General features: G+C 40.1%; 1 protein-coding gene across 12 annotated transcripts; it reads right to left on the reverse strand.

The window, feature by feature from the left end:
- Positions 1 to 3,577: 3,577 nt before the first annotated feature.
- Positions 3,578 to 53,737, reverse strand: PKNOX1 (PBX/knotted 1 homeobox 1). Of its 12 annotated transcripts, none has more exons than XM_075099064.1 (13): positions 53,598 to 53,694; positions 47,961 to 48,015; positions 41,516 to 41,599; positions 36,774 to 36,927; positions 33,957 to 34,084; positions 32,636 to 32,807; positions 21,080 to 21,250; positions 19,523 to 19,622; positions 18,368 to 18,465; positions 15,882 to 16,010; positions 14,806 to 14,882; positions 13,019 to 13,191; positions 3,578 to 12,033 (listed from the first exon to the last, which is right to left on the reverse strand). In XM_075099064.1, the coding sequence occupies exons 4-13, from the start codon at positions 36,822 to 36,824 to the stop codon at positions 11,822 to 11,824; spliced, it is 1,311 nt and encodes a 436-aa protein (XP_074955165.1). In that variant the 5' UTR covers positions 36,825 to 36,927; positions 41,516 to 41,599; positions 47,961 to 48,015; positions 53,598 to 53,694; the 3' UTR covers positions 3,578 to 11,821. The 12 variants fall into 12 exon arrangements, with proteins under 12 accessions (XP_074955165.1, XP_074955139.1, XP_074955128.1 ...); XM_075099038.1 differs by having other exon boundaries at positions 36,774 to 36,872; positions 53,598 to 53,693; XM_075099027.1 differs by lacking the exon at positions 53,598 to 53,694 and adding an exon at positions 52,026 to 53,092 and having other exon boundaries at positions 36,774 to 36,872.
- Between the last annotated feature and the right edge of the window lie 18,271 nt (positions 53,738 to 72,008).

A 72,008-nucleotide genomic window follows, 5' to 3' on the forward strand; every position in this document is an offset into this window, starting at 1 on the left:
CCTGAGGCTGGAGAGCTCTCAGGACTAATAGGGATGTGTTTTGCATGGAGCTGGGACAGCTGGGACACCTCCTTGCCTCAGTCCTGCACCAGCTGCTGCAGAGATGGGGAAGCAAGGGAGCAGGCGAGGGGAAGGATGCCTTTCATGGGGAAAACATCCCCCCTCAGGTGCCCGACCTGTCCCTGGCAAGCTCCCCATCCCATCCCCACTGGCAGGACGACCCCTGTGGCCATCACTTACCCCACAGAGCCAAGGTGCTCAGCAGTTTCACCTCCTGCCTGCATGATTTGCAGAAAACCTCAGTAAACCTGAAGGCTGGCCTGGGTAAGGAAGAGCGCTCGCTGGAAACCGAGGTGTGACGTGGCCTCGCAAAAGCCACCACGCACTCCCACTCAACGTGGAAAAGCACAGGAGGCACCAAGTCGAGTCATCTTTGGGCCGTCAGCAATTTCTGCAGCGCTTGCTTTGCAGTTCAGAGTTGAGAAGCTCGTCACTTGCGACAAGTAACAGGGTTAGGAAACAACACCTCTTACTTTCCCCTGGTTTCCTGAAGTAGGTGTTATTACAGAAGATAGACAGCGACTCCGGATGTAAACTGACATTGAGCCTGTGACAGTGAACAGTCAGCTCTTCCACCACAGATTTTATTGCAGCTGAGCTGTGGGGGGGGGGAGAGCGAGTGCCCTCCCCGAGCAGCGAGGGTGCCCACGCCTCTGGGTGCAGCTGCCTGCCAGGGCTCCGCAGGTCCAGCACAAGCTGGGCCCCCAGCCCTCTTCCCAGAGGATGCGTTTCTGTCACGGGGAAAGTGGGTTTACTCAGCGTCCCTTCCCCCTCCGCTCTTCTCCATTTGGTTGAAAAAGAATCTCTTAGTTTTTAATGAGGTTAAAGCTGACTCTCACCTTACCGATCAGACACCAGCGTGAATGAGGCAAGGACAAAACAGCTTCTGTCTCATCTGTTGTGGGGTGGGGGAAAACAGCACCTACACCAACTGTACGTGACATGTGAGCATCCCGTGCTGCTGTTGAAGCCAGCAGCACAGGAAGTTCCTCCCATTATAGGTTTTAATTACATGCTGTCCAGGTATTTCCAGATAGCTGAATAAATTCACATCTTGTATAGGCTTGCAAGGTGTATTTTAGTCCATGGGGTGAGTTCTGTTTTTCATCTGCCAAGCATTTCAGGAAATCAAAATGGGTTTGCAAGTGTAGAGATTGTTCGGAGGGAGTCACAAGCGATTTGGGCAGACTCCTTGTTGCCCGGGGAGGGTGGTGGTCAGCTGAGGCTGTTTATTCTTTGTCACGTATCTTATCTGTCCCACTGCTTCTCCCCTTTGCATGACTGATAACCTTTGAACAGGAGAGAATGACCGACAGACGGCAATCCCTGAATAATATTGGTTTTGTGCGAATGCTCTTTATACAGGGTCAGCACGGGAACAATGAGGAGTTATTCTTCAAACATCTGCGCAAAAAAACCCCGCTGGCTCCTTTGCAAGCTGCCCCTTGGGGGTGGTGAACAGTTTCTTTGCTCTGCCACCATTCCTGATTTGAGGATAGCTTGCATCTTCAGCCCCTGCCTGGATGTCTCCTAGGATCTCTGTCTACATTTCATCACGTTGAAATATGTAGCTTCACTATGTTAATTTTTGCATGAACAGCACCAGCACAGGGAGAAAAGAAAAAAAAACCCTGCTCAAAGACGACGCACCTTTCAGTTGTCAGAATTTATTCACTTAAGTTTAACATGAGGTTTTTAACATGCTTTATTTGAATGCGTGTTGTCCTAGACTTTCCAATATTAATCACCTGTGTGCTTGTCTACATTTTGGACACAATATTGCTGGTGTTGTTAGTTATATTTTTCCAGGTCATGTTTTCCCCATGGTCTGGACATTGGCATAGTTTTGTGGCTACTCATTTGCATGGTGACTGAAACTTTGCATCACGGCCAGGCACGTGTTTGTGGGTGAGGAGCCGTACCAGTTTCTCAAGTGCAAAGCAGCATACAGGCTTTTTGTGCATCCCTAAACTAGTCCTGAAAATTGAGTCAAAAGCTGAAATTTGCAATTCCTAAAAAGAACTCATTTTACGTATAAGTGCAATTAAGTCTGGGGGGGTTGCTTCCGTTCTTCGGCGTCCCATAACTTTGTAAAAGATCATTACTGCTGCTTAGTTATTTGTGGAACTGCCAGGGCCTTTCTTCATTGTATTAATGATTTAATAATTGATTTAAGAACAACCTGATTTTGGGCATCAGTCCTTTTAACATGCCCTCTCAGTTCCTGCCCCATGAGGCGGTAAAATATTAGGGTAAAACGTTCACGAGTGAAAGCCCGTTGGGAGGTGTCCTTTCGGCACAACTACGCCCAGCGCCAAGGAGTTAAAAGTGTTTGCCCGAGTCCTTCTCCTTTCCTGACACCCTGCCAGAAGTGAACTCCTGGGTGGTTCACCAAACAGCTTTAGCATCCCTGCTGTTCCGCTCCCCCAGCTGCTGACTGTAAAGCCTGGCTTTAGGGGGATGGCTCTGGCTGTCACTGTGCCTAGGCAATTATGCACTTAAAGTGATCAGAAATCCTGATCCTGTGGCAGGTTCTGCCCCTGCTATTTCTGATCGGGGTGAGAACAATGTGAGAGAGGTTTCCTAGAGGATCCCCTGATTTAACTAAACCATACCCGCTCAGTGTTGGTAATGGACTGATTCCATCCCCCTAGAAATACTTTTTATTTAAAATTTGGGGGCAGGGAAAAAAGTAAAACTTGACACGGTCTTTTGAAGGTGATATTATAGGAAATTTTAGGTGCATACACCTGCCCTGACCTGCCTGCTGGCGTGGCAACGATGCGACGTACTAACCAGCAAGCGGCACAAGGATGAGAACTGAACTTGCACACACAGGTGTGATTGAGTCAACATAAAAAGAAAAACATTATGAAGCAGAAGTTGACCCACACCAGGACACTGAGCTGAAGCAGATTTTTAAAATGTGACTTCTTCCCCCATCCCTTTGGTTCAATATCACAGTGAAAAATCATGGAGGTATTTTGGAAGAAACTGCAAACAGTATTGCGTGGTAAAAGAGAAGTCCCGAGGGTTAGATGTTCTCTGCGTTGCAGTAACAGCCTTTCCTTCTTCCATGTGGGTGGGCAGGGGGACTAAAAATGTAGATCTGGCATTTAAAACCGATGTCTTCCCGGAAGAGCAGAGGAGCTGACACTTGGGTTATCTTAGTCAGAATTACAGAACAGCCAGCAAGGGGCTGCACCAGAGGAAGGATTTAGTGGTCAGGAGTTTCAGGGCAAACTCAGTATATGCACGCTGGCTGTGGCACGTATTTTGCTTCCGAAATTTAAAACAAATGGATTTTTCTGACCAATTAATTATTTATTAATAATGACTAATGAAGTGTAATTTCTGTAAATTAAGGACTTGCATGATTTAATAGGGAAACATGCAAAAACCCTCCCTAAGATGTGCATATTTTGTGATGTAGAGTATTAAAATACTCACTTCTATACCTAAGACCCCCTACTGGAACAAACACAAACATAATTTAAAAAAAAAAAGCACGTACGTGACAAAAATGGCACACATTCATTTGGGAAAATATCATACAAGTTATCTTCAGCCTAAAGTGATTTAGCTTCAACATTGTCCATCTACATTAAGGACAGCTTAGTTTTATTTATCATTCCAATACTGCATTCATAGCAGCACCCACAGCTCAGTTCTGTGAACTTGTTGGGCTTTTTCCAGCAAAGCTGGCTTTGAATCTTGGACTGATTTGCAGAGTCATTATTCAACAATATTCACAGTTGAGACACATGTAATCAAGGATTAATTGTTGCCAGCTTTCAAAGAAAGGAAGAGGGGAGGAAAAAAACCAAACCAACCACCAACCCACGAACAGGAACACAAAACCAGTTGTTTGAAAGAATCATCTTGGGAAGAAAATTGTTATTTCTGGAGCTGCTTAAAGTGTCACTGCGTTCTCGAGTGAGTCAGGAGTAGCGTTCCCCCCAGCATCTGGAAAAGCAATGCAGGTATTATCTAACAGTTTCCAAACCAGTTTCTCAAAATCTCCGAGTTTCATTTGATGATGATGCTTAAACTTTTCAAGAGCTTCCGTGTCTCAGTCCAGCTGCAGTACCAAGTTAAAAAAGTTAATCAGAATCAGCTGCGCAAAATAGTCCTTTTGAGTATCAAAAAAAGCAAACCAACCAACCAACCTACCTACCTCTTGGTCCAGTATGAAAATACAGTAACCACCAGTTACAGAAATATTCTCCCACCCTGCTTCCTGGCCCGCCTTTGGATCTCACCCATGGAGCCATATATAATCCTAAGTATCTTAGAGAAACCAGTACCTGTGCAGTCATTGATTTTGCTTACGTAACCACACATATAATTAAGCCCTCTTGACTTTTCTGCACGCTAGCCTCTGCTGAAAGCGAGTGCACTAAATCTTAACGACCAAAGTTATAAACTGAGCTACGCAGAAATGCAGAGTGAACATAATCTGGTGAATGTTCAGACATTAAGGAGAACCTGTGCAGTGCGTAGCTCACAGTGAAAGGCTGCGGGGCGGGGGGGCACAGCAAAAATGGCATACAAATCAATCCCTAGTTCTTAAAATATGATATGCTTATTTTTCGCAACTATTAAAAATCCAAGTTTAAAAATGCTTGGATCTTAACAAAAATGCCTCCATTAAATTTTATTACTGCGCTCACTTTTAGCGTATGCGTCAGTTTGTATTTCGGATTCAGTGATCAATTTAACAAAAAATGTGCCAGGAATAAAGGTCAGGAGTAGGGCTGAGGGCCTAATCTTCTGACTTGTGCTAACAGTGACACAAGAGTCCAAAGACCAACAGAGATGATAAATACCCATAGGAGGTTTTCCCTGATCACTTCATAAACTCTAGGTCATACCTTAGTTGCACGAGGAAGACCAACCAAACCTGGCCTGCGAAGGTCCCATTGCTTTCAGATTTTAGTAGGGTGTCTAAGCAGTGGTTTTTATTTTATTTTAAATACACCACAGGCTTAATCTTGCATACCTTGCACACTTTTGAACTTGTGTGAATTTAAATATGGATTTTGAATAAATAATCAGTACCATGTACGTGTTCCAGCCTTACCTATTACTTTTTGCAGAATCCTCATTATACACTGTGGGTAGAGTTTGTTTTCCCTCATTTTAGCATTGGGGATATTGCTCTGGTCTTCTACAAAGAGGGGTATTTACAAGCAGCCCTAAGCTGCACACTAAAGGATTTCTGGTTTGTAAACAGGTGCTTCACAAACGCAAATAGGCTCATTGGTTGCTTATGACTAACTACACTTCCACCCCCTGTAACGCCTTCTTGAAGAAGGGGATTCGTTGTTCAGGGGAACTTGAAACCAATGGACCATGAATATACTATACTGGACGTAATTGAGGTGAAATAGTCTGCTTTACAGGGTGGTGGTTTTTTTTGGTTGGCTGGTTGATTTTTTTTTTATTCTCTTCAGATTAAGGAAAAAATTGCTCCCTGGCAGCAGCAGTATTAAAATTATTTCCAAGATACCAACCAGGGGTTAATCTTGGGCACTCTTTTAATGTCAGACAAAGAAACGATCAAATACTCCTGTGTCTGGAACACATACTACTCAGTTAATCACAGATCAACCCTTTAAAAGCAAAATATGAGTCAAAATCCTTGGGGACATGTTCTGGCATAAATAAAAAGCTGTAAAAATTTGGCACGGCAACACGAGGCTGTAGCAGCTCTGGCCAGCAGGGTCACACACAGGACCCCTTCAGCCAGGTGCGCTGGGCTCAGGGCGGTACTGTTTGGGGATCACCCTTGAATGTCACCAGGCCAGATGCTGGGGAAGCAACAGTAGGAATAAATAACACTTCAGTGCGAAGCAGGAGTATATCTTCTCTTCAGAGCACCCATGTCTGTCTTCATCTTTGCCGAGTAAGACTCATACATGCTGGATGAAATGAGTTTGAGCTTCTTGCTAGAGAAGAATTGCTGTTTTGTGGTAGAAAGGCTGCTCGTTTCCTCAAGATTTCTGATCTAGTAGAACATGGTAATTTTACAGATGTGTTACAGTCGATCTGGCTAAACAAGTTAGCACATGGGACTTGTGCAAGGGGAAGTCTTTTCAGAGAAGTCACCACCATATATGCTTGGAACCATTATTAAAAGTTTGAAGTCCATGCCATTTTAATTAACAATTTTGAAACAGCAACAAAAAAAACCCCAAAGTCACACACATTATGGACTATTTACCTGCTAATTCTTTCATGGAAGCTGCTCCTGCATTACAAAAGCATAATAAAAATCCCCATACGGGTAAGAACTAGTAAACATTTTTCTTCATTTGCATAAACAAGAAAACCCAAACAAACAAAAAGGCCGGGGGTTGTCCCTGGCCAAGATCTGGTTAACTAGCTTGAAACTATGCTCAAGATTTCTTGAAAACGTGTTTGTCTTTCAGCCAAACAATACTGTTAAAGTAACGCAAATGCTTTGCTTTAAAAAATGTGCTTTTTCAGTTCACAGAGAACAGTAGTGTAAAAATAAATCATCCATGAAGCATATTCTGCTTTTTAATTTTATCCCTTGGTTGATCAGTTGCTTCAAAATCCCTTACAAACCAAGGGGAAAAAAAAAAAGTTAAGGGGTTCACGTTTTAAAGATTGTCGGTTGTGTAGACCAAATGTTGCTAACCCATGGAAAGATTTACGGGCAACTTCTGTCACGACCTAAGAACACTGGATTCTATTAACATGAAGTCAGTATCTTTATGGTAGCCTACAAAGTTGGTAAGGCATTTCACTGCTTTCTCGCACCTTCCTTTTCCAGGTGACAAGAATGAACAAATAACATGATTTGGACGCTCACTTAAAAGCATGTTAGTGCCAATTTCACTACACTCTACACTGGATGATGAAGTTACTTAAGGACTTAAAAAAATTTAACAACCCGAAACCTATTTGAAGGAGATTAGCAAGCCAAGGGGGGTCCGGGGCGGGGGGGGGGGGAAGGAATTCACACTGAGTTTGGCAAAACCAACCTGTTTTACTGTTCAGCTACGCTGAAGAGCAGAAAGCAAAGTGTATTCAGCACAAGGCTGATGATTTGATCATTTGCACATTACAATTAAACCCGCATTTTCATGGATATGCTCTGTGTTTAGGAGGTGGTGAGAGTTTGAATTTATTATTAGGAAACGAAAACATTTCACTTAATTGTTTAACATGCGAGATTTTCATGAGGGAATGAAAGTTCGTTACATTTCCAACAGGATTTCAAAACTACATTTGGCCTATTCAGCTCTAAAAACTAAGCTGAATATAAGGCTGAAAGGTTTAGAAGACTAATCAAAGTAACAGAAGTCAGAAAGACAACAACAATACAGCACCTAAAAATGGGTAACTCACATTTTCGACATTTATGTCTTGCATAGACAAATACTTATTCATTTTTTTTCTCCCAAGACGACTCAGCTTCAGAAAATAAATCAACTTTAGTTAAATGCACGTGTTCCAATTTTTCAAAATACCAGGGTGTTTTGAGTTTTTGTTTGATTGTTCAAAGTGCTACAAGTCTAATGGTTTGATGAAACTATCATCCCTTGGAAAGGCTTTGTTTCATCCTTTGGGCTGTCAAGTTCATAAAGTCAGGAAGCTGAACTGCCTTCTAATTTTTTTTTCCATGTGATTAGAGAAACAAATAGATATATTATTCATGCATTAAGTCTTTGTGGCCCTACTCCACTAGAATATCCATAAACCTCATTTTTAAAAGCACAGGAACCGGGAAGTCTAGTTCCTCAGTGTAGGTCTGCCTTCTGGCCATATTTTGAACATCAAAATGATACGTGGTGCACCCAGGTCAGCATGAGTTCCTGCAATTTTAAGCCCTCTGTCCATACCGTGGTTTCTACTGGAAGAAAACCTAGCTATCCAGGCAAGATGAAGTTGGAGGGCTCTCCAAAAGGTTCCTAATAGCTCTGATCAGGGACCAGAACAAGGAAACTACTCGCTTGCAGGTAAATGCAGCCCGACACACACCCTTATGGAGCTTCCATGATGTCAGCAGGACTCCACTTTGACCCAATACCCAGGTCTAGGAAACTCTCTGCAGAGCCAGAGCCAGGCCTGTCGAGTCTAAATGTTTTCCAACATGATTATTTCTTTGGAACAGTCATTTAAAAAAATATCCCAATCAATTTGGAATTGATTTACTAAAATGCAGTATTTCTAAAGGTAAAGAACAACAGGAAATTGCCTTGTCTGCTACGGAAATCTTGGAAAAATTGGACTCAGAACCCTGTTCTGGATTAATAATCTAGATTACATTGAAAAAATGTAAAAGTTTCAATAATCATAACTGCAGAAGTAGAATATTGATTTTAAAAACGGATTAGTTCTATTGCATATGAACATGGCTTTAAGGGGATGGAGTTATATATAGGTTTAAAGTTAGATCCCCTATAAAGACTTTTTCACTAATGTAAACACGTACCTTTCCTGAATAGTGATGCTTTGCTTAAACCAGTTACTTACTGTTTCTTACACAACAAAAAAAGGAAGGACACTATTTATTTTTTTTTAAAACTGTGAAAAGAGCAAGCACTTCTGTGCAGTTCATGCCCACTACAGAATTCTCACTGAATTAAAAGACAAGGTTTGAGTTCCATATGTTACGCAATAACTTTGATTACATTGGTAAAGCCTTTTAGATTTTAGGAATACACATCCCTATATTTTTATGTTTCTAATTTGACAGTAAAACTAGTCCATATTCCCCTTTTCACAGTGAATTCTGTCAACTTCACTTTCCAGGTATGGGTAAACTAGCTGAAGACAAGGTTGCAAATGTTTCAGAAGAATAAAACTTTGGCTGCACGTAAGGTGGGGGGAATAAAAAATGCTAACCAAATACCAGTTTCTTTCTGAAAAACAAACTTTGAGAAGTTTGTAAACCCTGACGCCTGTTTGCTTCCAACTGAGTTCCAAGTGGCATATAAACTACATATTCCCAAACCCTCTTCCAGCCAGTTGTGTGGATATTAAATCGTTTTAATACCCTCTCGCTTTTTAAGATCTCGGTTCTCATAGTTCTGAAGTGTAGGCAAACACCCACTGCCACATTATGTCCAAACCACAGAAGTTTTTTGCCCATTTTGGCTTACCCTTCGCTTCACTGCTGGCTACTTGCTACCCCAACAAATCTGCTGGCTGAGCTGCTTCCTAGACTACCTCCAAGCAAGCCAGGGAAAGCTCTGCTGGTAGATCTGAGGCAGCAACAACTGGTCAGGGAGCGAAGGGAGATAGTGAGAAATGGCCTCCAGCACAGGTTGATGTGGAAAAGCACGTGCTTGTCCATAGGCCTGTACACACTGAGAAGTAGACTATTCCTCTGCCTACATGCTAGAAGTACAAGGATTAACGGCTATGAAATACAAACAAGGGCAGCTGAATAAAAACCCCAAACAAACCAACAGATATAACCTAATACATAACGGAAACTGTGGGGGTGATGAAGCACTTATGGAGTTAAATCAAAAACAACTAAAGAGGAAAAATACAGAATCTGTCTCTCGGTTCTAGTCATCTCGGGTATCCTTTGCAGGAGCAGTATGATGAATGTTTCCAAAGGAGCATGAATTTGTACATCATATCTGCCTTTTTAAATGTTTTGGGGTCAAACTGGATTTGACAATGGCCTTTGAGACATGTGTGCTATGCCACGCTTTCCCAATTAGATCTTTCATTAGTCATTTACTATGCTCCTTAACAAACATGGCACATTAGTGGCAAAGCAGAGAAGTTAGAAGAAAACAAGTTCTTTAGAAATTGCCACTCCAGTTGGAGCAGATCATTAACAGCATTTGAACTAAGCAGCAAGATCCTCAGCCAGGAACAAGCAAAAGCCATAACAGAAACATCACCTGTGTTGAGTAAAACCCAACACTAATTCTTTAAAATAGCTACTAGTCATTGAAAACTAGTATTACTCTCCATGTCTGTATGCCAATGCTACCGGCATTTCTTTCTGAAGTTTTTCTTCATACTGACTTGTAATTGCCTTGGAAGACAACCTTTAAAGACCAGCTTCCAACCATTTAAGCCTGTCAAAAAGTGCATGCGTTAATCCTGCTGAAATCAGTGCGACCTAAGCACATGCCTGAGTGTTTTGTGAAGCAGAAATTGAAGTATTCAATTAAAGATTTGCATCTGTCAAAGGGCTCTGTTCAAACACAATATCTAAAGATTCTAAAAGGTAACATCTTTTTCCCTGTCACATTAGAAATGCAACTAGGTTTGGCCTAAATCAGAAGGAAGTTCTGGCTTTGATCTAACCCAACATTGTGACAAATGGACAGGAGGAAAAAGAGGACATTGATCTTACCATGCGACTCTTGGAGTCTGTTATTTGTACCTAACAACGGGAAAATACAAAGTTCCAAAGGTAAGTGTTCATGGATAGACACACACAGGCTCCAAACTTTGGGAAAAAAAAAAAAAAAAAGAACTGTTACAAAAAAAGTGTTTTCATCACTAGCTCTCAGTTTTTAAATGACACACAAGGATTTTCTACTCTAATCAAGCCTGCTGTATGTTCTGCTAGTAGCCTTCAGATCTGAAGAAATTTTATATAAATCTGTAAGTTCTATTTCTTTTTGTATTGGGGAAAATATTTTAAATGCAATAAAATAGCAGAGTGATAGCAGAATTCATGACTGTATAATAAGCAACTTCTCATTTTTCAGATTCAGTTGTACAAACTATAAACTGTTAAATTTCTCTAATAACTGGAAAAATTGTGGGTACTTCAATTTACTTACCTGAATACTCGTTTAGCAAATATCTTCAGATACAAGTCTAGATACAGAGTTAATGTAATTTGAATAGCATTTTACACATAATATAAATCAATGTTTGACAATATCAAAACCCCAAACAGTGGGCCCTTCTTATGCAATTATCAAATATAGTATATCACTGTGGGATAGCTGAGAATCATAGAATGCTAGCGTAGGCTTGTTTATTAAGTTTGGTCAGTTTTCAGACCTTCCAAATAGGAATACTAAACATTTATTTTTCCCCTCTGGAAATTCTTTTTTTTTTTTTTTTCCTCCTGCTTAATACAGTCGTCATCCCAATTCCTAGTGAATTTATAAAAATATTTTTTATCCAATAACCCCGGCAAGGTAAAAATAGGAGTTTTTATAGCAAATGATAAACAGGCTCACGGACTATGAGAGAAACTAAAAACTTATTTAAATTGCCATACATTCGCTACTGAATCACACATCAACATTTTCTTTTTATGTGTGTTGCTGTCCACCTCAGACTAGCAGTTTTTAAGGTGCAGAAGCATCTTTCAAATATATGCATCTAACTTAATGATCAAGTTCCACACACTAGTGTCACATGCTTTAAATTTACATCACCTGCCCATCAAGAGCTGTGTTAAATAACAGCACTAATTGAAACTGCATAATTCTTTAGAAATTGCAGCACTTCCAATTCATAGAACAAAGGGGTGCTTATGTGGTTCTTTATATTACTAGATATAATTTTCTGAAGTAAGAAAAGGAAAAGAAATGAAAAAACACATTTGAAAGAAGTTGCTGCACCTGCAAAAACACTCTTTAAGCTTACTATGAAATACAAAAAAGTGCACCCTTCTATATCTACATATAAAACATATTAGAAATAAAACTTGTGTAAAATGTTTGCTGTGCAAACTATAAAAACAGTCAGTCAGTCCTTTCTTTTTCCTAAACATTTTGTCACACTCTCCTGCTTCCTACTGCAGAGAATCGCTGTTATCCAAGACCAGCCCACTGATATTTGTTGTTGACAGATCTGCTCCATCATCTTCACCGCTGTCTACAGACTCATCCTCACTTTGCCCTGCCATCATAACTTGCTGAACAGCCAAAGTAGCACCATCAGATGACAAAGACTGGAGACTGTCTACATTCATGTTGACTGGAGCTGTAATTGTTACAACAGCACCTGGAGAAGCAGAATTGTAGTACTTTAGCATCTTTCTTGGTTTCTAGTTTTAAGCAATACATATTTAGATATAACAGAGCTTGTTTCTAATCAACAGGAAGAAAATCTATGGAACTAAATGAAAATAAAAGGTATAAGTCGTCTAACACTTAAATACCAGGAAATGCCAGAATTAAGTCGGCCAGGAATCTTAAACTTAGCTGTGTTATGGACATCCATTACAGCAATTCTCCAATCAAGCCATCACAAGACCATGTCTACAAAGTATTCCAGCTTAATTCATCGCATAAAGATTGGAGTGTTCATAAGAGATTCAAGGTGACTTAATTGGATAAAGCTGTTGTCAGATCCAGGGGAGGCTGAAAGAAAAGTTGCTACAAACTGCAAAGAAAAAGCAGCAGGTGGCAGGACAGAAAGGATAGTCCTGAGATTAAAGCAATTATTTATCTTTCTTAAATTGAGTCCATTTGTTTGATCTGATGCTAAGGAAGTTAATTCAGTCAGTTTTTGGAGGCTCTGTTACATTTCTCTGCTTCTCAGTGTTCAACTTGAAACACATGAGGCCTATGGAGAATTGCAGATGCTGAGTCCCTCTAGCAATAGTGAAAGGAATGTGAGCAGGATGAGGAGTCATGAAACTGAAACTGCAGTCCAATACTGCTAACCAAACAGAATGCTACTGAAGTGCATACACCTACTGAGAGAACTTAATTACACATCTAACCTTTGTGCTGTTGTTTTGTAACTTCTGAAACAAAAGCCTCAATTTATGTGTCTCAACATGAAGGTCCAATAGAATACCCTCCAAACACAAAGTTTTTAAAGAGGGAAATATTGACACATTTCTGTTATGTTTTTCCAGAATAAAAACACATTTATACTGAAATATCAAGAAGTTCCCCTCCCTGCAAAGGCATCAAAGCCTTCCTTTCCTTGTTACAAAGGAATCAACTTTATTATCTGTGGTTTAGCCAGTTCTCCTTACCATCTGACATCGTGAGCTCATTAGATTGCTGCTGAGCAACTCCTGAGGCAATGGAGTCAGGCCAGAACCTCTGAACCGGTCGGTTCTGAGCTGTTTTCTTCTTTGTTTTCGGAGTTTCAGAACAACTGGAATCCAGCATTGGCTGAAGAATTCGCCTTCTAGCATTGATAAACCTAAACACAAATAAAGGCAATAAGTACTTATGACCAGTTGGCTGTAAATTCTCTCTCTCTCTCAGATTTGAAGTATGCAGCAGGAAAAAAAAAAAGAAATATAAAATCTTCTCCTTACCAGCTTGGCTTGACATTCTTTTTAATGTGTAAAACTGCTCCTAGAACACTGGAATCCTTTGATTTTGGCAAACTAGCTAAGAAAGTACTTCTATCATTTTGCTGCTAGCAGCATTTTTCCCGCCACCTCAGAAGAGGAAATTCTCCAGACAGCATGACAGATGTACATTTCAAGATCTTATTAAAAACTAAGCACCAGAAAACGTGCTGACAGCACAGCTCAGAAAGCTGATACTCCTCTTATTAGGGTTCACCTAAAATCTATCCCCAGTCTAACCTAGTTTGTTTGGTCTGGTTTCATTTACTTCCTTAAGCTCCCACATTACTTATTTTATAGGCTCCCTGGCTTTCCAAGGTCTGGTTCCTGATCCAGGAGACAACAGCAAACACATTTTTCAGACCTTTCCCAATTCCTTTTTGTTCCCGAATTTTCACTTGTTTACTTTAGCATGATAATTGCTGCCCCTCCCCTTTCTGCTAGTGAACAAGAACATACTGAAACCACATCTCACTTAGCTACCAGCAGTTAACTGAATCAATTTCAACATAGCTAGCCGTGGCAAGGAGCTGTGACTGAGGATAGCATCCCTTGCTACATCTGACAAAACACATCCAGGACCCATCTTTACCTGCAGTGGAAGGAAGCAGGGTGCGGCTAGCAGATCCACATGGTGTAATGCAATGCTTTGCAGAGACATTAGTTGGTTCCCAGTACCATAGAGATCCATTACTACCATGTCACACAAGCATAGTTACACTGCTCCATTTTTGGTACCAGTGTACTGCCACTACCTTGAGTATTTCCCCACTGGATCCCTCTGCAGCCATGCAGCCAGCATCACCTTTGAAGTCTGAGGAAGACACCTGTTGGACTTAGCTGCAATAATTTCAGGAACCAATACCACAAGCAGAATAGGATTGATGTCAGCACCCTCACTCCTCTCTTCTGCAGGGGCAGGTGTATTATCTTAAATCTCTAGTGAAGACAAGACACACTAAACCACATTGAACCATGAACTAGAGTAGTTGACACTCTCCGTTCACACATCACTGCTCAGATGATAGCATCCTTTGATACAAGAGCAGAACAAATATCTCTTGACAGTAACTTCTTAAACATTTGCAACCATGTTTACCAGAGAACGCTTTTCAGAGCATCAGGTCACTAAACACCTTTAAACTAAAATTTCTTTACTTGCAGAAGAGATGTGAGTGTAGTACCATCTCTTTCAGCAACAGAACAGAATGTAGTTCCCTAATGTTGCAAAGTTTTCTGGAGTCCTTATATAATATAAATGGCACAAGTATTAGTATTATACCTTACTCTAATAATAATAATAATATCCTTGTGTATCAGTGCATAATTCTTTTATTTTTATACGTATTTTGTAACATATGTAGAACAGTAAGTTCCAGATGTCCAAGTTACATTCAACAATTTCACTATGTTGTAAGCATGTGGAGACAACAACAGACACTAAGAGTTTTTGCTCTTACCAATTGTTAACCTGGAGTAGTGTCAGATTTGTTTGTGCTGCAATCTGTTTCTTCTCATCCTCTGTTGGATATGGATGCTAAACAGGACAAAAAAGCAAACAAAAGCGGCATAAGTTTGTTTCATCTCCTCATCAAATATAAGGACTCCTTTATTACAACTGATTAAAGCTGCTAGATTAAGACCATCTGACTTGTTAAAAAACAAACTTTAGAAACCTCACAAGCTTTTATAAATAAAAATCATTTAACGAGTGCTTTACTATGCAAAACTGATTTTATCCTTGAACGTATGTGATACCATTAAACCACTGATGTGTAATTCAGAAGAAAAAGCTTCTCATAGCTGACAGTCTTTATTAAACAGCGTGATCCCTGGGCAACACAGCATGTGATAAGATCTCATTAGTTATGCTGTCCAAAGGCAATGCTGTATGAGAGAACTGACAAGCATTTTCTAGTTAAATAAAGCTACTCTGAACTAAACAGATGAAGTTTACGTGCCATTTCCCTGTATCATTTGTCTGTGGTAAAATAGTTGTAAAAGACAAAATATCAATCAACTGAACATTGTGGTATAACTTGAGACCCATTAATTCTTTTGGGATAATAAATATTTATGCAAAGGAAAGACATTCTATTGAAAGCACAATTAGGTAGTAACACACTTAGTATGCATTAGAAAGATTGTTGGAAAGGAGATAAAACCAGAAAATTTGAAATTCTCTTCTACACCTCATCCTCCCACCCCCAAACACAGATGGAACTACTTTTCCTTCTGCCACGAACCAGGCTGTAGAGAGTATTAAGTTCTCAACACATTGAAATGAAGAAAGATCCCTTTTAACAATGTTTATTGAGGTCCTGAGGTACAAATGTAACACACTTACTAAAATAATAATAAAAATCAACTGACATTAGACTGTGGAACTGCTCCGAATGACTTCAGGGAAAACTGAACTGAGATTACACAAATAACAACAGAATAAATTCACCTTCTTTATGAAGCAAAATCATGAGAGACAACATTAAAAAAGTTACATAAAAACCTGTGACTCCTGATCATGTTCGGTCCTTACCCCTATGTGCTGAAAAAGCCAAGATCTCATCACATTCGTAGCGTGCTTGGGAAGAACTCCTCTTTTATTTTTTGATGAGCCATCATCTTGATGCAAGATGCCTAGATCTTGGTTTAATTGCAACTGAAGCTGTACATATAATTTTAGAAGAAATAAGGCAGTTAACATAGTAATAGCAGTATTCTGTACCAATGTATGAATAACTCATTTATAGAAGGAATGAAAATAAGTTAGGCTTGAGGCATGCTGATTATAAAAAGCTACTTTATTTGCTGTGGAAGACCTACAATAGCAGCTCTCCTACAATAGCATTCCAAAATGTCTTTATCCAGGGAAAATGCTGTATCAGATTTATATAGTTTTCACATTTCATTTAATTTCTGTTTTAAGAATTACAGCTGTTATCAGGCTGCATATGTGATCTTGTGAAAACGGCCAAATGCTGATCTACTGTAATTTAGAATAAAATCCACTTACGTAGTACATGTCACGTTAATGATCCTCTGTACTAACCTGCACTAACCTAGGGATCTGATTGCCTCATCACCCTATGCAGTCATTTGCACATGTGAAGAGCCATTGAAAAACACCATGCTGAACACACTCACTGTGTGCAAACAACTATGGAAGCTGTAAAATAGTACTGATTTAAGAATTAAAGTCAAATTATTATGCTAGAGTTGCAAACAAAGATACTAAGGGTCCTGCTAAATAAATGCATTTAAATTCTCAAAGAGCAAGAAGATATATACAGTAGAAACCTTAATTCACCTTACAACAGAGTAACTATTTCCCTAAAGGTTCATATTTATTCCTCACTTTTGCTTTCTTTTTCACTTCCTATTGGATACATAAAGTCATTTGCACATCAGTTGTCTGAACATTAGGGAATACGTTCTTAAATGCTTATGCAGAGATAAGAAGGAACAGCATATAAATTGCATGAGATTATATTTCAGACAATTATAACTAGAATCATTCTAAATCAGGCTTTTCAGACAATACAGGGCAATTTGTTCAAGCCACTCATTATGTCTATGTCCTGTATGAAACAACTTTTAAACGATGTTTAAGCTATCAAATTACAACAAATATGTATTTGGTGCATACTTTTACTTCCGAAACAATGTTTTACATTCTAAATAATTTGCTTGTATATGGAGGCTTTATAATGAAATTTCAATAGCTCTCCCCCAGTATTTTTCCCCCTACCTCCACAGCATTGTGAAACACAAAAAGAATATGAAGAAGGGTTTCCTATGGGTGACAAGGAATACAGGTCCAAACCTATGTGTTCGTAGGGTTTGGAGATTCCTACTAACTTGAAGAATAGCCGCAGATTTATACAGAAGGTCAAGTCCTTTTTGATTATTTTTTTAATCAGAAGCATAAAAAGCATTTTTCTTCAAAAACACTTCAGTCTAGGAGAGGAATTTTACACATTTCTTTCTGAAAGGTATCTGAGGACAGAACTGCATGTGTTCTAGGGAAGAATACAGGCAAGTGCATACAAGCTATTGCCAATAAAAAGAAGAATACTCTAAGCACCCTTTTTCAGTTGGAAGGTCGGAAGAAGAAAGAAGATAAGATGCTAAGTCAGTGATTACCAACAGATTTTATGCTGTGGAGGTGGTAGCTCCTCATTCACTCCGGACTCATTGACTCCGGATTCCTGGGAGATTTAATTTACCACTTCCTTCTCATGAAGAAAGCTAGCAAGGCTTTCTGTAACTGAAGATGGTCTAGTTTTCACGTTTCCTTTTTCTTAGTTGTTTCTTTGAGCTCTTCAGACCCAACTCTTAAGAGACTTCCCAAAAGAGTGCTGGCCATCTTTTAGGATATGATAAAACGAGCCCAATGTGAGCATTTCCCATAGTCTCAACTGAGTATTTTGAAGGTTTTACAGCAAAATGCTTCTCAACATACATAAATTCTGACATACATACAGTTTCACTGTACTAGTGGTTGCCATCATGATAAAAAGTCCAATTACTGATAACAGCAGTGTGGCACCATAACGCAATATATATAGTAAATCTATACAGCCATAAACCTAGTTCAATAATTAGGAAACTTTTGATCATTGAAAAAGTGTTTATTTAATTCAGAGGGGTTTTTGGCTTGGTGGGTTTTTTTGGTTGTTGGTTGGTTTTGAGGGTGGGGTTTCATATTTTGGTTTTTTTTGTTTTGGTTTTTTTTTTTTGTAAATCCACGTACCTATATTTTTCTGCCATCAGTAAAAAAAAATATTTAACAGGTAAGGACTATGATGACCTGTTGTGGCAAGGGGTATCTGGCTGGGACCTTATGCCATGTTATCCAACTCGCAACTCCTGTAGCAGTACTTGCATTAATTTTACATTAGTTACTATGTGTGTGTACACAGAGCTCATTCTGACAGTGTGTCGAATTTAAACCAAAATTCTTAAAGCCACTGAGATCTATTTGAACCCATAATACTATTCTGTGAAGCCCATGAAACAAACCTGAGAGTTCTGGATACGAATAGTCCCAGGTGACAATGCTTGTGTCACAACTTGACCTTGTGGAGTGACCACAGTGACTGGCTGATACACTGTCCCCCCTTAAAACAAAACAGCAGAGATTATAGGTAAGCAAGAGACCTTCAAATATTCTTCTCTTTAAACACAGAAGTGCATCAGCACTGCAGACAAAGCAAGAGTTTTGATAATATATCAACTATTCTTTGCACGTAAGCATGTAAGATGTGTTCTTTGCTATACTAAAATTTTTTCCATCCACAAAAATCTGTACAAAATTTGTTTATGCTTCCCTGTATTTTAGGTGTTCTAAATCTATTTTCACAGGAAAACATTATGACTAGCAGACTGTAAAACAGGTCATCGTTTTGTTTTAACTGAGCTAACTTTTCAGCCAACAAGGGCCACAACAGCAAACCCACACCTATGCGTGTTGACTGGTTACAGCCATCAGCTGGGTGACACCTAGATGTTCAGGTCAACTAAGGTGACAGAATCTTGGTGAATGCATAGGGGTTCATGGGCACCAAAGCCATAAAGCACATATTGGATCTCAGGAAAACCTCTCTGCAAGTGCATGCTGTAGGAGCAGACCACATTGCTTTGCTGCATTTGTAGTCAAAAGGGTTTTTTCTGTTTGTTTTAAAACCATGCTGAGAAGCAAGATAGAACATTTCAGTTCAGACGTCATCTCCATACAATAGTAGAACAACTTGGACAACAAAGATTTCACAGATTTGTAGGTGTGGTTCCAAACTCTGCAGAGCATGAGACAGCTAGCAAGTGCAATATTTTAGGTAAAGCATGTTTTTGCCAAACAGAATTGGGGTTTTTATAAGAAAAAAAAAAAAAAAAGAGTAGAACACCCCAGCCTCTGAAATACCTTTTAACAAAAGTAGCGTTGCACAGAAAGATCTCTTAATATTACATATATGTAACCTCCAGTCACATATGTATACTTGGTACACATATAAATTAAATGAACATTCAGAAAACAGTAAGGCGCTTGACTGTATTACAACAACTTTTCAGGTATTACAGTTAAAACACATTTTTAAAAGTATTTGTGTATTTTTTGTAACAACTATAAAAAAAACAAAATGAAGAGCAAGGTGCCAGTTTTTCTTTACTGTGTCATACCTGCTACTGTTGCCATAGTTACATTTCCCTGCTGCAATGCTGATGCTGGCACCATAATCCCTTGGGGACTGAGTGTGCCTGCAATGGCACTTGGAATTTGCTAGAAAAGTAAAACAATTAGTTACTTGCATTTTTTTTGAAAAGTTTTTAATTTTTTTTTTTAAGGAGATAAAGTGTGCTTCTGTAATTTTCGTTCTAAAAATACATTTGGACTTTAATCACAGGAGTAACTTCGAAGAGAAAGAGACTTTATTAAAGGTTCATCACTACCTACATTAACTTTCTCATTATCACCAACCATTACCTTTGAAAACCCTCATGAAAGCAACTGTTAGAGAAGACATAAAACTATCTTGAGAAATTTTAGGAGAGATGATTCTAAGTATATAAATGCTACGAGAAACAGTTTCCAAAGGCACAAGGGAAGAAGGACAGATGAAATGGACCCTTGATGCTCTTATTAGAAGCATCAAAGCTCCAGAATTTTAGTTATTACCTCAATTTTTTTTCAATTTCAAAATTATTTATTAAGTATTCAAGATTCCCAATATGTTTTGTTCTGCTCAGGATAGTTCTTACTCAATCCTGACCATGCAAACTCTTACACATTCCTTAGTATATAGGAATAATCTCTATTATTACCAAATGCAAAATTCAGTCCCTCTTGTTCCTACAGAAGACTGTTGCAGACATGCGAAAAACCATCTTTACAAAGTGGGTTTTGTCTAAGTTAGGCTCTCCTCTCCACACCTCCAGATACCAAAACTTAAGTAAGGAGTCCAGAGAGTGGAGTTTAAGAGTCATTGAGGCTTTTCAGAATACAGATTCAGCCATATTGGTTAAGTCAGAGAAGGACCATCCCCTAAGACTAGATATCTAGTAGGTACTAAGATGACAGGGCTCACTGTCCAGCATCTAACAGCAGAAGCATCAACCATAACATATTAACTGTTGTTAATTAACGGTTGTCAATTCCCTACAAAAAATGCAATTGGATATTGCGTTTCGGTAATGCCAACAGTATATAAACTGAGGTTCACATATATAGAAATGGGTACTGTCACAGTCACGCCAGGTTACATGCAGTGACATACATCTCAAATATTGCAACTATAATCCATCAGACATTCTCTATTTGTTCCAGAATACAGATTAGGTATACAAGTATCAGCTATCTCAATATTTCAAAGCAGACTAAACTAGGGAGACCTTCTTAACATGGAATTTTTTTTCTTCTGTTATTGTTTCCTAGCCTCCTTCCAACAAAATATCAAATCCAGGCTACTCTGAGTATCTCAACCGAGGGAAGATCATAAAAGGAAGACAGACAGAAGAAATTGACTCTATGTTCTGGCACATTTCAACAAATTTGCCCATCAGGCAGTAGCACACACGTGTACACAAAAAAATACAGCTCTTTCTAGCCTTAATAACCGATTTTGAAAGAATAAAAGAAACTGCAGAAACTCTGCTTGCAAATTAATTGCAATAGAAGCATAGTTATAACTTCCTACGGAAATCTAAGCAAAAATACACTTAACGGTATTTGAAACATACCTGAGATTGCACAGGTGAGTAAGGACTTCCAGGCTCTCCACTTAATAGAGTTTCACTGTTCATTTTTGTCTTTAGGCAGGCAATGTAACGACTACAGAAATCCTTGCAGAGTTCATTAACCTTTTCTAGCTCAAGCAGGTGGATACGCAGAACTTGGATTGCTTTTACCATCTAGGGAGAGAATTGGAAAAAAATATAGAAACAACAGAACTGTTAATTTTAAAAATATTTAATGTGAGATTTATGCAAACGCTACTTTCCAGTAGCGAAGACTATCCAATTAAAGCAGAGTTACTAATTGCTAAGTGTTGACTAGAGTTGTCTATCCCTGACCATTATGGTTCTGAAATGTGAAAGGAACACATTTACACACAAAACCTGTGTCCTTACACTGCATAAGTGAACTACCATAGAGGGGAAACAATGCATTACAACAACACAATCTTTGTCTCTGTCACATGTGACACGTTAGGAAGACAGAGCATAGTTGAGGTGTATGTGGGACACAGAACGAGCCTGCATGTCCACACGATCTTTTATTCCCATCATACAACTCTGGGTCATACACCACATGAGACCAGAAGCGAAGGAAAGTAATCTCATCCACACATTATTTGGAAAGCATGGTTGGAACAGCCTTGGTAAGCAATAGTCGTCTTCAGCTACATATCAGAAATACCAGGTTCAGTTCCTTATTATGGCCTGACCCACGAAAACCAAAAGTGTGCAGACTAATGAGAGACACACTGAGAAGACCCTTCTGTGACTTAGCATAAGTTTATCACACAGATTGATAGGGAGGTACAGGAAATGGCCTGCCATCTGACCTATAAGAAAACCAAGAACTTTTATTTTTGAATAAAATTCAAATAAAGAGGTCCCAAACTTTGTCACATTGTTCAAAGCTTGAAGTAATGAAATGGTTCCTCAGGCCTAGCACTTTGAAGTTCCTCTGCAATTATAAGTCAAAGATTAACAGCTCTAGGCTAAAATCATGTAAGAATTTTCAGGTGAGGAAATTGGTTCTGAAATATAAAGCATTAAATACAAAGCACTACACCCAACAACAAATTCATATTTAAGCAAAAATTGAAGTACAGGAGATATGTACCTGATGAGAATACTTATGCTTACTGTGATAAGAACTCACAAGCTTGGGTAGCTAATGGTGTTACATACCGTATAAAAATACCTTAGGTGACTTTAAGGGTCATGGCAGAAGATCAAAAGCAAAAACCAAATCCAGATGGTCTAATGCTCATGAAGCAGTAAGAAATCCAGGACATTCAAATATGTTCATAACACACTGGCAATTTAATTATTTTTATATATAGAGTGCCATCCCCAATATTTACTTGCTATGCCAGACCTCTGAGAAAAATATCCTTCAGTTTCATGAAACTGAATAGATTAAAATTTTGAAATATAGTGTGGAGCTTGATTTTAGCATTACTTGGAAAAATCAGTCCTATATGAAGGGTCATCTACCTGGCCAGAGCACTGATTCCAATGACCAGAAATGATAGCTTATTAAGTAATCCACTTATTACTTCTAACTAAAGAAGCCATCTGGGAGCTGAGGTTGCCTTTGTTCAGAGCACCTGAAGGAGATCAAGGCAGGCAATCTCCTGCGCATACCCTCCATGCCACCATGATGACTTTAGCTTTTACTGTGACAGAGATCTTTTCCCTGTTTTTTTCAGGAGAAGGTATTCCAGTTGCATGACACCTACCCAGTGTAGAAAATTGTATCTTAAAATAAACAAGAGAAAAAAATGAAGAGATAACAGAAAGGAAATCTTATCCCTTCTCAGGGCTAAAAAGAAAAAAAATTAGCTATATCTTTAAAAGCACAGCTGCAGAAAAATCTGAACTGTAGACTTGAGGCAGTTGATCCAAATTAACATCTGGTAACTCTTATGACCTATGACAGCAAAAACCTTCAAAATGAGTGCAATTGCCCAGCACTGAGGTATATAAAACAGCAATCTTCTAGAACAGTCCTCAGCAGTGGTTGCTGTTTAAGCTATGTTTAAGTACCTCTAAACACAGCCAAGTTAAACTATGCAAATTTAACTAGATTTTAAACACAAAACAAAGGTCATCTATGTTTAAGGATATTCTGCTCCTTTCAGAATTATTAACAATTGTTCTGTAATGCTGCAATAGCCAAAGAGTTTCAGAGACAAAAAAGCTTAAATTATAAAATTCCTCATGTGTGGCAGACAAACACAGAGCACATATTAGTGAGCACCTTAAAAATTCAGCTAGAACCAAGGTAACAATATTATGCCTTTGAGCACATAATATTTGACTATTAGTGATTAGTTTTTGGTCAGTTAGGAGGGCTTTTTTTTTTTCCCTTAAACCATTACCCATATTTATATTATTTCTTTGTCAGCATTTGTTTGGAGGAAAAATAAAAGTTCTTTCTTCAGCTTTTATTTACTTTCAAACTGATGGTTGATAGTTGAAGTGAAAAATTATTTAAAGTCAAAATTAACCATAAACCAAGAATTAGTAACAGTATCCTGGTTTCTGCAGAGCCACACACAGTCACACTACTCTTACAGGAAGCTGTGCTACTGTGGTTAGGAAGGCAAACAAAACTTTGTAAACATGCCATGCCTGTCACCAGGACTTATTTACTCATTTACAACTACGCTAATTGTGGCCATATGGCTTCTGCTCTCTTGCAGCATGGGTGGACCAAACTCACATTTGTTGGCTGAAGTTCACTTTTTCCTTGAAACTTAAAAAAAGAAAAATAAATCAAGAACTGATAAAATCACCCCTATTGAACAAAGGTAATACAAAGAAATGTTTTCAGACAGATCGCAGCAGCAGTCATATTTAATTCCTATGTTCTTAAAAGGCGCACCTTAAAAATCTACCACAACTATGTTGTTATTATTTAGTGCTACAGAGTAGAATATGCCACAGAACAATGAATTTTTATAACCCACTTGATTCAGCCTTTTCAGCTGTAGAAATAAACCTGGAGCATCATTTCAGAGAAATGCACAAAGACAGAAGTAACCACAAGATATATGCATATTGTTGAAACTGTTGTAAATAAAGGTAATCGTGAACTATTAAGCAGAGAAAGATAGATTATTGAAAAACTTCCAGTTCTTGCTAAAACTGCTATCCAGAGCATATTCACATATAAATATATCACTTATTAAATTTGGAGACATCTTTAGCCCTAAAAATCCTTAGACTGTGCCCGCATCCTGCCTTTTCAGTGCCTCAGACACGTCGTGCAAAGCGCACAGAACACACCGTGCGCTACCTTACTCTTAATGCCCAGCCCACCTTGTTTATCTAAAACATATACCCACCTTTTTTTTTTTTTTATTATTAACACAGATTTCAGGGCCCATAAGCATATAGCAAATACATATATGGACAACATATATGAAACAATCTCCATACACTGACAAGTTATCTTCTCACCCAAATGACTCTTCTCAATTATAAAAAAACCAATTAAAATATGTAAATTCAAAGCTCATCTACCTTCCTGAGCAAATCCTTCTGGGGCAATTTAGGGCTTCAGAGGAAGAACACAAACTCTGGGAGAGGGGATATTTTGTTTTAATTTATTTTTATTTGATAACCTCTCTCCCCTATTTTGAGTCTCCAGCTACACGGCATAGCTAGGAAATGTATGACTAGAGGTTTATGAGACAGTTCTGCACATTACAATAGCAAGAACATTTTTCAGAGATGCAAAAACATGGCTTGTTCACTCAAGAATATTCAAATGACATCAGCTGGCTTCGACACTACCACTTTTCCTGACAACTAAAAATTCAATAGGATAGTCTTTGAGAAGAAGGTACTGAACCACAAATCCTTACCCCAAATGAAACAAAAAACTCAGGGGTCTTCAAAAAAGGCACTGTCCTGTTCAAATACAAAAGTCAGAGTATATTTAACACCCCATGTTTTGTATTGTTTCTAGGCTTGATAAAGGCATAAGTAACCTGCTCTGACTTCACAGCTGAGTCTGCTTTGTGCAGGAGGTTGGACTTCAGACCTCTTGAGCTTGTAATCCAACCTGAATTATCCTACAGTCCTATGAATGTGTGGAAATTAAAAAAGCCAACCATATAGGGGAAGAGTTTACTCTGAACAGAAGCTATACTAGAGGTAGGAACCATCCTGAGGCAACATGATGTTTCTGCAGTGGCTGGGTTAACAGTAAGCAAAGAAGTGTTAAGTACTGAATGCCTTAAGACATAATGTAATCTGTGAAAGCTCTAAAAATTTTCTGCAAAGACTCATGCCGAACAGTTTCTTAGACATGGAGGAACCTGTCCATGTAAGTCCTACGCACAAAAGGATGCTAATGGAGCACAAAAGGATACTAATGGAGAACAAAGAGTAGTTGGTTCATTGGTTCATTCCAAGATCTGTTTTATCTGTGAAAATGAGATAGAGATGTCAAAGGGTAAGGTGAAAGGGTAAGGAGCTCCAACAGATGATAAGCCATGTTATGGAGATACAGCTGGGCACGCTTCCAGAAAGAAGCACATGCACTTAGGAACCTCTGACTAGCAATACAGACCACCAAGATCTAGTTCTTAACAGCAAACACATCTGTTCTGGTACTGATTCTTGATATAAGGACTAAGGTGGATGCAAAGTAACAATCCAAAAAGATAAGGAGGAAGCTAAAAGCTTTTGGAAAGAAGGCACACTTCCAGTCTGGTAAGTAAAACTTGAGCACAACCTTCAGCTTCCAATTCCTTCCCACCAGGACTAGGATCTGAAAAGGGAAGGTCTGCAGCATTTCTTGCAACTAATCAGCACTTACATCAGGTTCAGAGAAGACCAGCGGAGAGACAGACAGCATAAGTGACCATGAATCAGAAAAGAGAACAAAACTATTGAAAACCAGAAGATCCCTGTAGAAGACATTCCACAACAGAGGATAATTCAAGCTCCAATAACATGCTGTGCCATGCATATCTATAAGAGCTAAATATTTACTGCAAAAAAAAAAAAATCATAAACTTGCACCTCTCTCTTTTACCTCCTAACCTGTCTAACCTGTGTGGTCAGAGCCAGTGAAGTTGGAAGGGAAAAGTTTCAAAGTTCTGTTTGCAGCCAATAGCTCCTGAGGAGCAGACACACAACTACCACAGAAAAGCCGCTTACTTTGTGTAATTATTAGGGATGGACTGGAACTCCTGGGAGCATTTCAGTTGTCCAAAGACAACTACCTTTTCTGATTAGAAGATGGATCTGCATTAAAAATAAAGACACACCTAGAACATCAAGACTTCCTAGATTTCAAGGTAAGCTGATCTGTCCAGAAGTTAGCACTGAAGCTTCTCAGTTTTCTTTCAACTGATCTTAGAACTGAACTTCGCATTTTCCTGCGATACGCTGTTCCTTGGAAGGAAAAGAGGCATCTTATACACCTCTCAGACAAAGGAAGAGAAAACAACTGAAACTTCACACTTCAGGGAAGCTGTAGCACAGTTTTGTGGATTATTTTCTTTTTAGTGTTCCAGGTTTTGAACACGAACCATTGCTGATTATTACATGAATGCACATATAGAAAAAGAATAGGAACATAGCAATAAACGAAATAAAAATATGCCTAACCCAGGCCATTTCAAAGAGTACCTTAAAAATTCATTTAAGAAAAAAGAAACCCCTTCCACAAGAGTCATCTTTTTTCACCTCTGTCCAGATTCTTACAATCTGAGAAATTCTCACTCTAAATATGCTGAAGCCTAATACCAAAGTTCTGACCAGATCCAGGAGCCATCAATTTTTATAGATATGTTCCCATCCATTTCACTGCAAGCGCCATATTCTGACAATATGTCTGACAAAGCCAGACTTGGGAAAAATACTGCAAAAGTAAAAGGCCTAGTAACACTATTTCTGTGTTGACCATAACCCTTTGCCATGCTGCTTCAAGATCCCCAACTGATGCTTTTGGAGCAGTTAACTAGAAAGAATGGAAACCCTCCCTCTAGACAATGAAAAAGGATTGAAACTTGCTTTACAGGCCAGGCTTAGCAATATATGGATACCCTTAAAATTAAGTTTCAGGTGGATGCTACCTGGATTTCCTAGTGCTGAAATCCTTTATACTACTAATGCAGGAAACCACCAATTAATTTAGAATGGGAACCATAATATCAAAGTAACAAGGTAATCTAGACTGCAGTGTAGTAAGAGCTACTCAAGTTAGAACCACCTTACGCTGCTCTTAATGAGCTTCCTTTCTGGTCAAACTCATCTAATGCCTGTGCCATCCAGGTTAACATTCTGTGGTCCTCTAGATGAAACCCAAACTTTTCCTCTGGAATACTCAAGGCATTTTAAGTGAGTGCGCAATGTGAAGCATTGCCAGGATTCTAGGAGGCCCTACATCAGTATCTGTGACCTTTCACAATTTCTGTTATCTAATCAATTAGCCTATAGGCAGTATGGAGCCTGAAATGATACTCTGCTGTTTTGGAGCCATTACTTTAAGCTCTGTCACAAAAACTGTGCACTGTAGTTGAGTTCTACATGCCACTTCCAAAAGAAAAAGCTGAAGACATTGAAACAGCTGAATTAATGGACAATCTCCTTACTGTAGGCAGGCCTGTGACTCTTCTCTGACATGACCTGCATTCGGCTCTTCGTAGTATTAGAACATTTAATTCATCTCAGTTTAGCTCAGGCTCCAAGTTGAATGACTGCTACCAAGTAAGCATTTATACCTTATTTGCTTGACTCTGCTGAGGTCAGATAAGAGCACAGGTGGAAAGCAAGTAGTTGTCTGACCTACCTGCTGCTCCACCCTTCTAGCTTGTTCTAATTAGCAGTCTTCATTAGCTTCTCCTTTCAACTGAATGGTTGATTTCTCATTGGAGTTTAAAAGGTAGGGACACCATGAACAGAAGATGTAAGAAAGATGCACAATATTAGAATCCCTTTCTACTAAAAAAGATTTTTATTCTCTATAAAAATGTATACATTTGTCACACAAGACAAAAAACTGCCCAGCTACAGCCTTCTCTGTGCAAGCACCAATATTTCAAGCTGAAGAAGAGACTAAAAAAAACCATACTAGCTATTTCACAACTTGACAGACACTCTTCTGCTCATTGCCTCTGACAAAATGAATAGCCTTTCAGAATGTCAGCTGTTCAGAGTCCCCAGCCTTCAGGACAGGCAGAGGACAAGCTGCACTCAGATTTCATTTGGTATCTAGTAATAGAAAGTCATAGCTAACAATACGACTACAGAACAGCAGTTTGATGCCAAAGATTTTTGATTTTGCAATGTGGTTCCAGTTTAAGATAGTACTGACCTTAGCAGGCACGGAATACAAGACATAAACAAATACTTCTTCATCCATCTCAAGCAAAATCGGCCAGTTTTGTGTAGCCCACAAAACCCAATAAATTTGTCACCACTAGAATCACAAACAGGTCAATCAGCAGGAAGGACTATTTGAACATGGCAGATCTGAGAGAATGTTTGTGTACAACCAAAACCGTGTGAGGCAGGCCAAGGCATGCAGGATCTTTGGGAAACTGACCTTTGAAGGCTCACAGAAATTACAGAATAGTTCAGGTTGGAAGGGACCTCTGGAGATTGTTTAATCCACCACTCCTGCTCAAAGCAAGGTCAACTAGGGCAGGTTACTCAGGGCCACATCCACTGGGGTTTTGACTGTCTTCAAGGATAGAGACTCCACAACCTCTCTGGGGAACTTGCTCCTGTATTCAATCACTCCTCCAGTAAAAGTGCTTTTTCTTATGTTTTAATGGAACTTCCTGTGTTTCAATTTATGTTCATTTCCTCCTGCCTTTCTGCAGGGCACCACTGAGAAGAGTCAGAGAGTCTGTCTTCTTTATTCCCCCATTAGGTATTTAGATACATTGATAATATCCTCCCAAACCTTCACTGCTGCAGACTAAACAGCCCCAGCTCGCTGAGCCTCTCTTCGTATGAGAGATGCTCTAGTCCCATAATAATCTTTTTGGTCCTTTGCTGGACTTGCTCCAGTATGTCTGTGTGTCATACTGAGGAGCCCAGAACTCCAGATGCGTCTCACCAGTGCCAAGCAGAGGGAAAGGATCATGTCCCTTGACCCGCTGACAATGCTCTTACTAACACAGCCCAAGTATGTTGAACTTCTTTGCTGCAAGGATACACTGCTGTCTCATATTTGGCTTGGTGTACATCCAGACTGTCAGGCCCTTTTCCACAAAGCTGCTTTCCAGCTGGTTGGCCCCCAGTATACCAGTGCATGGGGTTATTCCTCCCTAGGTGCAGGACTTTGCATTTCCCTTTGTTGAACTCCACGAGATTCCTGCTTGCCTGTTTCTCCAGAAGCGATGAAGTAGCTCTGAATGGTGGCACAGCCATCTGAACCGTGGTCATCAGCCACTCCTCCCAGTTTTGCAACATCTGCAAGCTTGCTGAGGGTACACTCTGTCCCATCATCCAGGTCATTAATGAAGATGTTAAACAGTATTGGTTCCAGTATCAATTCCTAGAGTACACCGCTAACGACCAGCCTTCAACTGGACTTCATGCTGCTGATTGCAATCCTTTGAGCCCAGCAGTTCACCCAGTTTTCAGTCCATCTAACTGCTCATTTATCTAGTGCATATTTTATCAGTTTGTCTATGAGAAGATTATAGAAGACTGTCAAAAACCTTAAAGTCAAGCTAAGCCACATCCATTGCTCCTCCCTCATCCACTGAGCCAGAACTACTACATTCCAACTATTAGATTTCAGATCTACTTCTGAAAAGAAATTGGGATTAGAGAGATAACGGACAACAGTGTATTTGTGTTGAATTCAAAGAGTTACAAACGAAGAAAATAACCTGAGGCTTTGCAGGTCAGCAGATCTGCTTCATGCAGAACAGAACAAACTTTCATTTTTGAGTAAAGTATTGGAGGCAAGCATAATCAAAAAAGTCTTTCTTCATAGAGTCATGGAAAATTTTATTAGTGTCTTCAAATTCACAGTTGATGTGTAAGCAGCACTCTGGAAGTATCACTAATAGCAGTAACAAAACCCAAAACACATTATAGAGTGAAAGAGATAAAGAAAGAAGCAATTTCAAAATTATAAGCATTCCTGGTAGTCAACTTTCTAGATACCTGGGTCAAACCACAAGATCCAGAAACTGGTATGTTATTTGGGGACTTCTGTGTGCAATTCATTCTTTAACAGCCAAAGGTCCCACAAGACTCTGTACGTGTGCAAATCAGCATCTGATGAACTGCCATTTTTAGCCTGGATTTAGTCTTCCCCAGAAACTAATGGCTCTTTAAAGTATTTATCTGCTTATCCCTCAATAATGCACTTCCTTACCCCTCCCCCCACCCAATTTGCCTGAGTGCTTTCATGTTCAAGACAGCTCTAAAAAGATGGTACCAGTGGCCCTCAATTGCCAGGGTTTTCTGCACCTCAGTGGAACAGCCATACTCTTCGCAGACAGACATCACATTATGACCATTCTGAAGTACTTATTTCTGCTTACAAATGTAAGACAATCATTATATTGTGCTACAAGTATTTAATGAATGTAATATTATACCACTCATTTCAAATAAAAAAAATTAAAAAGCAAAGCACCCCACACCACTGCTGCTCACACTAGGGCAGTAACTAAAGAACAGAATTATTATTTAGTTCCCCTTGACTTTGTTTTTCGTCTTTCATGTTCTACTTTTAATTCTTACAGTGACAAGTCATTCTGCTACAGGGTTTATTCACGTAACTGTTTCAGTAGGTAGTCAATGCTTCTTTCTACTTAGAAAACTAAGTCGCTGTATCAATAACTCTCAGGTGAGCTGCATCAAAAGATCTAAATCATTAGATCATTATTAGATCTTAATCATAAGATGATAAATTGGAGGTTTTGGGGGCTCAGTTCTGTTCTGGTTGTACCTTTGGTCAATGTGGCCAATGCATATTCTTCAGTTTTTCATTTATAAACTGACAGTATCATTATGTATCATATTATGTATCGTCCTTCAGCTGCTTTCCTGTCATTCTGAAGGGCATTGTGTTAGAAGATGACCCAAAACAAAAACTTTATTTGAGCCTCTAAAAGTTTCCAAACTGAAAATAAAAGCTTCTGTAAGACAAACAGCTCCACAGCCAAAGCTGTAAGAGAACTTTTTAAAAGCACTCTTGCAGATGGATTAGTGCAAAGTGAGTTGTGTTAATTTGATCTATCTTCAAAGAAGAGTTAATCCAAAGTGACTTCATATTTACATAGACTAAGATCATTGACACAATATATTAAGATATTTCAATCCTGGGCACTGTAACCTACAGTTAAAAGAATATTACAAATAGCTGAGAAGGTAACTTTTTATGCCTCTCTAGTTAGAGCTGTAAAAGCTTGCCTCACTCTAGAACATACTGTCGCCTGCCTTCTTTACTCTCACACTGGTGGTCTTATACAGAGACTCTTGTAGCTTTATTTTCCATTACACTATTTAAATGCTGTCTTCCCAGAACTTAAGTTCACTAGTGATTTGTCATAAAGTGCTTGAAAAGAAATCAAGTTATGCAAAATGCCTATTTAGGCTGCTTGCAACAGCAGCCAAAATTGACCCCTTTTTTGCAACATATGTGCCCCTCCTAACATGCTGTTCACTGCAACACTCCTGCCAATTCCAAACAAAATCTCAAATTTAATTCTTGCTTAAGTCTTGGTTTTAAGAGTTTTCTCCAGGTACATTACCTTAGCCTCCCACACAGGAGCCTCCCATACATTCAACCACATAAATCTTTCTAGATATCAGCTTTAAAACATTACTATTTCTGTTGTTTATAACCTCCAATCAATTTAACTTTGTTTGTGAACTTCAGTATTTTAAATAGCCTTTTCTTGTATAGACTCAAGGATGAAGACTCGTATTACTAAGCAGTCCCCTTAAAAGAACAGGCTTTCAAAAAAAAAAAAAAGAAAAGAAACCAAACACTTGACCCCTATAATTCTAACACTCTAACACAGTTTAGAAACAGTTTAGAAACTAGCATGCCAAGAGAGGAGCTCCCTGGAGATATGATTCAAGAGTGAGACTAAGGGACTGGGGAAATCACTGCTTCATCACAGGGAAGACTTTCAGAAAGCCTAAAGGGGACAACACGTCAGAAAGAATTCTTGTATGTCATTTTCTAAGCTCATCCTGTAACAGCTCTTCTCCTGCATTAACTAGATAAAAAACACAGTTGAAGAAAACATCTTCATTACATGTAAATTGATTTGCAGAGTCAACCTGCCTATGGCAAGCATATGTTTCTGTTTGTCTCTTAACACACTGATTTCAGCCAGTTTAGCATGAAATACAACTGTGAAGGGCCCAATGTAAGTTTACCGACAAGAGGGAAAAAAGGGTCAGAAGAAAAAAATGTTTCTCAGAATTAACATAAAGAAGAATCTGTTCTAGAAAGAAAAGTGTGAGGAGAAACTATAAGCACCAGTTGAGATCAGAAATTAGGAAGAAGAGGCAAATGTGATGATTGTTTCAGAAATAAAAAAAACAGCTTATACTTACCAAATTATCAGTTTCTGGATCCTCACAGAAAAAGGGTTTTCCTTCTTTCTCCTGCTTCCTTACAAAATTTTCAATATCTACATCAAAACTAGCAGAAGTTGTACCTTCTGAGCCTTGTGTAGATTGTTCACATTTTTCAAATAGTAGTGCTAACAAGGGAAATAGTGGGTGCCTAGAATAAAAGTTCAAATATATGAATAAGTATTTTCACTTATATGTACTCCACAGAAAAGTAAGACATGTAGCTCACGTAAGCTAACAGTCACTCATGTAATAAATGAAAAGACAAGTCTTGGAAGAGACTGCATATAGCACCACTGTTATAGCAAAACACGATGAAAGTTTTTTGTGGGCCTTTTTTTTAAATTTTGATTTACTGCAAACTCTAGAGGCAAGTAAAGCAGTAAAGTACATATACTTAAATTAAGAGAACAATCACAAGCTAAAAAGCTATGACATACTATTTAATTCACTGTAATTGAGTGACAAGAGACATTAATACAGTGCATTAGAAATGAGGATTAGGATTTACGAATGGGATCAATGCAGATTTAAATTATAAAATAAAGTCTGATAAAATTAATTTACTCCTCACTGTGGGCCTTATTTATACGTTACAAATAACTACAGAACTGAGAATAGTACGCAGGCTGTACTCAGAGGCCTTTTACGAAATCACGCTCAGAGCAGAAAACAATTTTGTTAGCACAAGTCTGTAAATGAGTGGATACATCTTTCTGCTTCAGGTTTTTTGTTTGTATTTATTTTACCTGCAAACTGGTAATAATTATGTCTTTATAAAGCACTTAAAGTGAAAGCACACTTAACCTCATCAAAACTGAGCATACTGCTTAGCCCAACACTTAACATAGTAATTTTTTTCTAGTGTTTATGCATGAACATTTAATCCAGTTTGAGTTAATTACTAGGCAATAGATTTTTACTCCCTTTTCTTTAGGGATAACATCGACCTAATTACCATAAAAATAAAATCTCACATTAAAGATAAAAAGTACAGTATAACAAATAGTGACCATAGTTCAACAGTCTGAATAGCTTGCTAAATTTCACTTGTGCTTTAAAGACAGCTACCTTTAGAATATCCTTTAAAACTACGATGAAACTGAAGAATCCCACAAAGGGAAGTTTTTCTTCTCGGCTGAAGACTGACAGAGAAGCTCATTTAATCTCTTTCTTTCCCTGCAAACCTCCGAGACACTTAGCCAAGAGAACATCTGATTTTATGCTACTTATTATTCATTAAAAAAAAAAAGCCTCTATTCTTTACCCTTCAAAAGACAGAACACAAGTCCATTACTACCTGTAAATGGCCTGCTTGTCTGCATCCATTGGAGTTTGAGATTCTACAGGGGCAGGACTCAGCCCTTCTGCATCAGTTTCAGAGCAGTTGGGATCTTGTTCAGTTTTTAACTCTGTTACTACTTGCATCTGTAGAAAAAGAGTAAGTTATAAGTAAATCTGTACGCTTGATGTAAAATAAGTGTACTGTTTTCTAAGGAAAAAGCAATGCAAAGGGCTACGAAATTGCCAGAAGGTTGGTATGACTTGGCAGTTACACAAAAAGATACAGCAGTAACAAAACCCCTCTTTTAATCCTCAACACTTTTTGATGGATAGTTTAAAGGTCACTTCAAGTTTCAGCACTCAGCTTTAAAATGGGAATGACAGATATTAGTAAATCGTTAAAGCATTTTGACTCTGAAGGGGCCATTTTTGGAATAAACTAGAGTACATTGCGCAAAAAAAATTATGGGGATGTCTGCATAAAAAGCCTTTAGGATGAGAACAACAGAAAATAAAGTTTCTACTTTTAAGTTTTCTTTCTTATTTCTTACTGTATATTATAGCAAGATACTGAAGAAAAGAGAACCTGAAGTTTTTCTTATCCACTAAAATGCATGTTTTCTTACAAAGAACTGAAATACTTTGTGTCCCTCCAATCTTTCAATTATCAGGAACATAACCTCCTCTGACCTTTACCACTCAAAATTACGTATTGTAATTATAAATTATTTTAGGAACATCAAGCTACTAGAGAAGACAGCAATAACTGCTTCTACAAATCCATTTAACATGGTTACACAATCTGCCACCACTGGAAAAACAACATAGAGCCACAGCTTCTACTGAGCACCTCCTAAATTGCACTTGGTGGCTGGTAATGCCTTTGAGGTGCTTTTAAGGTGTTGAAGTGGTTTTCCCATCACCTCTAGCTAAGTATCTTTCATACTAAAAGGTCTTAAAAGAACCTGACCTCTGAAAGTCATAGTTTCCACCCCCCAGCCCAAACTCCTTGGTTTTCTCCCTTTATGAGCACTGGGAACATCTGTACAAAGACAAGAAGTCACTGTGATCTTTTTTTCCTACTTTAACCCTCAGAAGTTTTATCTTGCGTAGAGGACAGACACTGTTCTAGATATCACTGCGTAGCCAGAAATGACACTTGCAAAAACGAAGTGTACAGAATGCAGTCCTCTGCCCTCTTTTCCTCAGAACCTTCTGAGAGAGAGATGGCCTCCAGAAACCGTTAGAGAACCTGACTCTGACAGAATTTCATCTACTTCCACACAACATAAGCAAAAGGAATTTATACTATTCCCAATAAGAAGTCTGGGAGAACCAAAAAGTATGCGCTTTATTACCTGTTGGGTCCAAGCCATCTCCTAATAAAATCGGAAACTGAGAAAATGACAGCGTATCCTACCCAACAGAGCAGCCTGCCTTGCAAAAAGCTTCCTCAGCAAGCATAGATGATTTTTAAGCCAAGATGCTTGCAAAAAAAGATGTAACTAATGAACTCATTTCTTGGCTAAAGACAAGAAGGAGGAGCAAAATAAAAGGGGATGACTCATACAAGTGATTATAAACGTTGAGCCATACATCTGCAGAGTTTGAAGGGAGAGAGCATGTTCAGTTAGGGCTCTGTCTCACTAGAAAGAGGAAATAGCTCACTTAAAACTGCAAGCTATTACCTGTGGGCCATTTTCAAACTACAAAAGCAGCAGACACCCCAATTACCTGTCTATCTTGGCCACTGAGAGCTTAAAATACAAAACAAATAGGAAGAAAATGCTCTCTCCCAATCCATTCTTTACAAAAACATGTTACATTCACTGATGTGTCACAGGATGGCATGTATTTGCTGGGGGAGTAAAGTAAAAGATGTAAGGTAGGTGAGAGGAGAGAGGGAAGTTAGAATTGCAATAAAGGAAGCAAACAACAACAAAAATCAATAATCCCAGACTGCATTCAGAAAAACATCTTTTTATAAGAGATAGGAAAAGTTGCTCTTTTTCTTCTGACTGTTCACCACTGTTGCCATCTGCTGACAGAAGTACTTGTATTTACTGCTTAGGGCTGACACATAGTAACGTAAAAATGGGTCTTCAGAGTACAGGCCACCGCATGACTTGTCTCCAGTTAACAGTATTTTAAATTAGCAATTCAATTTGTTGCAATATACAGCCTGTTGTACAAAAAAGAAACATTATGACCAGATATATCTGAGTATGTTTCATTATTCTAGCTGTTTGTTAACAGAAGTAAGAAACTGGAAGCCCACTGACCAGCTTTCTAATTAGCAATTCTAATCAATAACCTCATTAAAATTAATGCAAGTATTTTACTAGTTTTCAACCTAGTTTTCAGCATAACTGCATAATCTTAAATGTTGTCAAAGTAGCACATAGTTCTGGATAACTAAATTTATCTTCCACTTGCTCGAGACCAACAAGTCTGTGACTGCGTAAACATCATCTATTGTAACTGCAGACACGTAAGAATACTAAAGTATCATATACACAAAATGCTATGGATGCCCATTTGACTCCCCTAAAAATAGGAACATTACAGTGCACAAAACATCTAGAGCAGATTCAGAAGAAAACCCCTTTTCTAACCATTGCTCTAGAAGTTAAGCAGAGTCACGCAAAGATTAGCTAAGCCTTTAATAAGTATCCAAGTATAAAAGAATAGCCGCTATCACTTTAAAATATCTTGTTTTACAAATAAGAACAGATATTTAAACAATGCCAAAACACGCATTAAGGAAAAACTCAGTACCTTCTTTCTCTTGCTAACTGTATTTAGTTCATAGAGAAAGAAAAAAAAAACCTACCTGTTGTCCATCTTGATAGTTGTCTATGCTTAATGTCTGTGTTGCCATCATGGTTAATAAAACGTTAATTATGTCAAATCATCGTAAGTATGAACAAATCTTCGTTAAAGAAAAAAAAAGTCAGTTAAAAAAAGTGACCACTTGGAATCCAGTTCTAAAAGATGAAAAAAGATCAATACATAACTTTACCCCCAAAAAATCAGTGAGCTTATTAACAATGATAGTTAAATGCATTTTCTCAAAAAAAAAAAAAAAAACAAGTTGGAAAATGCAACAGGTTTCATCAGGAAAAAGTTTATTGTCTAGTTTTGTATTTTAACAAAAGATTTGTAGTAAGAGGCTGAGGTTCTTTTACATTTACAAACTTCAAGTAAACTTTATTTCTGCACTACTTATTCTAAGGTAATACATAAAATCTAGAAATGAACAAAGATTTACGTTTCTGTGTTTTGAGAAGGCCAACAACACGCTGAGCATTACTGTAACTGAAATAGTAACAGTCTACAATCAATGAACTCAATGTAAAAAGTGTTAAGAAATACCCTATTTACTTAGGAGTATGAATCCCATATTCTAAAGTTAGGGCCTGAAATTACCTTTAGAAACTTAAGTCTCAAATCACTTCTGACATCAGTAATCTACCATCCAAGTCATTTAAGGCTCAACAAAAAGGAACAATATCTAACAGCTTTTAAACAACTGGGCCTATGTGATTATATGGTTTCAAAAGTGACCTAAGAACTCAGAGGCCTAATTTTCATATACATTTGATACTTTGGGAAATATGAATTTTAGTAGGATTATAACACAAGTGAATTTATGTATGTTACATCCTCTAAGCATTAGCTGGAGTTTGGCGCCCAGGCGAGTTAAACATTTTTTAAAAGTTAGACATTCAGTAATTTAAAAAAAAAAAGTAAAATAGCATAGCACCAGCACCAGATAGAGTTTCTCCATCAAATTACTAATTTACATTTCATTTCTTGTCAGATTAGCAGCCATTACAACTGAAATCACACAATTCATTAAGCTATTACCATAGCACTCAATTTTCCTTGACAAATGAAGTCCCAATGTTTAGCTACTATAAAAATATTCATATTAAAGAAAGAAGACAGAGCTCATGTCTTGAAAAAGATTACATCCAGGTATTAATTCCAGATTTTCTGCTCTCTTCCACTTATGTCAGTATCAAAGAACTAAGTATTAGAATTTTCACCAGTTTAACAACAAAAATTTTTCTTTGTAATGTGTTTCATCACTACAAATTTCTCAACTATTTTTAAATCTTTCTTTCACCATTGCATACTACTATAGTACGTGACCATTTTGAAGAGCTATTTTTACATTTCTGGGTATTCCCCCCCCAGATCATAATAGTCTCAAGTAAATGTTTCATTTAGAAAACACAGGACAGATTTCAAGATGCCCTTCTTTGTTTACTTAAATTTTCAGGCACAGAGAAAAACCTGACTCCTCAGGAAAAACTTCAAGCCTTAATCTGCATCAAGTTCTAGTCAAAGTGCAATTTCTAAGCATTACTGCAGTTTCCTTTTTTTTTTTCTTTTTTCTTTCTTTTTTTTTTTTTTTTAAAACCAGCTTTAAAGACCAGAGAAGTTCACCAGGACGACATAAGCACGACTTCCTTTACAAACGAAGTTATTGACTTTCACGCTCATGCTTAAATGGAGCTGTTACTCTTTGGGAGTCTGTGCCATTTTACACATACAAAAGCATCTTGGGAACCACAAATGCGAGCAGACAGAGCAGATCTTGGTTCCAGCACTGGGTCATGTGCTTGCAGAGCTGAACAAGTTTCTGTCTGTAGACAACATGCAGATAGCATCTTAAGTAGTTTGTGGAACACTGACTAAAAAGGTATGCTATGGTTTGGGAACTCCTATGCCAAAGGTAGTTCTTCTTAAGAATACAATTTACAGAGGAAAAAAGTAAAGACTGTATTTGGAGTTTTTCTTAATAACTTTAGTGGAAGTATTATTTGGTTCTAGCTTGTCTATCTGTCTTTATAGAACATCACTATCCCTTTCCTGGAAACTCAAAAAATATTACTGATTTCTCCACCAAAATTTAAAAAAAGAGAATGACATAAATGCACTCACTGATAGAAGTACCTCAGTTTTTCTAGGTTTATTTTACAGTTATGAATCATTTCAGGTTAAAGTTAAACCAGCATTTGCCACAATAGCCAAGTGAGGTATCTTTCCAAATACTTAAAGGGGATATATTCTAAAACGTTGGCCCTGTAAGCATTTTCCTCACATTTAAACATTTATTCTCTTTCAAGATGGTAGCTTACAAGCATTACTGTCTTTCTGTATTTAGAGAGTGAAAGGGCACATACAAAATGCTGCTTTTCTTCCTTCTCAAAAGGCAGACATTTAATTTCTGACTGCAATATCCAAAGCACAGACCAAACTACCCTCAAAATGAAAGTAGAACACTCGAACAGATCAACAAAGAAAGAACAAACACTATTCAGTGATTGTTTTACAAGCTGAAGAAGTTCCTCATAAAATGCTGTTAAAGAAATTGTTTTGCTGTGGGAGAAAGATGAAATTCTTATCAGATAGGAGGAAATAAGAAGAGGTAACACAGCTGTAGAAGAGGAAAAATGTATTAAGAGTTAAGCAAGGATGTGAGATCATATTAGTGACACAAAGAACAACATGGAGAGGGAAGCAACAAAGATAACACATGTAAACTGGTGGAGACAATAGGACACGGCAAGAATTTCTGGAGAAATGCACAAGCTGGACCAACCCTTCCTTCCAGATTTCCACAAGGAATAGATATTCCACATCTGGAAATCCCTCAGGCCATGTGAAGGAAGAGAGGTGCACAGCTTTGAACTAGATCTATAGATTATTTCATTAAGAAGGACTTTCGCCCTATTGTCTCCCAGGGGAACAGCTAGAAAGAATTCTATATGGATATATCCTCTATTTCCCAAGCTTCCCCTCTGACTTATAATTACAGTAGAAGAAGATTAAGCTATTAGGCAAGATAGCAACTGATGAGATTTAGTGAAGACGACTACTGCAAATCAAGAAGAACAAATTGAGCTAATCACACACTTAAATTGAGGCAATTAACTGAGGAATTACTTTGGTTTACTAAAGAGAAACATCATCTCATTACCCAGTAGTGGTAAGAGACAAACTATGTTAAACTTCAAGAAAAATAACTGAAAAGGTATTTACACATTTGGCTTTTATAACCTAATTTAGGATACAGCATCCAGTTCTAGTTCACAGATACACAGCCTAAGCAGATGTTCATTCTGCAAACAATGATGCTAGACGAAGCTGGTATCACTCCCAGATGTTTATCACTGCCACCCTGCCAGAGCTCATTACTTCCACAGCTCTATCACTGAGTCCACAGAACACGTGAATGATTTCTGATCCTTTTTACATGAAGTCAGCTAGGCTAGTTCAACCCACTGTTAAAGGTGGCTATGATGTAAACCAGCTGACTTAGTCTGAAGCACATTACTGTGCACTCATACAACCCCTGTTCTTGGCTGACCTATTAGTGTGGTAATTTCTGGCTCATGTGTGCCGATTATCAACTCACAGCAGGACCATCTTTAACCAGCACAGCCATACCAAATACTATAGGGCCTAAGGTATCTGAAGTGGGCCTAAAGAACACAGGACTTTTGGACAACTTACAACTTAGCTTTAAAAACACCAATTATTCTTTGTTAAAGAAATTTAGAGAAGGAAAACTGTGCATTTGTATTATATTCAAAGAGTTACAAATAATAAAAAAATAACTGTAGGCTAAGAGAGTCAGCCAGTTCGCTTCATGCAGAACTGAATTAACTCTCATTCTATTTATTTTGAAAACAAAGTGTGAGGAGAACCCAAGGAAATGTTTAAGGTCATGTAAACTGGAAGCTGATGCATGAACTGCGATCAGAAACTCCATTGATATCTGTGGTGAAAGGGAATTCATAAAAGCATTGTGTTCTGCAAAACAAAGAGAAAGGAAAAAAAATCCAAGCCTTTAATAAAAACAAGTATGAAGGTAAAACAGAGAAGAAAGGAAGCTAAATTAAGAGGGGTTATCATAATTAGTAATGTGGAGACTCTGTGCAAGTTAAGGAGCATCTAAGAGAACAGATTAAAGGTGAGCTGAAACATACACGAAGTAATCACTTAACATACATCACTCCTCACTTGCTCTACTTACTCCTTCACAATTAAGGGCAAAGGGACCACCCAGTAACATTAACATGAGGTGCAAGTAAGCTGCTGGAGTTCAGTAATATCATTTTTAACACATACAAGCTACAACAGATGTTTGTAAGAGATATAAATAGTTATGCTTCAGGGTATAAACCAACCACTAACTGTCTTAGGGTTGTGAAGAAACTACCCAACAGACTTGTTAACAAGTAATCATTTGTTCTAATTTTCCTCTATACATGCTCCTTTGAAGTCCTTCAGAGAGAAATGCATGGCTGGCAGATTCAGCATGGCTATTTGTTCATTATTATTTAACTTTAGTCCTGGCACTTGCTCTGAAACGTAGATCCTTATGGTCACACAGACAGTTAAAAAGAAACAAAAAAAACCACAACAGCAACCCTGTTTGACGCATGAAAAGCATCTACAACTGGCTTCACTTTTCATCAAAATACATAATGATATTTGCTTCCAGGGCACACTGCTTTCTAAAGGAGATAAAACATTGGCCATGAGAAAGCTGCTCACCCTTTTCCTTCAATGGGTTGAAGACAACATTATATTTTTCCAGCAGAGTAAATCCCACTGATTTACAACGTAGAGGACAGACACCTAAAAATCAACAGAGAAATATTCAGGAGACAACAACACAGAATATACTTTGAGACAATTATGATTAAAGAAAATACTTCAGTTTATTTTGTGGTTCCCTCCCCAAGTATAAATAAAATGACAGTTTTTTTTTTTTACATGTTTTACAAAATTTTTTTTCATTTTTAATAATGTCTCATCATACCCACTATTCCATGCTATTCTTTGAGCTTTCCCTGATCTTACTCCATTCATTCCCCATGTTTATTTTTGTCTTTGCTGACACCGCTAACAGAAGGCTACATTTGGACTGCTAACTTGCTTGCTGTTCAACCTTTGTATTTTACTCTCTGGCTCAGTGCCTGTCTTGTCAGACTAGACAAGACACATCCCAAAAATAAAACTACGAAATGCAAATAGGAATAACTCATCAGTGTTGTAAAACTTAAGCATGAAACCAAGAAAGGTGAAAGACTTCCTTAATTTACACCTCCTTCATAGTCATGCTTTGATTTTACCATGGAATGTGTTCTAATGATGGCTATGCCGAAGTACTCTACTACATGATAAAAACTAGCAGACTGTAGGGAAGGGCACAAACCATTGTTGCGATCACACGTTCTGTGAAGACAGGTTCTGTCACGGGATCATTCAGCAATTTTAAAAAGCTTTCAACGCATCACCACTTGAAACTACTTTAAGTATATTTCAATTAATAGTACCTGTTTGATACTACTACTTTAAAAGTAGTAATGATTGTGAAAGCAAAGTAGCAAAGATTCTGAAAATGTATTTAGAAAACACAACTCCTGAAAAGCATTTTAAAAAGCCTGCAAACTATCTCAGGGAAAGTTCCAGGCACTAATGCTTCACAAAGGCCATCTTAAAACGATATGATGGCTAAAACACACAGCTGACATCTTGAATCATATTACCTGTTTCACACATTGACAAAGTTTCTGTGTTCCCAGTTTTGCCAACCACGTAAGAACTGGAATGAAAGTAACTCCAACATCTCTAATAGTGAAATGAAGTTGGTATTTGGATTTGAAAACCAAAATGTATCCATGCATAATGTAGCAGTAGTTTTTCAGGCGAGTCCACAGAAAAACAAAATAGTAAGGACTGATCAATATAGATGCCATTTCTGGTTCAAGAAACCTAGCTCTAAAAGAGCAGGGAAGATACTCTGAGGAGCTGTAAGGCAGTATAAGCTTCACTCATTGGTTAGAGATGAAATACTGAGTTACTGTTGTGGTTTAACCCCAGCTGGCAACTAAACCCCACACAGCTGCTCGATCACTCCCCCCCAGTGGGATGGGGAAGAGACTCAGAAGGGTAAAAGTGAGAAAACTCATGGGTTGAGATAAAGGCCATTTAATAAGTAAAGTAGAAGCCACGTACACAAGCAAAGCAAAAACCAGGAATTCATTCACTACTTCCAATTGGCAGGCAGGCATTCAGCGATTTCCAGGAAAGCAGGGCTCCACCATTGTAACAGCTCTTTGGGAAGACAAATGCCATCACTGTGAACATTCCTTCCCTTCCTTCTTCCTCCAGCTTTATATGCTGAGCGCGACACCATATGGTGTGGAATATCCCTTGGGTCAGCTGTCCTGGCTGTGTCCCCCCCCCAGCCTGCTCGCTGGTGGGGTGGGATGAGGAGCAGAAGAGGCCTTGACACCATGTAAGCCCTGCTCAGCAGTAACTAAAACATCCCTGGTGTTATCAACACTGTTTTCAGCACAAATCCAAAACACAGCCCCATACTAGCTACTGCGAAGAAAATTAACTCTACCCCATCCACAACCAGCACAGCTAGAAGTTTCAGTCCAAACTGATACACTTGGTCTTGAAGCCTCAAAGGGCAGACCGCACATTAAAAGTTCTTACCACTTTCTCTTAAACTGTCAAAGACATATGTCTTTGGACTCCTCATTTTTGTAACATCTTGGTCCTGTTCTGAGAAGACAGTGTACCCTTTTATTCCCTTCTTCACGCAATCTTCTACAATTTTGGTATTCATTTTCACCCACCTCAACTTACTGGACTATTTTCCTATAGAGGATTTTTCACTATTCATACCATCTTCTGAATGTAGGTCACTGCCAGATAAATTGGGATTATCTATTCCTTGTCTCTGCTCAGACATAAAGAAGGACTACCACACCATTGCAAATCTGAAAAACCTGCTCCCTCCGTTTAGAAACAACTGCCGCAAAAAAAAACCGATTGTGCCACACTGCTGCCAGATCTCATCACTCAAAAATATTTCATGTATGAAGAAGAAAGTAGCCCTTGCCTGCAAAGCCTCCCACTGAAACTATGGAAATAGGCAGGTTTCCAGACAGTGTATGAGATACCAAGGACAGAAAGGAAGAGGTACTGAAGAAATGCAGGCCCAGGTGAAAGATGCTGCAGAGGAAGAGGTTTGGCTGAGAAGCTGCCAGAGGACATTGCAGTCGCATTGCCTTCTTCCAACAGACACTTGTCAACAATTAAGACTAGTGTCTATCCTAAACAGACAAGAAAATATCCTAAACAGACAAGAAAGAGAGATCTGAGCTTGCATGTTACGTCCCCTCACATAACCCAGTGGGGACAAGAACAGGGAACAGATACATGTGTAAAGGATGGAGACAACACCAAGGCACTGTGAAGCCTGAACTTGGGATTGCTATTGCCAACTTGTTTTTTCCTTTTATTCCTCTTGCAGACAAGCTCTAAAGTCATGTTATCATAATAAAGAATATACTTAACTATTAAACCAAAACCAAGGGCAACTTGCTTTGTCACTTAAAAAGCATATCACGATTGAAGTTTTTACTGCAAAGTAAAATATGACCTTGTTTATTTAAGCATAGCAGAACCCTCTGTTCATTCTCTCATTCTGCATGTCAGCTAGTAAGAAACAAAGACCTGTGCAAACGTTCACATATAAAAACATTAGCAGACATTAAGATCAAGATACAGTTATATTTTTACTGATTCAAATAATAATGAAACAGTACATAGAGTACGTATGACAACTTGCCATCAGGGATTCATGCTACCTTTGCTGCAGTGGTTACCTATCCCATACCTGCCTACAAAGAGACATTCAGTAAAATTAAGACAAACAAATCAATATGAAGTTGATACATACAAATTCATTAAAACTGTGCTCAGTGAGAATGTACCCTTCATTCAGCAGCAAGGTGGCTTGTGTTTCCTCTACCTTCCATACTTACAAAGCGCGGTCATTATTTAGACTGTTACACTTTCAGAATGATGATGTTCCTATTCAGGAATATAATACCAGCCTCAGGGAGCTGTGCTACACAGATACAGCTAAACATTTATTACACAACAGCTATGCTGTCAATTTCCCTGGGAGACAAGCCCTAAAAAGCCACAAAACCAGTTTTCGGTTGCAGTAAAATGAGATTTACTTTGTGTCACTTTTCCCCTTTATTGGTTGGTGCTGCAATGGAGTTATTTATATATTAATCTTGATGAATATGAGATGATGTTAAAAAAACTGGATGCATATTATATTTTTAATTTTCAGCTTCTTAAAGTAAGTTAAAATCCACCACTAAGGTTAAATTTCTTCAGAGATACAGGCTACACTACAATCTAGCATCAACCTTTCTTCCCTGTAGGACTTTGAACATATATACTATGTAACACTGCCTTTATTCAGCAAGACCTCTCCAACACTATATATACTGCTCAGTTGTCCCATTAACCTTTCACAGCATCCTCTTTTCATATCACCCCATTTCAGAACTTAACAAGGCATACTAAGTATTTATAATCACAGGCCTATCTTCCAAGCACCACCACACAGTATGACAAACCATCTCATGAAAAGATTTGTGTCCCTTTAGTAATTCACTCTTTGTGTAAACTCTGCTTTTGGCTTTTCAAAGGAATTCTGGAAATTCTCCTATTTGTAAGTACCAAATATGAAAAAAAGTGTTGTAAAAAAATGTGCCACTTTACAAGCCAAAATTGCATACACAGCAACATAAAATGGATACTAAGGATGCATAAGATAATACAAATTTCTTAAGGCACAACAACAAAAGCAGAATTAACAGCATCTGGGTCTTTTGAAGAACTTCAGCTCCTTAATTCTGTGTACACCCTTTGTGTTTACACCAGCAAATTTCTTGGGAAGCATGCATAATCACAGTTATGATTCATGGTTCATGTAATCGCCAATTTACCATAGCACTTCTTAACAACAAAGAAGAGAAAGACGAGGAATCCTATCTAATCTAGTCATAAAATAATGTCACCTCAGTATGCTTAAGAATCCTGCCTCCAGATAACTCTTGGCATTGCAGAAGGAAGTCCTCAGGTTGCTCTCCTCCATTCCGCAAAATGTAAACCTCATTCTTCTATTGAAAGATTCTCAAATCAAGAAGCTTCCTGCAGCATCTCAGTTTCTGCTACCCATTTCACACTGGAATTTCACCCTGCTTTATTAGCTCCGTAAACTAACAGTAAGGAATCAGGGGGACTAAACAGAAATTTTGGAAAAAGGAAAACAAAACTTGGCAGAAACTTACCTTCTTTAGTTGCTCTGAGACTCCCAAGGGATTAGGATATGAGGGAACAAAAATATTTCCTATCACTCTCACTCATCCCCAGTATTCACGTAGTAAGTGAAAATTCCTTCAGAGTTCTTTTTCTGTATTCTTAACACTGCAAACTGAAGGACTTTTTACGGTTCTTGCTTGTGAATCCTAGCGTACCTGTCATGATTCCTCACACATATCTACTTGCCACAGGACAGAGAAGTATTTCTTCCCCTCAGTATTTACCCAATGTGCTGTCATAATAACATTTCAGAGCCAAAAATCAAGAAGGTAGGGTGGTATCTGCCTTGCTGTTATTGTGGTAAGAGGACTGCATTAGAAAAACTACCAAAAACCCCTTACATACCAGAGGACATATATCAGCAATTCCACAGCTGGAACTGATTCTAGTACAACTTTCCTACTTAATGATATTTAATTACTTTTTCAAACACAATTTAATTAAAAAAAAAAAAACAAGCAAGCAACCAAACAAAAAAGCAGAACTCCACCCTCCACATTTCACCAGCATTCCCCACATGGATGAACAACAGGTTTGCGTATGTGCTAGGCACAATTCCGTTTCTTTGCCATTGAAGCCTTTGGAATATCCACACAAGTGTGTTGTGAATCTCTTACTTCTGGAGACACTCGTTTTATCATATCCTTCCAGGCAAATGAAACCAAAGTAACGGGAAATCCTATTTTAATCATGATTTGTATCAGCATCCAGTAAACTATGACTGAAATTAATCTTGTTTTGTATTTATACTTTGCGGTTTCATAAAGAAGATATGGAATAACCACCAACCTCTCCACGCCTTTATTGCTATTGAATACTTTACAATGTTAGCAAGCAATTTATGTAAGGATATGTAAGTTTTCAAAAATTTTATTAGAAAAATCATAAAAGTTTCTAATGATTCTTTCTACGAACGACTGAATTCCTAATGCTACTGAAGTATACTTCAAGGATGAAGAAGAGCTTTACTCAACTAGTAACCACATTTAAAATAGAGTTAAGATGTTAAATGCATAAGAAAATCCCCTCTACGCATTTTTGGCATTTAAACACTTCACCAAAGAAGGTGTTCCATTGTCAGTTATTTCAGTTTTATGTCCTGTATGATTTCAGAAATAATGAGCCTGTCAGCGAATGAAGCATTAACTTGGACTAGCTGAATAAACTGAAGTGACACAAAATCTTGGTCCTGCAACTCTGTCAAATCTGGTTCCAATCAGTCAGTAACTTTTCCAGAATCTTCCCTCTTTTGAATCTAAGATTTGGTCAAACATAAGCAACTTTGTTTTGCTGTTAATTCTAGGCCCTGAAATGAACTGTTATTTTCTTTTCAGAATGGTAATCAAATAAAAATTCTTCCCTTCCTGCTCCACTTTGTTCACAACTCTTTAGCACTGGTGAACCGCAAGCAATCACTTCAACTAGTTTTTGCAAGGAAGATGTGCTGTGTTCTAGCCTCTTCTGCTGCCAATGTTCTTCATGCTCCCTTACTTTTCTATCCATGTTTTCTGCTCTTGAGCCTCGTGCTACCCTTCCACACCAACATACAATTTGTCCTCTTCCTCACCTCTTGCCCTCTCTTGTTCCCCCCACTTCTGACCGTCTGTAATTTTGCTAATACCATCCTTTTCAAGCTCCTGAGCCTGCTGCTTTTCCACCAGATTTCAATCTCTGTTCCCTACCTCTCCCTGAACACCAGTATTCACCCATCCGTGAGTGTGACTGCTGCCTAAGCATTCTGGGTTTGGGGAAGAACCACAGATAAAGAAAGACTATTTAGGATTAAACTTACCCATCACCTACTGCTGTGGGATGCACCATGCTTAACTACTTGGTCCAGATGATGACTGCACAGTCAGGTGACATGCAAGGACCAAGAGACAGGAAGATACTTGTGTTACATGCAATATTCAAGATAGTTTAGTTAATAAATATTTGCCGAGTAACATGCACAAAACAGGTTTTTTTTTCCAAGTGCTTATGGTTTGTTGAAGTTTCCTAAGGAACAGCCATACACTCCATTTGAATGTTTATGCTCCCTTCCCCTCCCTCCTCCGCAACGCTAAATTCCAGAACTTAAGCATCGATAAGCTCTTAAAATAAGCCAAACAAGCATTTTCCCCTCCTTTAAATTAACATATTTACTTTCTCTTAAAGTCATTTTCAAAATGCTGAGTCAGCTTAAAGTTTCCAGAATAATCCTGCTGAAACATACTCATCATGGCAAATTTCAGTATGACTAAGAAGTAAGCTACTGAAAACAACATCTCAAAATAAAAAAATAACCAGGTAACCGTAGCCCTGTCATCACTACTATCATGGCCTAGAACACATACAGATGTGCTCAAACACATATAAATTAAGTGATCATAGGCTGGCCTGGAAGTTTAAGTTCTTTAGTTATAAAACACATAACATAGCACATACATTTTCGTTCGCATATTCTCCAGGCATGTTCAACATGTACAATGCTCCAATTTCTGTTTCATAATCACCTCTGTTTCCTTCGAATATAAAAGACTTGGACTTTAATTTTCAGTAATAAGGATTATAATATCCTTTTCCCTTTGTTTTGTTTGCTATGTAATGTGAAAAAACAAGCTAAGCATGATGTGAAGTATAGCCACATTTCCTAGCTTCCTCTGTCCTCAAGGAAAAAACCACAGGCAATTCCGAAAGCTCACATATAAACTGGAATTTAGTGATTTAAAAAAATGCATCCCTCTTTCAGTACACCAGCAGTAAGCTACCATATTCTACTTTTCTGCCTGAATTTACCATCAGCTGCAGAAGCTGACAGTTACAGACCCATAGGTATAGCAGACTAAGAGGACAGCACATGATTATCAGTCAGCTCCCATTTTCAAAAATCACCTTTTGACTGTCGAAGTACTTAAATGGCCTTCCTGTTTAACATCAAATAGCTCTTTTATACACATACGTAGAAAAAAATGAGAACATGGCCTCGAGTAGTTGCTATATTAAAAACAAACAAGCCTGTTCATATGAAGGATGATAAGCAAACATGCGATGACAAGCAGACCCAAGTTTTCTTTCCATTTCTAACGCCAACTTCCTTTTTGGCTGTCAGTAACATACACAACTTGGTATCCCCACACTGCTGGCAGGGGAACCAAGTTACTGCCCTTCACCAGCTTCAAAAAAGCATGCCAGTGCTCCACTAACAACGAAGTTTGGTATTTCCAGATTCTTGGTGTCGTCATTTTATTTCTACCCCACTCCTAGTTCCATTTGGCGACACCTGCGTTCTACAGTTACTACACGAAACAATCTTATCGAACAAAGTGAAGAACTGCTAACAAATGCAAATGCTTCAGCATTCGGTTATCTTCGGGAGAGCTGTAATGGCCTGGGTAAAACACTTTGGTAACATCTGGCAGCAAGCAAGCAAAGCAAAGAACTCTATCAGCAGCTTTTTTTTCCCCTTGCTCTTGGAATCCTCTTGCTTAGAAGAGCAATAAGTTGTTTTACATTTTGCACAGCATTGAGCTGTGGTAAAATAACCCCCCCCAGAGACATATCATTTGTAAACCTACAGACTCTTTTAACAAGTGAGACTGAAGCAACCAGCTGCGGCTGCAAGAGAAGTAACATTTGTGGAATTTTAGATGTCACACACACACACACAAAGAAATTCAGTCTTATTTACACCAAAATAAAAATATTAATCTGCTTTATTGTAAGCTTTCACATGTGTGCCAGTTTTGCAGAGGTAACATTTGGCTCCCAGGCCACTACATAATATTCTGAAATACAATTTGGACTACATCTGTCCATTCAGGACATTAACAGAGCCATTAGAACAAGTAGTTCCACTATCACAGCAGTGGTTCTATGGATCATTCACCCTTGGCTGTTAGTACAGGGCTTAGAAACAGCAATAGAGTTATTCTCTTCCAGGAAATTGAATTGTTCCTAAACACTTCTAAACTTGCTGTGGTAGCGATCAGAATTATTATGACTTTATCACAGCACACTGCATTTACAGTACAGAGAAAGGTATGAGAAAAATATAGTTGGAAAGCAAAATTCTGAAGAAGAGAGTACAGCTTCTAGAGGACGTATCCATTTTATAAGACTGCAGTATTTCGAACAGACACATATATTTAATTCATTCTAAACTTTCAGTTGCACTAATGGGAGACCACAAGGACTAAGTTTCAAAATGTTATTTTTATATTCAAAAGAATCCGAATCTTTAAAATTGTACTTAGATTAAGAAAGAGTACAAATCAAGGCTGTAAGTTATTTAATATTAGACTAACTTTTTACATTCCAGAGTGAAATTTCCAAACAAAGTAAAACCCCAAACAACTGTTACAACAACGTACACGAAATTTGAAGAATACTCAGTTTTCCTATCAGCACACAGGAAACAGTAACAAGTTAAATTCCAGTTCAGCAAAGCACTTTAACTTCATAATAAGACCCACTTCAGATATGAGACAGGTATTAGTAGAGAAGTATACACAGGCACAGATAAAAAAACGCATGCCTCAAGATCACTCAGGAGATCAATAAGAATGAACAGCACCAGTCTTCAAAGCCTCAGTGCAGTCCAACAGCCCCTACGCTACCTATCTTACCCTGTAAATGAAGTAAATGGAGCTACACCTTTCACTGCTTCACTGAAGCTTGCATTAAGAAAACAGTGAAACCTACACTAAAGTTGTCCGGTGAATACTTTAATCATAAGATGACAAGAAAATATGTAAAGTGGTAACAGTCAACAGTAAAAATACACTATACACTTCATAAAATAATCTGAAGATAGAACATACATTGAAAACCCCTCAGAATTATTTATTTTGGATAGATTAAAAACAATGACATACCAAGAAGTGTGAAACTGTTTCTTCAGACTGAATAAGTGTGAAGTGTTTTGGGTGTTGTTCTTCACAAGGTTTTTAAAACTTAAATGTAACAACTACATATAGCTACACATGGACCCAGAAAAGGATAATTCTGCGATTTTATTTTACACAACTATTTAGAAAATGCACTCAAAATGCATTTGCTGTTGCTTGATACTCTTGCAGTGATAAGGTCTGGAAATACATTGCAAGATTTCTGACACAATCATAACAATTTGTTTCCTGGTTCAGTATAATCCATAAAATTTGTACATGCAGCTAACAAGGACTAAGCAGGACTCATTCTTAAACAAGACTTCAGTGCTTACCCTGCTGCAGAAGCGGTATCACTTTAACATATATGACTAAAGGAATATAACCCTATAGCACAGGCAGACCATAAACAGTTTATATCTCATAGAGGATTGGGAACAACCTGTAAGTGTATTCACAGCACGGACAATAGCAAGGTGCACAATTTTCTTAAGCTCTAGTTGTTACAACTCCACTCATCAACAGTCTACGCTGGTAAAACTTTGTGCAGAGCATGCTCACGAATCATGAACAGTATTACGAACTAGCTACATGTGCTTGTTTTTGTAAAGACCAAGAAAGAATTCCTCAGCTTTAAAAAAAAAAAACAAACAACTAGATGAGACATTTAGCATACATTGCAATTGATTTACACCCTCCTGCTATCCTCCATAGGATACTGGCTCAAGTGTTTTCCAGCATCCACTGAGCAGAACATGTTGTCCACACTCCCTATTCCTGTCATCTGTTTAATGGAATGCACACATCATATTCCAAATAGGGGCAAGGACAAATATGAATCTTGCCTGGACAGCTCTTAACCGCATGTAACCAAAAAAAACCCAACAAAAACCCAAAACAAAACACCCCACCCCAAACCAAAAAGCCAACAAACAAAACCCCTGTAATTCATTGCATGGCATAAAAATCCACTTATAATGGTAACGTACCAGATCTAGAATCTCATCCTCCCTCCTAAACCCGTATTAGACATTTACTTGCATGTAACTGACAAAAAGGGGTCACAAACTGCAGCAGATTTAAAAAAAAAAAAACAACAAAAAAACCACCATCAAAACCCAAACAAACCCCAAACCGTGACTATGTCTCCAAAATTACATCATACATTCCCATTTAGGGCAACAGAAAATATTTAAGAAATAATAAAAATAGGCAGCGATAAGCCATACAGAAAAGTATCAGACAGACACGTTGTCAACTTATATTGTTAACTGATGAACTCTGGGCCGTGCAGCTGGTGTTGTGGGAATGAGGGAAAGCTATCGACTACCCCACGGAGACCCGGGACATGTGGCTAATTGAGGCAATATTTCAGGATAAAACCAGCGCTTGATTTATTATTGTTTACACACATCATAAGCGGGGCCTCTGGGCAACGTCAAGTTTCAGCTCCTAATTGCGGCTGTCTAAACACTCAGGACGCCTCGGTCTAGGTGTCAAGAAGCCTCTGCTCGTAACCGAGCCAAGAGACAATGAGGTCACACCAAAAATAAAGGAAAAAAAAAAAAAAAAAAAAAAAAAAAAAAGGAAGGCACCACCTCGGGCCGGGGCCGCGCACTGCCCCGACGGCCGCCGCCAGCACGACCTGCTTTCTATGAATGCGGGGGGAGGCGGCGGGGCACGGCCGGGGAGGCGCCAGCCCCCGCTCTCCCGGGGCCGGGCCGCGCTCCGCCGGACCGCGCCGCCACGGGGGCGGCGGCCAGGGCCCGGGGGTCACCGCCCCACCCCAGGGCGCCGGCACGGGGGCTACGGGCGGCCAACTGCCGCCGGCAGCCCCCTTCCCCGCCTCCTCCTCCCCCCCCGCCCCGGGCCGGGGCAGGTGCGGAGAGAGGAGGCAGCTGCCGCCGCGGTTTGAGGCGAGGGTTCCCCGGGCTGGGCCGGGACGGCTCGGCGGGGGCGAGGAGGACCCCGGGGAGCCCCTGCCCCCAACCAAGGAACGGCCGCCAACACGGCGCTGGCCCTTTAAGTACCACGTCGCCTCCCCCCCTCCCCTCCCGCCGTCCCCTCTCCTTCTTCTTCCTCCTCCTCCTCCTCCTCCTCCTCCTCCTCCTCCTGGCCGCCGCGGTGCTGAGCAGCGGCCCGCGTTCCCTCTCGCTCTCGTCATCCCTCCCCGCGCGCGCGCCCCCGGCGCCGGCGCGCCCCCGCCGGCGCGCGCGCGCCCACAAGAGACAACGGTTACACGGCGGCGGCGGCCGTTCCAGAATTTTCCTCGCTTCCCCCCCCCCTCCCTCCCTCCCCCTCCCCGCGCCTGCCCGCCACCGCCCCTAACCCCCCTCCGGGCGAGTTGCGGAGCGCGGGTGCCCCCTCCCCGCTGTTCCGCGTGCCGGGCTCGCCCCCCCCTCCCCCCCTCCCCGCGGCTCCTTCCCCAACCACCACCACCACCCCCCCCTTTCCCCGGTCTGGTGGTACGCCTAGGCCCGGCCGGCGGCGGCGGCGGCGGGCGCGCCGTGATGGATGGCTGGCTTGGCTGGCTGGGAGCGGGTTTGAGTGACAGCGCTTACCTGGGTGCCAATCTTCGTCACACTGACAAGCGGCTGCAGCAATCGGGACCCGCACCGCCGCGACACGCGTCACCGCGCACACACGCACCCGACCAATCACTGGCCGCGCCGCCCGAGACGACACCACGCCGCGCATCACGCCTCATCAATATTCAGCGAGGGGGGCGGGGCGCGTGCCGGCGTAGGGAGGTGGCGCGCGGCTGCCCCGCCCCGCGTCCACCGCGGCGGGGCGGGGCGGCCGCGCGCCACCTCCCTACGCCGGCGCCTTACGGCTCGCGCTCATGAATATGGAGGACGGGGGCGGAGAAGCCCGAGCGGGCCTGGCCACGCCCCTCCCCCTGTTCGGGGCGGGGGGTGAAACCACCTCCTCGGGGGAGAAGGGAGGTACCAAGTGTCTCCGGCACGCGGGGCGATGGCGGCAGCCGTGAGGCGGGGGCAGCCAGCCGCCGCTTCCCGCGCTGCCGCTCCTCACACAGAGCCCGCTGCCCGCCGTGGGGCCGCCTTCTCGCCGGGTCGCTGAGGTGGTTGCCCATCTCTACTTTGCTCCTCATTCTTAAGGCGCCTGAAAGATGACCTTAGCAGCCTCTGCCTCTGCCTCGGAGGGCAAAAGTTATCAAGGGGGTACATACAGAGCAAATCTCGTCTGAGGAAGCTGAGCTCAGAACCAAAGCAGGTTTAGTTTCAGGCTTTGTAGTCCCTCTGCACAACAGCAGCTGGGAATCTGCTTGACTATCCTGCACCCCGGTAAACTGTGAATGCCCTGCATTTTTCCGAAGTCCATGCCACTCTTGCTGTTGGTTTAACAGTAGCAAGCCACCTAGTTTGTTTTATACAACACTTTCCTGGGCCAGGCTACTTAAAGATCTGGCTAATAGACCAGTAATAGAAGCGGCTACTTAAATGTTCCTTGCAAGTCAGGTCTGCCTTCAGTCCTCTGAGCATAACTGCTGCGTCAAGACGCTGCTCAGCCAACACAGTTGCTCTTGGTCTCCAGGAATCTAGTCACTCCGTGCACACTGCCACCATTTGTCCACCAACACAACAGTCGTTTCATCCTCTCGCTAGACCACTTGGAGCCTTTACAGGAGTTCATTTCTGAGCCATTTTCCCCCATATAGTCAGAACCACATGGACATTGGGCTTGGGAACAGAGAAAGAACTTGTACGCCTAGCAGAGAGAGTGGAAAAGAAAATGAACTATGCTAATTCAGGGTGCTCAGGTGTGTGAATCAGGTCTCAAAGTTCAGTGAATGACTTATATAAAAAGATTTTAAAAAAATACAACTCTTAGTTTGCCTTACTCACAAGAGCCTCCTTCTCTATTTCTGCTCTTGTGCCATGTAACAACACCTCTAATAGAGTTCCTGTGGCCAGGCTGGCTTCTTCCACCACAAGTTTCATCTCTCATTATCCCTGACACATACATTAGTGACACATTCAATAAACAGTGCTTAAAATTAACTGGTTCCCATGCCCAGACCTGCCTCTTCTTCAAATTTGATTGTCCCTGCAAACCCTTTGTTCTCCTTCTGGCTCACCTGCAGTTCTTTGTATAGGAGTTCACTGATTTCTTCTGAGAAAGTACAGATTAAATTCAAACTAATTTAGCTTCTGTTTAATCTCTTCTCCCAGTGATCTTCAAAGCCTTTCTTGATGCCATTCCCAGCTTGAATTTTCCTTTCTCCTCCTGCTTCCCTTTGCTTTTCCATCCCTTCCTGCCTGCCACTTGCTCTTCCCCAGCTCCCTCCTCACACACGACAGGTGTAGAAATTCCTCGTCTGCTGTCTTCCCCTCACCCAAGTAATCCCACCTCCATCTCCTTCATAATTAAGGTTACTCCATTCTTTACTCTCCTCAGCCTCTTACGCTATTCATGATCTAAATAAATGCTCTAACTGCTTTGATCTTAAAGCACGTGACTCCCCAACCACCAAAATTAAGAAAGCCTTGTTCCACACTTGTTTGTGCCTCATGGTTTGTTAACTTTGGGGTCTAAGGTGCAAGCTTTGAAACCTCTTCCAAAGTTGTGGTGTATATAGGGTCTCTCTTCAGTCAGTGGATGCTGTTTCCTAAAAGGTCCCACTGCAGACTTTCCGTATTCCAGAAGTATATGATACCTCTTCCCAGCTCCGCAACTTATTTTCATGAAAGTTACAGGAACTAAATTATTCTGACAGCTTTAATCCTATCTCCTACAGTGCTGGAGTAAGTCACTACGTTCAAGTGTTATGAAATGACATTAATACACCCCCAAATATACCCGTACTTACATGATATGACCATATAAACCTCATTCCCATAAGAAAGTAACCTAAAAATCACCCTTGATCTAACTAGTGCCTTCCAGCTGCCTGCCTCAAAAGTCACTGAATCCGCTGCTCCCAACCACTGTCCAGAGGTCCCTGCTTTTCATTTTATCTTCAGTTCTCTCTGATACAGCCTCTGCAGGCTCAAAAGCTAAACTTAATTTCTAAAATACCACAGTTGAAATGACTCCAGGAGATGAAAGTTTAAGAAAAGCACTGAAAATTACAAGGCTTTTGAGAGGAGCCTGCAGCATTTGGAAAATAGAAGGAACTGGGAGGAGAGAAGGCAGGGGAAAAGAATGAAGAAGTAACTGAGATGAGTGATTCAAAGGCAAAAAAACAAAAAAATCCCAACCAACCAACCAAAGAGCGAAAGGATAGCTATCCTTTTCTTTCTTTGTTTCTAATTGTCCAAACTGTTTTGTCCCGCATCAGTTCTGCGAAAGGACAAGGATCCAATACATAGGACAGAAGACCGCAATCATGAGGAAATTCTCCATACTACACATTTTAGAAGGATTATTATTACACAACTGATGTAGTTTTATGCTATGAACTTCCATTGGTACGGGTGTACCCACTACAGTGCAATGGTAAGAGTGCGGCTTTTTGTTTTCTAAAAAAGCAAAAGCTATATGCCAGCGTGAATGCCATTTTAGTATTTTGTAATTCCAAATTACAAGTAGTAAAAATGAGGCTCTGTAATAGTCAGGCTTACAACTGCGAATAACAGAATACTCCAGTTCTCAGACTTTGGTTACTTTCTTCACGTTGTATGTATTAAATACGCTCATTAAGTACAGCTCATTACTTAAAGCATGCACAGATATGTTTGTAGGGTCAGGACCTTACTTGGTTACTGAGAACAGTCCCGGATATGTAAGAGCATTCCTCACAGTTGGACCAAATATTTGCAAACACTAAGCTCTGAGGGTCCCGTCTCACCAAATGAGAAGAGCACTCTTCCAGATCTGTTCTCTGAAACTCACCTTCAGCTGCAATTTAGTGATATTAGGATTGCATAAAAGTATTGGAGAGCAAAACTGGATCCTACATACAGATCCTAGACAAATTATGCTTACTCTGACATCCCTTAGTAATATCCAAGTTCTAAATATTACAGCTGTGTGCATAATGTACAATTCATATGCATTTAACCTGTTCAGAAAAAAGAGACTTCTCATGGCTCTTGACTGTGTAGTTTGCAACTCTTTCATAATTAAGCTTTCAAAGGAAACATTTACATAGAGGTGAAGGGATGGGCTTCCATGCAGGTGGCAGTAATCTGTACTCATAATTTATTGAATAAAGACTGTAATTGCAGTGATAAGACTGGAATATTTTAAACGGAGCAGGGTTTTTCCCAGATTTCCATAAAAATCAGGTGAGTTTTTAAGTACTGATCTGTTAACAATGGGAGGCTTCTGCAGCAAACCAGTTTCTTCTTTCATCACTCCAAGGGAAAAAACTGTGTAATAAGACATGTCAACGACTTAGATGTCCTCTGGCTGTTTGGAGAGCACTCCAAAAAGCAACCTCTGCGCACCCTGTTTGCAGGCACAGCACATTCACATCTGCAGCCACAACTCTACATGGTATAGGAGGAGCCTGGGAAAAATGTGTGACTTATTTTATAATGGATATGGCTTTTAAGATCTTAAAGCTGAAATTAATGAGTTAACTCAGCCTAAATAAATGTCAAGCTTTGCTTGAACTAGATCATGGAGATCGGTGTAACTCAGCTGGGAACACTCCCTCTGGAGAAATTAAGAGCTCACGTCCCACAGCAGGACTTGGGCGCAGACCAAGAGCTGGCACTGCAGTGCAGTACTGCTGCAAGGGGTTTCTGTGTGGGGATCAGAATGCCATCCTTTTGATGAACTGTTATCATTGTCCTGTGTTTTTCCACCCTTTCCATTCAGTAGCAAAAACAATGTACTTAAAGCCTCCTTCAAAAAAGGAAAAATTAGAAATGTCTTATTCAACATTTCTCCTCTCGTTAAATCAAATTTGAATTTCCAGAGCTGTACATTAGCTGAATCACTGGCTGCATACTACTCACTCCATCTGTTTATATGGTTGAGTCACTGCATTACCAATATCTTAACACGTTACTTGGAAAGAATTTTAGGCGATCTGGAGGATAAAACCTCAAAGCTCTATAAGATAATGTTCCCTTCTGTATATTCTGTAGTACCATATTCACATCGCTCGCTTTCTGCTATCGGAGATGTTAATTTTAACAAACTACTATTTTCGGAAGAAGAGTTTATCATAAAAGTACAGCTTCCACTTAAAAGCTGAAGACTGAGCTGTGATGTAGAAATCCACTGTCACCTCCCCACGTGCAATGCCTTGCCCTGGGAACGGCGCGAGTTGTTCCACAGTGGTGGAACAAACATCTTTCACAATCCAATGTATCTTTATTCCACTTGAGATACAACAAACAGATTACCTTCTGAGGGCAAATTGTCCACTTTTAACGATGCCAAAAGGTGAGCGTACCTTGTTGGTAACTGCAAAGTTTCTTCAAAAATGTGTTATACTTAAAAAGACATTTTCATTTACCTTGTTTGGAAGGGTGGGCGAAAACCAGGGCAGAGGGACAAAAAAACAGAGTCAGAAGGACAGATGTGGAATTGCTAATACACATCTTGATTTTTATTTTATGAAAAACATAACGAGAGAATATTTTGTATGAATCCTACCATGGAAGACTATGAATGCATTCAGGTTATCCTGGGAGCTGAGGAGCAGAAAGTGAAACCAACTGAAATAAAAGAAAACCAGTGAGACTAGTTTTACCTTCCAGACCAGGGGCTAGATCCAGCTCTCACAGAAGTCAGTGGGACAATTCCCACCGGCCTGAGCGGGATTTAGGTTCGGCAAAGTGAAATGCAGAAAAAATAACCAGGAAGCATTAATGACAGCTTCTCAAACACTGGTCTACAGAGCACTTTCTTCAGTCCATAGAGACCTGTCTTTCCTCTCCATTACTCATTTACTTCCAGCTGCTTTTATGGGTTTCTGCATTTTGGAGCCTAGAAGAACCGAGAGGTGTTGGTAACAGGGAATGAGGATGGCCGGCCAGCCAGCCTGCTCCCCACACTGTTTTGCAGATGGAGGAGGAAATAATTCAATTGCTGAGCAAATAGAGAAAAAATAAAGAAGGGACTATCTGAAGGAGTAGAAGGCCATTAAGCTGAGAGGATTAGGTGGCCTTCAGCGAGGATTAGGTTCTTTGCTGCCTACTGCAACTGTCTAGCCAGGCACCTGAGCTGCTAGCACAAAGCAAAAGAAAAGCTGAGCTCCACACAGACGTCTGCACTGAGCTAAAGGCAAATAGGAAATGCCAAGGGCAGAAGTGTTCCACAAGCATTCCCCTTCTCGTCTCCACCAAGTTGGGATTTGTGGAAACTACCATGCACACCCACACCTGGGCTGAAAGTAGACAAGCTCATCTCTGATAATCCACGCTGCAGTACTTATACCACATCCTCCAGGCTCACATTCACACTGTCATTCCAGATGTGACACATTCCTACAACAACATCTAGCTGGGCCCTTCCTCTTTGGAGCAGTCAGGCATCTGGAGCAGGCTCTGGATCAGCTGATGTTTGATGTTTGGGGCAGTATTCCCATTAACTCTTTCAGGCTGTTCCTCAACATGAAGGGCTGTTGTCATCTGAGTGCAAGGCTAACATGTGCACACATGACAGCCGGGGTGGACCTAGCTGGCACCCAGTTCTTAAATGCAGGGCAGTCCTTCCTTCTGCATGTACAAGTGGGTCAAACTACCTTGAGTCCAACAGTGGCCAGTAGTAAGTGCTTAGTGAAAGACTGTAAGAAACCTGAAAACAACTGGGTCAGCCTTCCTCTGGTGTGTCTTGGGAGCTCCTGGGGTCAATAGTTTAGCACCTTTCTGAATCAGAAGTTGCAATCAGACCATCATACTCAATGGCCACTGGCAGACTTCTCCATTAATTCCTCTGTTCCCTTTTTTGAACCCACTTACAGATTGCAATTCTATAATGTGCTTTTGCCCACCCATGAGTTTCTCCTGGAGTTAGATGACCTAAGTCAGCTTTTACTCACAAGAATGAGGAGATACAGGAGACTTTCTGGATATTCTTTCTAAGATTTATTGATGAGAAAACATTCTAGGAAAGAAAGGCTATGTCAACTGCTTGCAGAGCAAGAAGGTATGGAGATGCCTATACTGGCTCTGCATGAAATAGCTTTGCACTCGGAAACAGTAGAAGTAATACCAACACGAACTTGTGCCCAGATTAATTGGTAGGCTGAGAGACAAGATAAATCAGTTTGAGACTGAGTGCTATGCTAGCAAGGCAATACTGCTTTTGGGATCCAAGCTTGTATCCCTGCCAAGGTCTGCTCCTTCCTCTGCAAAAGGCTGGCCCATTCAGACCTGGGTAGGGGATCTGCAGCACAGAGATGCATTGTGCCATGCTGGCACATCCTGAGAGGCATGGTCCTAAATCTTTGCAGTGCCTGAGGATACAGACCCACCTCCCCCATGGACAATCTAACCTGGAAGCTGCAGGGCAGTGACTTTTCAGCTCTTTGCAACATCCTGTTTATTTCCCAGAGCAGGTGCAGATTCCCAGGGAGAGACTTCAGCCTCCTCCCATAGAAGGGGTGTATGAAATCCCACAGATCTGCAGACCACACGCCTTGCACCATTGCTACAGGGCCTCCTGGGACAGGAGCTGTTCCCATCCATTACTGAGATTCTTCCTCATCACACACAGAATTTATTGACCTGTGCAGATGGTGATGGAACGATGCTCTGTAGGGTTATTTAAGCACGTCTGATTCAGAACCAGACCAGAAACAAAATTTGCCCCATACCATGCTCTGATTGCTCTCATGTCCCATGTCCCACCTGGGTCACATCCTGCACCCATCAGAAAGCCCCATACTTCACATCACGCTCTTAGGAAGGAGCTGAAGTGCAGCCCCTGAGGCTGGTTTGTGCTCAACAGCCCACTGCTGTCACACACTGCTTCCCACTGATGGGACCTCGGTAAAGTTCTCCAGCAGACCTTGGCTGCTGACCAAGGCTCGTCCAGACTAAATGCATAACCCTGGTCTAGTGAGCAGCACACCTACCAGGGAGAGGGGAGACCTAGGTCCCAGCTCACAGCCCCAACCAGCAACCAACACAGTCATGCTGGCTGGCTATTTTTCTCTTATCCAAGGAATTTTGAGCCCCAGAGAAGAGAACTATTAGCAACTCATTCCCTTTTTCTCATGTGAGGCATAAGTCACATCAGTAAGGGTTGGAATTTTTGTTTCTTAAATCTAATAAGTGAAGTTCATGTAGACTGCATCTCATTTCTAATAATCTGTATATTTTGGTAGCTTTTCTTTCATAAATATGTAATTGAACAGGGTCAGAAAGAACACAGTGGAGTCAGCAGAGGCCTTTCAAAAAGTGCCAGAAACAATACCGCTTATGACTTTGTAACTGTTCATAGAAAGCAAGAGTCAGCATTGCAGTCCATTTCATAACTGATCCATACACTCCATAAGTAGTTTACAGCATCAGAAAAAATTTGCTCTTTACTGAGAGGTGACTCTTATTATGCTCCCTCACCATTTCAGAGATATACAGTTCAGCTCTCTCTAGGGTTTGCTTCCCTCAGTCCTACTTTCTGAGTATCATCACCAAACCCCATCAAACGTGAGCTTTTGTTTTGTACTACCTTCTCCAATACTCTTCTAAAAATGATTGTGCTTCTGCTTTTCCAGTCGCACAGGAATCAAAAAGCTGTACCAAACCCAGCATGTTTATCTCAGTATGACATCCCACGTATAAAATGTGTGCCTATTTCGGATGTCAGTCTTCATTATTTTCTTTATTCAGTCAGATCTAGGAAAACAATCACAAAACCTGCCATTTTTTTCCCTCAGTACTATTTCAGAGTACTGTATGCATCCATAGGATGATGGCGTTCCTTTGACTGCTAAGTAAACATATTCCCTGACTGCACAGTCTCCACAGGAAGCAAGTAGCCGAGCTCCCATGCTGCGCAGTTTGTGCGACAGACTGCGTTTGCACAGAGAGATTCAATTCTATCTGCTTGTAGGGACTGTAGCTTGCTTTTTCTTTTTAAAACTTGGGAGCAAAGTTTTATGTTATCAAAGGTTTGGTGTTTTGTGTTTTATCCCCAATTAGTATAACATAAGCTGCATGTAGCCAGAATCTGTGGGGACTATAAATTCCAGCTGCTCCCCTAGTAGACCACGTAGTGGTAGGATGCTACCAATATAGTTAAACGTGAAAAAAATGAAAGCTTTCGGAACCCCCATTTTCCTGTCGTACCTAGACCCAGCCTTGCCCCTTTCTCATACTCCAGTTGAGTTTTGTATCACCACCTCCACTGCTGACAATACTTTTTTCAATGGGAATATCACAGCCGTAGCCACTGCCAGAATCTCTTGGCAAACGAGCTGCTTTCTGAGTCAGAGCCTAATGCCATTACAAGGTCTGCAACAGCTGCAGCAGTCATACATCTGCAAGTCATTTGAACATTTTATGATGAATAAAAACTATCCATTACATAGACCTATACATTATATATTAACCCTAATACTTATTCAGTTACACTAACAATAACCTTTTCCCTCTGCATGCTGTAAACTTCTTTGGCTACAGCATGTGTTAACAGAGATACTTAGAGCTCCGGTCCATGGTGGAGCAGTCCCTGTGTACATATTACCTAACTTATTCTACCTATTTAAGCACAAAATGGGATGATGAAAAGAAGAAAGAGAGAAAGAGAGAAAGAAAGAGAGAAAGAGAGAAAGAAAGAGAGAAAGAGAGAGAGAGAAAGAGAGAAAGAGAGAGAAAGAGAGAAAGAAAGAGAAAGAGAGAGAGAGAGAAAGAGAGAAAGAGAGAGAAAGAGAGAAAGAAAGAGAAAGAGAGAAAGAGAGAAAGAAAGAAAGAGAGAAAGAAAGAAAGAGAGAAAGAGAGGAAGAAAGAGAGAAAGAGAGGAAGAAAGAGAGAAAGAGAGAAAGAGAGGAAGAAAGAAAGAAAGAAAGAAAGAGAGGAAGAAAGAAAGAAAGAAAGAAAGAAAGAAAGAAAGAAAGAAAGAAAGAAAGAAAGAAAGAAAGAAAGAGAGAAAGAAAGAAAGAAAGAGAGAAAGAGAGAAAGAGAGAAAGAAAGAAAGAAAGAAAGAAAGAAAGAAAGAAAGAAAGAAAGAAAGAAAGAAAGAAAGAAAGAAAGAAAGAAAGAAAGAAAGAAAGAAAGGAAGAAAGAAAGAGGAAGAAAGAAAGAGAGGAAGAAAGAAAGAAAGAGAGAAAGAAAGAAAGAAAGAAAGAAAGAGAAAGAAAGAAAGAAAGAAAGAGAGGAAGAAAGAAAGAAAGAAAGAGAGGAAGAAAGAAAGAAAGAAAGAGAGAAAGAGAGAAAGAAAGAAAGAAAGAAAGAAAGAAAGAAAGAAAGAAAGAAAGAAAGAAAGAAAGAAAGAAAGAAAGAAAGAAAGAAAGAGAAAGAAAGAAAGAAAGAAAGAAAGAAAGAAAAAGAAAGAAAGAAAGAAAGAGAGGAAGAAAGAAAGAAAGAAAGAGAGGAAGAGAGAAAGAAAGAAAGAAAGAAAGAAAGAAAGAAAGAAAGAAAGAAAGAAAGAAAGAAAGAAAGAAAGAAAGAAAGAAAGAAAGAAAGAAAGAAAGAAAGAAAGAAAGAAAGAAAGAAAGAAAGAAAGAAAGAAAGAAAGAAAGAAAGAAAGAAAGAAAGAAAGAAAGAAAGAAAGAAAGAAAGAATGTAAACCTATAAAAATTCATATCATGCATAAGGAAACCATTTTTATATAATTGCATGAGACTGCATACACTCATACAAATAGAGAGGATACAAAACAATGAGAAAAGCAGAGGAAGAATGAAAACATGGACTCAGAATATATAGTTAAGAGCTTTGATTATGATATGCACAGATCTCAAACCCATCCAGATGTCCCCAGCCGGCAACCTGATCCTCAAAACCATAGCCAAGATTTGAAATCTAAAAAGTCAGAATGCTGAAGACAGGGAAGGAGGGCTTATGGAAAAAGAAACAGGAGCTGTGAGTAGTTAAAAACCTTTAAAATAATAATGATAATAAAGAAACATAAATGTGGTTTCATGAAGGAAATATATACACAGCCGCAAATTATGAAGTCAGCCCTTCAGGACATTACATTCCTCATGCAAGTTGCTGAGCCCGCTCAACATAAATAGGTGTAAAATACACTCACCGGCTTAGTGACTTCAAGGATAGAGTCCCATATGTGATTCCCTACCAGCGAGTCTTCTACATATGTATACTTTTACAACAGTAAATGCGAACTGGGCAAGACATACCTCCCTATGAGTTTCACCATAAGAGTTTTAAAGGGACAAGGCAAAAGTCTGGCATGACAGAAATCTATCATCATTTTTGCATGAGATTCATCCACAGCCAGAACTTTACTAGCAACACATATGCATGCAAACACTGTTTCATGTTCATTCATTCATTATCTATCATTTGCAAACTCTTTTTGGAGTCTCAGAAATACATCACTCTTACTTCCCATTCACTTTTACTCTGTATTTCATGTATCGGTTTAGTGCCCTTCATACTATTGGTGTCGCTTTGGAAGCAGAATGTCAATTAACTTGCACTTCCACACTGAGTTAAATGTGCGGATTAGTAAGCTACAAAGTAGTGTAGGTTTTAAATAAGAAGCAGCTATTAGAATAGTCTTACAGTTAGAGAAGTGACTTTTAGGAAATGTTTTCTTGACTTGATCTGCTTCCTCTGTGCAGTCAGAGGCCAAACTGTTTATTTTACTGGCAATCCATCTTTATTGCTTGTGCTGGCTTCAGTATTCCCATTCAAACAATCCACATATTAAAAATGAAAAAAGAAAATCCTAATAAGGTTACAAACAGTTCATTTAAAGGGGATTCAAAAGGCGTCCAGCAAAGATCTGGTTTTTAAGGGTCAGAAAAGCGTTACATTTCAGGGCTGAAGAACCACCTTGCCACGGTGGTTGTCCCATGACAAATGGGTCACTTTACTTGATGCAGCCAAATCCCTGTAGTCAATTTGTAGAGCACCTACCTCCTGCTTAAAAAAAGAGAATATCCTGGCCCTTCTGATTGCAAAGATAACTTACCAAGCGTGACGTGACGCAATGATGTCTTTCTAAGTCAGCAGCCAGCCAGCTGTCTCTTTGCTGCTGCTCCTACTTTTCCCATGCTCCAGCAGAGCAGAGCTGAGGAGCCAGGCCAGTTGCACAGCCACTATCGAGTCAAAGGGCAAGAACGAAGCTTAGAATAAACACGTTGTTTTCACTCAGTTGCTTGAAGTGCTGCCAAATCTCTTAACATTAATGCACATAAATCGGTGAGTATCATGAAGCCTGAGGCCCAAGCAGCTGGAATCTTGTAGTCGTTACCTGAAATCTCAACGTCCAAAAAAATAGCTTCACCATTCCTCAAGGCTATGTGGAAAATCTCAGAAAACACAGTCATGAAAGTACAGCTAACATCAAGGAAAAGAACTCCTAAATATTTTTTTCTTTACTTCCCTTCTTTTACAGTCATCTCAAATTTGCGGGGGTGGGGAAAGGGGTGTCTTTCTCAAGATTTTCAAACATGCTGGTTTCCCAAGACCATGCCAAAGAAAGCTCTCATTGATTCTAGAGGTAAATCCTGAAGTTATTCAGAGGGGAGGAAGACTATGAAGATAAACAGCTCTGGGCCCAGCAGTAAACAACTGTAACACAGGAGCTAAGCAGCTGGAGGAAGGGTAGACTGGACAATTTTTCTCTGCCTGACAGTGACCTTCAGGAGGCAGGACCTGGGGAGAGCAGTGATATTCCTCCCCTGGACAACAGCTTTGAAATGGTTCTTCAGTTCGGACTTGAGAGAAAAAGCTCCTTCTCCTTATCCAGCCGCCAAGAGAAAAGGAGTTGAAAACCACCGAATCCTTATGGCTAATGGGAGGGTGATATAAAAGATGGAGGCCATTGACTGGTGTCCAGAGACAACAACCTGGTATGAATTCCAGCACCATTCCACTTCCCAGCAGCTGGATTTCTCACCAGGGTGGATTGCTGGTTTTGGACACCTCCCCATTTTTCCCCCGCCTGTTAACAGCCTTCCACTAGTAAGTATTTGGAACAGTTGTAAAGCTTTTTTTGTATCTAAACGGCATTGCCATTGCCTGAATGCAATTTCAGAATTGCTGGCATTTCTGTGCAGACTATCTGAAGTGTATTTTTGTCATGCTGTTAATAAGCGTTGCATCTCCTGGGAGAACCTCAGCTAGCTCAGAGTTTCTAAACGATGTGCACGCTCAACAGAGAAGATGTGAGAAAAAAACCTTTCCCGTTTTTCACTAGTTTTTATTCTGAGTTGCTCGGTAAATAGACGTGATGTGCAAAGGGAAAGTTGGGACCACTAACTCCTCAGCTATAAAGTGAGGATGAGAACCCAAGAAATTATGCGACTTGCCAACAGTTACACAGGCAGCCAGGGGTCTCACAAACAAATCCAGAGCCAGTCCAACACCTGAGTCATAAGGACTATCCTTGCTCTCAGTTCCTGTGTTAACCTTCTGTTTTCTATATTCTGAATTTCTTGCAGCTTCCCTCCCAGTTCTCCCAGTCCTCAAACAATAGAATATAGCTCACTTTTAGGGATGCCCCAGGAGAGTTTGAGAAACATCAGTACAGTTTAGAATGGCCTAGTCTGGCATGATCTGAAACTAAGTCATGGGAGATGCTTTTTGGAAAAGGATTGCATGAAAATGAGAAATGAAAGCATGAAGGGGTGGTTCTTTCAAGTCCCTTTCCAAGCCTCTAGGGAAAAGCAACTATTGCCCCCTTCTTTGATACAAGACATTAGCATTTGCCTGGTACGAGATGTGTTGTGGCTTGCACATTCCCTCTCCAGTGCTACATAGATGCTGTCATAGATTTTAGAGACCAAGTGTATCTCCACTGTGCTAACAGCCCAAGGGAATACCAAGAGTACCTCATAACCATGGGGACAGGTAAGACAGAAACTGAAAATGAATCAAAACCTCAACCAAAACCCAACTCAACAACAAAAAAGAAAGCATAAATAATCTTAATTAGCTTTGGTTGTTTTTGTTTTTTTTTTTTTTGCATTACTGGATATTAACTGCTTTAGGAAGTATCTATCCAGATTTGGTAAAACATTCAGATTTGGAAAGGGGTACTGCCATTTGAAGTGCATCTCAGAATGGAGAAAGAAAGATGACATGAGTGCTGCTAAGAATTTTAGGCATTAATTTTCACTAAGATACACGGCATGGGTTCTGTATTAGAAGTTAACATGCACATAGGCTGTATTCTGTGACACTACAGATTTAAAGAACCATGTCCCTGTTCACCTGTTTTGCAGTTAAAAGTTATTTGAGAGCACAGGGGAGCCCAAAAGACATTTTGAGAGCTGACCCACTGACTCCCTACACTGACCCAAAGTTTGTGGGATACCTTATTATTAGAAACACACATTCTTAAACTTATGTCCCTAGCTATGCATTAACAGAGTCTTTTCTATCCCAAGGCTGCCACACATCCTAAGACTTTCAGAGGTGGGTATGAATTTCCAAATGGAATTAAATGTGTGTAGGCAAAAAAAGGCAGCTCAAAAATATGTGCAGATTGCATTGGGAGTGGTATCAACCTGAGGTGAACACTAAGGATAATATGTAAGAACCAAAACCATAGAATCATAGAAAAGATAAATGTTTATAATTCCATGAAATAGAACCACAAGAGGACAAGGATATCTGGAAACCTGACAGGATATTTTGTTTGGAGTCCCAAGAGTTTAACTAAAATCATCCAGAGTTTAGAGGAGGTTCCTTCAAAGGACAAAATTAAAACAAATAAACAAATAAAGCCACATTACAAGAACACCACAATTTTAAAGTCAATCACTCAAACGTTCGAAGCACCTGTACTAAAGTGTCTGTATTACCCTTACTGTGTTAGCTCCTTTTGTCTAACTTTGTTGGCAAACAACAGCATACAATACAGAATAGCGTCGGAGGGTTATAAATCAAAGGCAGATAGGGTATACTGGGGCCAAGAATGATTCCAAGACTTTTATTTTGTTTTTACAGCAGGACACAGTGGGGAACTGAACCTGCCCTGCACTGCTGTTGCTGCGTAGCCTCTTGAGGAACTGGCGTCACCCAGGGTCCTTCCCATTCACTGTAGAAGATTCCACACTAAACATTAGGAAAATTAACCTAAGCCCCCTTCTAGCATGTTATACCTTGAAGCATAAGCTACGGGGAGGAAGACAGTCAGGGACCACTTAAGTAACCTGCATCGCTACAGAACAGAGTAGGATGTGCTGAGGGTGCACTGTGACCACACAAAGATGTAGATAGATCTGGAGTATGTCGCACAAGATGAGCCTGAAAGAACTGAGGTTATCTGGTCTGAAGAAGACAGTAAGGGAGACCTTATTACTACCTTCAACTACCTCCTAGGAGGGTATAGAAAAGACAAAGCCAGGTGTGTATGAGTGTCAGAAAACTAAAAACTCCAATTAGATAACAGGTAAAGGTTTTGCTTGCTGGTTTTTTGTTTTGTTTTGTTTTTTAAATCACAAGGGTGTTAAAATGCTGGAGAAGGTGACCAGAGACATCATAGGATCTCCATCCTTGAAGATATTCAAAACTCAACGGGACAAGGTCCAGGATTGTACCTGCAACGGAGCAGAGGACTGATCGTCTCAAGAGGTCCCTTCCAACATCAATTTCCATGATTCTGATGTTACAATGCTACAGGATACTGTGAGCATGCCTTCCACTCACTCACTGCACAATAGTCATCAATTGCAACTAAAACTGTTTGGAACAGAGAAGTGGCTGATCTCCCCAGTATCTCCTACTCTTCCTCCCATATGCCACGAGATCCCAAAATCTCACCAAAGCTCTTTATGAGCTTTGGGATGATGATCAGCATAAAGCTTGCTCTTCTACAGGTCTTCAGCAGACTTGGACAGTCTGGTGACTGTTCTTAGCTCATGTTTTCATTACCCTGAGTAGCTGAAGGAAGAACTACATGTCATCCTAAGACAGCTGTGGTGGGCTGACCATGGCTGGACACCAGGTGCCCACCAAATCTGCTTCATCACTCCCCTCCTCAGCTGGACAAGGGAGAGAAAAATATAATGAAAGGTTTGTGGATCAAGATAAGGACAGGGAGAGATCACTCAGCAATTACTGTCATGGGCAAAACAGATTTTACTTGGGGAAAATGAATTCAATTTATTACCAATCAAGTCAGAGGAGGGTAATGAGAAATAAAACCTATATCTTTAAACACCTTCCCCCCACCCCTCCCTTCTTCCTGGGCTTAACTTTACTCCCAGTTTTCTCTACCTCCTCCCTCCAAGAGGTGCAGGGGGACAGGGAATGGGGGTTGCGGTCAGTTCATCACATGCTGTCTCTTCTGCTCCTTCCTCCTCAGGGGGAGGACTCCTCAGACTCTTCCTCTGCTCCAGTGTGGAGTCCCTCCCATGGGAGACAATCCTTCAGACAATCCTGAATTTCTCCAGTGCCAGTCCTTCTCATAAGCTGCCATTCTTCATGAACTGCTCCAGTGCGAGTCCCTTCCACGGGGTGCAGTCCTTCAGGAGCAGACTGCTCCTGCATGGGGCCCCTGCAGGGTCACAAGTCCTGCCAGCAAACCTGCTCCAGCGTGGGCTCCTCTCTCCATTGATCCACAGGTCCTGCCAGGAGCCTGCTCCACCATGGGCTTCCCAAAGGGTCACAGCCTCCTTTGGACATCCACCTGCTCCAGCGTGGGGTCCTCCACAGGCTGCAGGTGGGTATCTGCTCCACTGTTAACCTCCCTGGGCTGCAGGGGGACAGCCTGCCTCACCATGGTCTTCACCACAGGCTGCAGGGGAGTCTCTGCTCCGGTGCCTGGAGCACCTCCTCCCCCTCCTTCTTCACAGACCTTGGTGTCTGCGGGGTTGTTTCTCTCACTCCTTTCTTCAGCTGCAGTTGCGCAGGTTCCCCCCCCCCCCGTATTAAATACGCTATCCCAGAGGTGCTACCACTGTCGCTGATGGGCTCGGCCTTGGCCAGCAGCGGTTCTGTCTTGGAGCCAGCTGGCATTGGCTCTGTCGGATGTGGGGGAAGCTTCTAGCAGCTTCTCACAGAAGCCACCCGCTACCAAAACCTTGCCACGCAAACCCAATACAATAGCCTTAGAACTTCTCATAATTTTTTTATCACATGTTAAGAGCAGACTCGATGTAGCTGTACAAGCACCTTAGATGACGGCATGTCTTGTGGTGGGAGAAGAGACTAAGGGCAGGTTTTTTATAGCATGTGAGTTTACAGGAAACCAGACAGAGTGAGATGCACCGAGTGCGTTTTGATTGTTGGAAGTTGGGGATATACTGTGGAAGATCTATAAGTGCACCCAGTTAGAAGTCTCATTTCTCAAATTCAGAATAAACCTTGAGGATAGCCTTATAGACTGCAGTGCTTACCATGACTGGATGCCAAAGGAGGCACCGGGAGGACCAAAAAAGTCTTGACTTTGCAATAACTAAAGTGATCACCACAAACTCTGCTTGCATTACTACTCTGGACCTCAGATTAGTGGGGTTTCGACTGCTGTCCAGAACCTTCCGGGTTAATAAGTTACTTTTGAAGTATCTAAGTGGAAGGACATTATGAAAAGCAAATTTATTAGCAGGAAGCTTGCTACACCAAAAAAGGACCAAAGGACTTTTTACAAGTTTGAAAACCACTCCCTTTGACAAGGAAAGTAGTTGTTTCATCTTTTTAATGGGAAGTTACTGGATTCCACTTTCCAGATTTCTATGTATTCCCAGAGTAACACGCGACTTGCACTGAAAACCCCACTTCCAAAGTTTACGCTGGTTCTGAGGAGCTGATTTTTGCAAAAACGGAGACTTCATTTCTTTCTTTCACATTTGAGGTTTTCCAGGAATTATGTTAATATCCTGGATTATACATTCTTTAAAACAAGGTCCCTGACTGTATCTGACAAGTGCCTAGCACAGCAAGACAAAGTTTCTCACTAAAGTTACAGAATTTGAGCATATTGTATCACATCCTGCTCGAAATTTAAATGCTAGCATATGACTCAAACACAATAACATCTGATAATAGCCAAGTACACAAAAATGAAGCCTTTTTCATTGAAGTCCAGGAAAACACAACAGTGGGAAAAAGTCTTGGTGCCCTTCCTCACATTATCTGCCCTTCCCGGAGCAGGCTGGTTCACTAACAGAACAAACATTAAGACACGCACCATATGTACCACAAGAGTTACGAAGTTACTTACTCGACTTTCAGTTTGATTTTAGAAGTGCAGAAAAGATGACGAGAAGACACCGAGCCAGGATTACACAGACAGGAAGGGCATTCACCATTAATTTTTGCTGTAATCATGAAACAAAGGTAGCAAAATGCCTAGCCCAAATACAGATTAGACGGTCCTTAGCTAGAAATGCAGCCAAGGAGAGCGTAGGAGTTGACTGAAAGCAAGACACACTTCTGTTTCAACCCACTCCTCCTTAGCTGATTAAGTCAGTGTTTGTAACACCAACCCTCCTCAGAAATGAAAAGGGCACTAGGTGAGCAAGTCTGACTCCAAACAGCTAACAATCGCAGCCACTGTGGGTAGATTTAGTAAAGACATAAGCATATTAATGGATTACATTGAACTTTTACTGCTTAGATTCTATGTGATAATTTGCAGCGCCCTTCCATAATCACGACACAAAGTTAGGAACACTGTTCAGCACCAACACAGATCTAAGCTAGAGGGTTCAGGTTACTACCCGGAGCCTCAGCTCATGACAAAACACAGCAGCTTTCCTGGGGCCCTCCAGTGGGCCTTTATTAAAGGAAGACCCTTTTCCTTTTTCTTTCATGTTTTTAATGTTAACAGCAAATTTCTTTCCCTTTACGAGACAGCGTACGTGGTACCACTGGTGTCTCAAAGTGACTTTCTGCTCCTTATTCCTAAGCACGTGGATTTATGCATTTGCTGATTTTTAAATTTCATAGTTAGAGTCAGTAATA

The sequence above is a fragment of the Phalacrocorax aristotelis genome, chromosome 1 (assembly GCF_949628215.1).
Source record: "Phalacrocorax aristotelis chromosome 1, bGulAri2.1, whole genome shotgun sequence".
NCBI classification, from domain to species: domain Eukaryota; kingdom Metazoa; phylum Chordata; class Aves; order Suliformes; family Phalacrocoracidae; genus Phalacrocorax; species Phalacrocorax aristotelis.

What these genes read in the sequence shown, in the direction of transcription:
- PKNOX1 (XM_075099016.1), bottom strand. Translation starts at nt 36,824, where the DNA reads ATGATGGCAACACAGACATTAAGCATAGACAACTATCAAGATGGACAA. An exon ending in ACTATCAAGATGGACAACAG is followed by an intron (nt 34,085 to 36,773) that starts GTAGGTTTTTTT and finishes CTTTTTCTACAG; the next exon opens with ATGCAAGTAGTAACAGAGTT. An exon ending in GACAAGCAGGCCATTTACAG is followed by an intron (nt 32,808 to 33,956) that starts GTAGTAATGGAC and finishes CTTTTATTCTAG; the next exon opens with GCACCCACTATTTCCCTTGT.